Source organism: Phalangium opilio, unplaced genomic scaffold (assembly GCF_054372755.1).
Source record: "Phalangium opilio isolate 3A_F unplaced genomic scaffold, DU_Popi_V2 ptg000046l_1, whole genome shotgun sequence".
NCBI classification, from domain to species: domain Eukaryota; kingdom Metazoa; phylum Arthropoda; class Arachnida; order Opiliones; family Phalangiidae; genus Phalangium; species Phalangium opilio.
The window spans coordinates 3423964-3496052 of NW_028324169.1; the positions used below are offsets into that span (position 1 = coordinate 3423964).

The 72089-nt window shown below is 37.5% G+C and overlaps 4 protein-coding genes across 4 annotated transcripts in view; 1 reads left to right on the top strand and 3 right to left on the bottom strand.

Moving 5' to 3' along the window:
• Window positions 1-21920: 21920 nt before the first annotated feature.
• LOC149676365 (uncharacterized) lies at window positions 21921-29877 on the bottom strand. Its single transcript, XM_089838684.1, has 8 exons — window positions 29815-29877; window positions 29585-29709; window positions 28616-29476; window positions 28470-28539; window positions 27999-28173; window positions 27825-27918; window positions 26148-26383; window positions 21921-22095 (listed from the first exon to the last, which is right to left on the bottom strand). The coding sequence occupies exons 1-8, from the start codon at window positions 29825-29827 to the stop codon at window positions 21921-21923; spliced, it is 1749 nt and encodes a 582-aa protein (XP_089694810.1). The 5' UTR covers window positions 29828-29877.
• An 864-nt stretch (window positions 29878-30741) lies between these two features.
• LOC149676366 (uncharacterized) lies at window positions 30742-35488 on the bottom strand. The gene is made up of 5 exons (XM_089838685.1): window positions 35369-35488; window positions 35248-35292; window positions 31241-33043; window positions 30807-31159; window positions 30742-30765 (listed from the first exon to the last, which is right to left on the bottom strand). The coding sequence occupies exons 3-5, from the start codon at window positions 33039-33041 to the stop codon at window positions 30742-30744; spliced, it is 2178 nt and encodes a 725-aa protein (XP_089694811.1). The 5' UTR covers window positions 33042-33043; window positions 35248-35292; window positions 35369-35488.
• Window positions 35489-60693: 25205 nt separating this feature from the next.
• On the bottom strand, window positions 60694-61996 carry LOC149676367 (uncharacterized). The gene is made up of 4 exons (XM_089838663.1): window positions 61649-61996; window positions 61364-61538; window positions 61136-61288; window positions 60694-61062 (listed from the first exon to the last, which is right to left on the bottom strand). Exons 1-4 carry the CDS (start codon window positions 61815-61817, stop codon window positions 60732-60734), a joined length of 828 nt encoding a protein of 275 aa, XP_089694789.1. The 5' UTR covers window positions 61818-61996; the 3' UTR covers window positions 60694-60731.
• A 9757-nt stretch (window positions 61997-71753) lies between these two features.
• LOC149676368 (uncharacterized) overlaps window positions 71754-72089 on the top strand; it is a 3864-nt gene continuing 3528 nt past the window's right edge. Inside the window, exon 1 of the mRNA XM_089838702.1 lies at window positions 71754-72089. This exon is cut by the window's right edge and continues 3528 nt beyond it. Within this exon, the coding sequence (XP_089694828.1) occupies window positions 71754-72089 (336 nt within the window).

The following is a 72089-nucleotide window of genomic DNA, read 5'->3' on the forward strand; positions in this document are numbered from 1 at the left end:
TCCAGGTCTTGGTTTGTCTGTCAATCGCCCATTTTCACCATAAGCGGCTAGCCATGACCTCATGGTTGGCTTTGAACAGCCCAGTTGCTGTGCAATAAAAACAACACCCCTACCAGCCTCATGTAACGCAACGAGCCTATTGCGTTCTTCCTGTGATAATCTTGGCATACTGACTGGTGAATGAGTGAGACAAACTGATAGTCTTTGTATAACAATTAAGGTAAAAAATATAATCTAACACATATTTGTTCTAGTTTATTCAGGCAACATATTTTTTAAAAATCCCACGAAAAAACCCAATTTGGATTAAAAACTTCGTGCAGCTCAGCAGATTCCATTGATTGTCAAAAAGAACATAATTTGCCATCGGATACACTGCTAAGACTAGTGGAACTTTAGTATAATACCAATTTCGCGTTGTAAATAAAGTGTTTCTTGAGAAAGGTTCTTCATCTTGATTATGGCGAATCCCAATTAGTTGAAGACACTGAACACAACCACTTTCTCAAATGTAGGCAAAACTTTGTGACCCATGCTATACTTTGAATGTGGGTATTCTCCTTTTCAGTGAACCTTTATTTCCTCCACTAATCGGTTTTCAATTGGTGACATATTGAGGGAATTGGTTGGCCATTGAATTTCTAGATGGTTCTCTCCGAAATGCGCCGTTTTCAACCAAACGTTCGTGCAGACTTATGTTGAATCTGACATCAAGAATCGCCCATTAATCTAGATAGAAATCTTTCTCCACCCCTGGCATTTGCGAACCATAGTGGAACAGAATGTCGGACCCGTGGCCATATCTTCAACGGAGGAAGATTTGAAGTTTCATTCCACAATTGTTGATTATATCTTTGTGCAACATTAAAGGGTATCTTTATCCATAAGAATATGGCTCAAGGCATTGATTCCGTGGGGGACGTGTATTCAGAAAATTGCAATTAACATCACTCTCCCTTTACTGGAATGTCATTCGGTAATTCGGACGAGCTTTGCTCAACTGTTCACCTTCTCTTTAAAATCATCCCAATCATTCAAAACCCCCTATTTAGCAGTTGGAAATGGAAAGCGGAGAGTGTAAAAAAAAACGCTTAGTAAAAAATTTATTGAAACAACAATATAAGATACGTTTTTTTATACCCATTGTATCAGATCAATAATTTGCGGCTTATGATTGAAACAAGACGTCGCAAGAGAGAAAGTTTTTAATTGCGGCGACTGTACCAACGTGTAACGGTGAGCATGTCCAAGGGAGGTTAAATCTTGAAAAACCTAAAACATTGACACAATCTATCACAGCTAAATCTCAAAATTTGATTATCGAAGGTGCCAACAAACGAGCCAATTCAAAAAAGACTCCTGTTTTTAATTTTCCTAATGGTCCTTGGACTAAACAATTAAATGATCTCCCAAAAGAATACAGCATCAACCTTGTAACCCTAAAATTGAAATGTAGGAAAGGGGGCCAAATTTCACGGCTCACAAAGAAATTAAATTAAAACTAGAAAATTAAGAAGTTCCCAGGTTACCGGTTTAAAGGACTTATTGTCCATGACTAACTATATTTACCAAATGATCCATTGTTGCAAATAAAACGCAGTGGTAGAATAATAACAATACTTGGAATTTATTGAAACAAAAAACACGTCCCGAACTGGAGCGCGTTACATTAACTGACTGCCTGCCACACTGACAATTGTTGGCGAGGGTTTTTATTCCCGCGACAAAATGTGTTTTTAATAGTTTGAACTGCAGTGGCGCTTAAGGCGCCACTCCGGGACTATTTAACGTTATACAAAAAAATAGTATAAAAAATAGAACACGAGGAAAGCAGACGACGCGGGTTTTTTTCCTGGGAGGAGAAGCTTGGAGTGGACGGTTACATCCTTCCCCCCCAAAGAAAAGTCGTCTGCTGCAAGGCGAGTTGGACCCGTGTGTGTCAGGCGGCGCAGTTTCGGTGCCATCTTTCTTTGGCATGTCTCTTCGGCGGGCCTTCAACGCCTCACAGTGTACCCTTCATCAGTAGTCATGTGCGGTGGAGTAGTCTTGGGCTTCACCGAGGGTTCCACGGGAAATGGCGTTACCAATGCTGAATCTCCTTCCATAGATGCTTGTCAATGAGCGTCCCATGGTGCTCGCGAGATTTCTTGACGCGAATAGTTAAAATCACGCGAAGTCACATCGGTGATTCCATGCACGCGCAAATATGTGGCAACGTCCGGGCGAGACCGAAGAGTCTTATGCGGATATGTTGCAAGAGGGTGATAATAAATGTCCATTTCCGGATCTCCAGGCTTAGGATTCTTCCTCAGTACTATCTCACGCTTCCATCCTTTACGGAAAAGATTTACAAATCTCATGGGATTGATGGGAACTGGGTTGGACAATTCCATTTCGTCTTCCTTAGATTCAGAGGAAGAATTGGAATCGTCAGGGTGAGATAGAGGAGAGCTCCTATCAGGAAAGGAAGGAGGAGAGGTTGGAGGGAGAGACTTCTCCCTGGAGCTCCTATCAGGAGAGGAAGGTGGAGAAAGGTCTGGCGGCATCCAATTCACTCGGAAGACCGCTGGAGGATTTGAGAATAAGGCGAATGCGTCTGGCTCAGATTCCTCAGATTCCTCAGATTCCTCAGGTAGATCAGAGACTTCTGGGAAGGACTCTGGAACTTCTTCCGACGGGGAATAAGAGGATCCATTAGTGGATGAAGATGAGGTTTGATTGCTCCTCGTTTCTTCTCCAGACGACTCGGTTTGCGCTTCTTGGTCTTTCAACAGTCGTTGTCATCGTTCTCGTCGAGTCTCACGACGTTCGTCACCAGTACTGACTCCAGCGTCCTGAAGTATAGGTACGGACTGTGACGAGGTAGAACTTGACGTTGAGGATGACTGGCTTCCGTCCGGTTGGCAGACATCTTTGTTTGACCAATAAAGCTTTAAATGAGCGATATTCTCGATTCCTTTCTTTTCTCCAGTCTCTGGGTCTTTTAATTGATATCGCAAGCGGTCTATCTTCTTTGCGATTTGGTAGGGACCATCCCATTTGGGACATAACTTAGCGGCGACATTACCTGCCGCTTGAGACAAGGGATGCGTCTCCTTCCAGACAAGCGCACCAACGGTAAATTCAACTCCTTCCCGCCTTTGGTCGTAGTAGCGCTTCTGGTGTGCTTGCGCTTTCTTGGCGAGTTCTTTGGACAAAGCAAGTTGCTTCGCTAAAGCTGAGAGCGATGCGGACCTTTCAACAAAGTCCGCTACTGGCATCCCCACGTCCATGTCCCAGGGAAATCTCGGTTCCCTACCCATGTTCAGGTAGAAAGGAGTTCTTCCTGTTGTGGTATGTGTAGTCGAGTTGATGGCGAACTGGATGAACGGCAAGTTCTCGTCCCATCTTCGGTGATCTCGACCAACGAACATCGAAATAATTTCGCCCAGAACTCTGTTTGTGCGCTCCACGATGTTACTTTCTGGATGATACGGAGTGATGTATCGTGGTTTAACTTTGAACATCTTGAGAATGTCCATCCACAATTTCGAAACGAATTGAGTCCCGTTGTCGCTTACGATGGCTTTCGGACAACCGTATATCGAACTATCATGGAGACTAGTTTCTTCGCACACGTTCTGGCGGTGATGTTCTTCATCGGGTACAGTTCGACAAATTTAGTGGCATAGTCCGTGAAAACCAGGAGGTATTTGTGATGGTGACGGCTTCTTGGTAGAGGTCCCATTATGTCCACTCCCAGCAAATCAAATGGCTCAGTAATGGCCGTAGGCTGCATGAGACCTGGACGTTTTCTATTGCGGGCCTTGTGCATCTGACACAAAGGACATCCGCGGACGTACTGGGTAACGTCCTGCCGGAACGATGGCCACCAGTATCTGGCCCGAACCTTATCGAAGGTACGATCTCGACCTCGATGTTCAGATAGAGGGTGGTCGTGAAATAAGCGGATGGCGTCCCGCCGGAACCGCTGTGGCAAATAGATTTTCGCTGGTTGTCTACCATAGGCCTTTCGATACAAGACATCGTTCTTTAGTTCGTAGTACCGAAGTCGTTGAGGATTATCTCCTGACAACTGGACTATGATGTCATTGGTGACATGTTCATCTTGTTGGGCCGTTCGTACTTCTTCTAGTGTGAAAGAGTGGTACAATGCGTGATTAGCGGGAGGAGCTAATCCGCTACTGGTTGAGGACGAAGTCGACGTCATTGAAGAGGAATCTTCTGACGACGACGGTGAAGTCATGTCTTCCAAAGACATGGCTAATAGAGACAGGCGCTCTTGATAATGCGTCCGCAACCTTGTTCTCAACTCCCTTCTTGTGTATGATCTTGAAGTCATACGTCTGCAAGTACATTTCCCAACGAACAAGTCGAGAATTTGGTTCTTTTAAAGTGAATAACCACTGAAGTGCTTTGTGATCAGTGATCACAGTGAATGGAATATTTTCCAAGTATGGCCGGAACTTTCCAACTCCCCAATAGATGGCAAGACATTCCTTTTCCGTAGTGCTATATCTTCTCTGGACGTCGGTCAGCTGCTTACTGGCATAGGCAATCGGTACCTCGACGTCATCCTGAATTTGCGACAGGAAAGCTCCAAGTCCGGCATCGCTGGCATCCGTTGTCAGGATATACGGCAACTTAGGGTTGTAAGCCGCTAAAGGAGGCGCCATACAGATCGCATCCTTGATGGACTGGAACGCTTCCAGCTGTTCTTTCTTCCACTGGAACGGAACGTCCTTCTTTTTGAGATGATTTAACGGGGCAACGATCTTGGAATACTGCGGGATGAATCGTGAGTGCCATCCCGCCATGCCCTGAAATCTTTGGATTTCTTTCACGTTCTTTGGGACTGGAAAGTCTACTATAGCCCTAGTCTTGGAAGTATCAATATGAATCCCTCATTCATTAACTATATGCCCTAACACGGTCGCTTGGCTTTGCGCAAAGCGACATTTATTGGTCTGAAGCGTAAGTCCTGCTTCAGACAGTCGGTGAAAGACATATTCCAAGGCTTGCAAATGGTCTGTCCAAGTACTGGATGGAATGACGATGTCATCCAGATGGACACATATGGAAAAGTGATGTCCATCCCTGAAGACTTCGTCGATGAGTCGTTGAAACGACGACGGCGCATTGCATAGACCGAACTGAAGTACTTCAAACTCGTACTTTCCCGCATGCGTGATAAAAGCAGTCTTTGCTTTTGCCTGCGGATGGAGATCTATCTGCCAATAGCCGCTCTTTAAGTCCAGTGCTGTGATGAACTTTGGGGCACCCATTTTTCTAATAGTTCTTCTATTCGCGGAAGCGGATACGGATCTTTCACGGTCACTTTATTTAAAGCGCGATAGTCGACGCAGAAACGTATCTTTCCGCATTTCTGGTGGACAAGTACCACAGGCGACGCGTAAGGACAAACGGAGGGTTTCACGATTCCGTCGCGGATCATTTCGTGAAGATGATCTTCAATTATCCGTTTTTCTCGTCGCTAACACGATACGCGCGTTGACTAACGGGAACATCGGTGGTAGTATGTATCTCGTGATAGACTAAGTTCGTACGTCCCGTTTTTTCCGAAAATAGTTTTGGAAATCGTAATAATAAAGTTTTTAAGTCTTCCTTCTGTTTAGGACTCAGTGTAGGCGACGCGACAGCTTGTTCAATATCCTCGATAATCTGAGGTGTTGGAGTCTTCAACCCAGGGAGATTTAACACAAAAGGAAACGTTGTTCCGTCAATCTGACACGTTTTTGTACCAAAATCCAAAATGGCACGATGTTTATACAGGAAATTTTTCTCCAGAATAAAATCGTTCGGTAGTGAGGGAACCACGTGATTCCTGCGTTAGATTTAACTGTCCTAAGCGGAAGTCTATTCGCGTGCGTCCCTTCGGGAAGGTATAACGTCCATCGCCTAACACTATGCATTGAGTTTCTTCTTCTTTCAGTTTCAAATATTCTTGCGACACTGTGGGCAAAACAAATATTAAATAATGAAAATATCGACGCAGGTGTACAGACTGGTGTCCATGTGGAATGGACAAAGAATACAAGATGGTGGTGTTTAGAAGCCAGTAAGTACAGACTGGTGTCCATATGTGGTGGACAAATGAGCAGAGTTGTTAGACAGGCAATGGAGTAATAGCCTGTAAGTGAAATACAATTTCCGGGAACTGCAAATGCGGTCCGGAAATTGAAAATACGTTTGCTCCGATTTGCAAACTGCGAACGCGGTCTCGTGGGTGTAACAACAGACAGATACACAGACACGTCGAAATTAGAACCTCTCGGTGACATACGTCACTCGGAGAGGTAAAAACATTGAAACGTTGACGAAGGTCTATGATGGGAGGTTAAGTAATTTTCGGGAAAAGTTTTCGTAATGTAAAGCTCTAAGCTTATCCGTGTTAAATAACTTTGAACTTAAATGCACTACTATGAAGTAAAGGCTCATCGAAATCTCATTATTTCTATTAGGATAGGGATATATTTACGAGTAGTCGATATTTTCCATGATGTTTCGAGGAATATTTCGGTTGAAAAACATGTGGCCAAATGCAGGCTCATAGGTTTTCTTTCCCACATAAATCCGTCTTTGTTGATCATCCAGTTGTTTTTTTAGTTGAGTCAAGTGTCCAGCTGCTGAGTCCCAAAATATCTGTGTTTGTTCACTAATAACACCTTTGCCATACGCCAATCGTTTTATAACATTGGGATCATTAAAGAATTGAAATGTTTCCACTCCTTTTTTCGACAAAGCTGAATACGCAGAATAATTTTTCTAAAATTTAAAATGCAGACCCTTAATAACTTCGGCAGAGATAAAGATATTCGTAAACCATTTCATGCAATCGATTCCTTCGTGGGATTCTGGTTTCTTTAGAACCTCGTTACCCATCGCTTCACAAATTTTCAGTTGAACTATTTTGAACTGCTCCGCCTTGCATCAAGTATAGATTTCATTATCTGTTGCTTTAGAAAAATCCTCACATGAGCGGTTCCCCTATGAGCGGATTTCATAATAGCGGTCCTCATAACAGCAGTTCCCTAAATAGCGGTTTCCCGAAATGGCAGTTTACCCAGTACAGCAATTACCGATACAGCGGTTCTCGTAAACGCGGCGTACCGTTACACCAGTTCTCTAAGTAGCAGAAAAACCGATATGCGAAAAACGATAGTTGTTTATTATGGTGTAAGCTGAGTTATATGAACTGAAATAGAACTAGGTCAGATATGGATAATTTGGTTAGGTTAAAGTTGATTAGCTCAACTAAATAGTATTAGGTCAGGTAAGGTTAGATTAGGTTGGGTTGGGGTTTTTAGGTTTTGTTTCGTTTTGTTAGACTTAGATTTGTAATATTTTGGAAATAGTGTAACAATGTTACACCATTTACAAATTATTGTTGTTTATTTTCATTGACTTCCCAAATAATAATATGCCTTTTCCAAAAATTACTGTTTACAATTATCTACTTCCGAAATAAAATAAGCTTTCTCGAATTATTTTTCTATTCTGGTTTGAGAATTGTAAACTATTACAGCCCGAAGAATAGTACAATATTTTAGTGCACTTTAAAAAAAATTCAAAAACACGATCCGTTACTTTATTAAATGATCACGGAAAAAGGTAGTTTTTGAAACCCACGAATATAACTGTATTGTTAAGAAATTCTCTAAACTCAACAAAAACATTGCTATTTCCCAAAATAGCAGCCGCTATTTCTAAAAAAAAGTAGTTTTGAATCACGGTTGTTATTTCGAGAACTGCTCTATTGGAAACTGCTCATACGAGGTACACCCCTCTAATCGTTTCTTTTTAAAGTGTTTGATTGAGAATTTTAGATCAGACTATTTTTGTAACTTTTAAATGCTTTTGAAATTTATTTTATTTAATCTCTGATGTGAAATACAGATAAGGAGTCGATAAAAATTATCAGCTTCATCCCTGGGTATTGTAATTGTTTTATGAAAGAAAGCCACTCAAATATTAGACTTAACTTACGCTCATTAACGGGACAATTTTAGATCGTGAAAAAAAATCGAAGCGAAAACGTTAGAACTTGAAATCAAATCTTCAATGGTATCAATTTTTGAGGAATGACCAGTCAAAAGTGTTCCAGTCAGATTGCCCGACCACGCCCAGGTCAGTACCAACGTCCCAAAAATCCAAACTGAAGGCAGAAATCTTTTCACTCCACGTTTTCCCAAAGGTGTTACCGCTAAATTTTATTGAATATATATCAAGGGTGGATTTCCGATAAAGGAATAAATTTATATCTCAAACAAAATGTCTTTGCCAAATATATCGAAAGAAAGTGCGATCTCTATGATAACTGGCACCAGCTCTAGCATTGGTCATAGATCCTGGCACTAGTGAACAAATTTGAGGATTTTATGCCGCTTCCATCGCGCCTACACTAGAGAGAAAGAAATTGGTCGAGTTCCAAGAAATTTCCTACCCTCTTCCCCTCATCCGAAAGCCGCGGAAAACGGACGCGGGTGCTTGAATCTAGTTCGGCCGTCTACCACCAAGAGCGTCTCACGTTTTGGAGGGAAAACTCAGAAACCACTACCAGGGAGCCAACCGTTGGTGTGTTATAAAGAATATTCACTTTCGCCAAGTGAAGAATTTGGTTACCTCAATACTTCTAGTACCTTATCTATAATTCTGCTGGCACTTGTATAATCATTTGGTCATATTTCTTTCATTCTGTGCATTTTTGCATCAATAAACTGATATCGGGAGATTTGGCTCACTATTTTCATATCAAAGGACTATCTTGTCTCAGCACAAGGTGGATTTTCTCTGAGGGAGTTCTTAAGCTAATTATACATATCCATGGTGGCGTATTTTTCCCTCAAATTATGATGGCTAGCCAAACTGTTCGCTAAGGGGATTGTCCGATAGTAAGGTCAGAAATACAAATAGGCAATTTAAGCAAGTTTGCATCTTTGAATGTGAATTTCATTATTTCATTTTATAAGAAAAAAACCTCTAATATTCGTGATTTAACAAAAATAAATCGAAACATATATTGAAATTAAAGTTACTTTGATTTAACTTTCCTTGCTCGTAGAAAACGTCGCCTCGATTAGTCAATACACTGTTGAAAAAAAAGGTGTTTCGTGGGTGTTTCGAAATACCTTAGGGTGTTAATTAGGGTACAGCCGATATATCGGCCGATATTGTCGGCCCATAAAAAATAATATTTCTCCATGTATATCGTTTCCAAGAGTAAAATCAACATTATTTAGCACCATTTACGTTTTTACTTTATTTTATTAGAGATATGTGTCAAATCTCTTTCGTTTAATGTGGTACCGCTACATATTTTAGCCTTAACCCCCTTCCTTAAAAATGGTGTGCTCTAAGTTAAATCGTTGCTTGGTCTTTAGTAAAAATGCAGCTCCTTTCTTTGTTCAAAATGAAGTAGCGTTATAAACAAGCTTATGAACCACAAGTGAAAAGTTCAAAGTGTACATTATTGACACCAAACACATTAGAGAGCGTCAGTGTCGACCTCGATTGTTTGCGGGAGGTATGGGAAACTAGGGAAATTACTTTCTCATAGTCGTGAACAACGGCATAAAACTGAGATTATGGAAAACCTTGCATTTTTAAGGGGAATGTTAAATTATGGCATTAAATTTGTGTGATGTGTTTCAATTAGTATTCATTGAGTACCTTAAAAGTTTTTCCCGAAAATATCGGTTTTCATGAAGCCGATATTGGCCGATACCGATATCAAAAAGATAGGCCGTAATATCGGTGCATCCCTGGTGCTAATATACTCATTTTAGAGTGTGTTTTTTAAAATGAGATGGTGTTTTCTCCGTAAAAAGGCGTTTAATAAATAGAAACACCTCTCGCTGTTAGTTGATTTTTATAGGTATTTTTAAAGGAAATGGTGTTCCGCTGGTACGTAGAAGCACATTGGGGTGGCGTAGCGGTTAGCGCTTTCGCCTCGCAGCAAGAGGATCCCGGGTTCGATCTCGGACTGTGGCACCGGGTGAAAATCTGGGAACAAATCCTTCTGCGTAGAGTTTGCAAGTTCTCTCCCCACTTGTTAAAAGGAGTTTTCTTCCGCGGTCTAACCCGGTTTCTCCTTTCCATCAAAACTTGCAGAGGTTAACGGTAATAGTTAGTATAGGGCGCTGTAGGTTAGCTGTGGCAGAGGGGCTAGCCACCACCCTCTTATACATTGTAAAGAGACCCACCTGTAAATAAGCCACAGGCTTAGTGTGGACATCCCTTCATAGACAAGGCTTAGATAAAAAAAGCACCTTTAGATTTTCATTGACCTATGTTTAAGAATTATAATTTTGAAAGACAGATCTATAGTAACTCATGTTTTATGAAAAAATTAATTTCAAAAAACACCTTTTACACTTAGTCAATAAACACAGTTCTGGTATAATTATACACCTCTATAAAGGATCATGTTTAACACCTAACAGGAATTAAAAAGCACCAACGTATATGGAATTTAAAAACACCAAATTATTCTCAAAAAACACCTTTTTTTTAAAGTATTAATAATACCTCTATTCAAAGTGATTTTTAACACCTAAAAGAATTGAAACAGCACATCCTCTGGAAGGGTGCTTTTCAACACCAATAGGGGTGCTAGTGGGGATGCATTAGGAAACACTAAAGGTGTCAAATAGTTCCATTATTTTTAACAGTGTACATTTAGTAGGTTTTTTATTTAGTGTACTCAGGAGCAGATGACAAAGGAGTCTCGGACGCTAGCTTCCACAATATAGAGGGCAATGGGACCCGCGTACGTCACAGCTGTAGCGGTATCGTTTGCCATAGAGGCACTATCAGACATTATAGTAGACGATGCTTTTGGTGGATTATATCTGGCACCAAAGTCTGCTGGGAATTTTTTTTGTAAGAACGGACTAACGGTGGCTACTGAGGTTCGTCTTATCGGATCGCGACATAAATATACACAATATAATTACTTTATTCAAACAGCTGTAACCGTTGGTATTAAAATAAAAGATAAGACTACATTTTGTGACTTTAAACCTACTAAATAGTCAAATTAAGTCCAAACTAGCAGAGAAACCTAGGTAAGCCAAGGCTTAATTAACAATTTGTGCCCACCGGAATGATTGGGCTCCGGTTTTCAAAAGATAAAAGCAAGGTTTTTAAAGATGCCGAAACACAATGTTATGTTTTAGGGCCAAAATACTCCGTATTTCTTTTGAATTAATTGGCTGCTACAAGAGGTTGGAAACGAAATCACTGTCTCTCACTTTTTACCTCTCCGAGTGACGTATGTCACGGAGAGGTTCTAATTTCGACGTGTCTGTCTGTGTGTGTGCGTCTGTCTGTCTGTGTGTCAGTCTGTTGTTATACCCACGTGACCGCGTTCGCAGTTTGCAAATCGGAGCAAACGTGTTCTCAATTTCCGGACCGCATTTCCCGGAAATTGTATTCCACTCCATTGCCTGTCTAACTCCACCAGCCTCTGTTCTTTGTCCATCCCACCTGGACACCAGTCTGTACACACTGGCTTCTAATCACCACCATCTTCTGATCATTGCCCATCCCACATGGACACTAGTCTGTACACCTGGCTTCTAACACCACCATCTTCTGATCATTGGCCATCCCACATGGACACCAGTCTGTACACCTGGCCTCTAACACCACCATCTTCTGGTCTTTGTTTTTGTCCATCCCACATGGACACCAGTCTGTACACCTGGCTTCTAACACTACCATCTTCTGGTCTTTGTTTTTGTCCATCCCACATGGACACCAGTTTCTACACCTGGCTTCTACTCCATCATCATCCTTAAGGTTAAGACATACGCGGCGATCGGCCAGGGTTACGAGAAACGTCTGGCCTCCCAATGGCGGGGCTTCCACCAAAGGTTCACGCAATTGCGCTGTTCTTATCCATACCTGCGATTCGAAACCTTTATATACTACCTATTTGAGTAAGGCGAAACAACAGCCGTATCCTTCAATTCAAACGTTAATATTAGTCAAGTCTCTCAAGAATGTTTAATTATTCTTTCTAAAAAGGATGTAACGCTGAATAAGGTGAATAACGAACGAAGAAAATTTATTATAATAATTGTATTTATTTTAGTATTTAAGATAATCATGTCTCTCAACACAAAATTAATACGGAAAGGGTAAAACAGCATTCTATGTGTTTGTCTGTGTTTGTCCGTCCGTTGTTACACTAGTGCGCTGCGTTAGAAGTTCGTTTTGTTTTGATGTGTAAAGAAATCCTACAGAAATTTAATATTCCCTTTTTCCATAATATAAAATGAATATGTGGAAATATTTTTCGTAATTATGATGCATTTAGTACTTTTGTAGCTATAAAGCTCCGTTTAATTTTGATATTCCAAAGATTTTTTTTAATATAGTTATTTGAAATGGATGTTTATATATTACCTTAGCTATACTACATATGTATATAGAATAATCCTTGGTATAGTGATTTCATAAAGAAAGCTAAGACCTAGACTCCGGCGGGTATAATAAGTATTATCCGCAATAGGCTTAGTGAAACAAAGTAAATAATTGAGGCCTGAGGTGAAGTAAACTTTGGGTTTTGATTTTCGTGTCTGAAATGAAGAGACATCAACGGTTCAGAGTGAGCCGAAAGTTAAATACACTCTTAAATAGTCAGGTTAAGATTTTATAATAGAAGAAAAGATCATGGTGGCAATTAGAATAGTAAAAGGGCTAGTGGAAAACGGGTAGTAGCTACAGAGTTTTTATTCTCTGTATGGTGCGCATTGACTATCAGTGCGTCTAGCTACAATTGAGATTTAGTGTTATTTAACGTTAACACTCATGTTGTCAAACTAAGAATATTGTTGGTGAGACGAGACGATAGTGTTTACACTTAAAACCAGTTGTGAATGTAGCTATCAGAATATAGGGTAAAGAGCTGAAGCGTAGACTTCTATTCCTGTTCTTTTCCCCATCGACTGATTTCCATGTGTCCAAGATTTATCCTTATTGGATGTAAAATGTCGTCTGCTTTACTATATATTCGCTATGCTTGGAATACTGCTTCAATATTTCGTAAATGTTTACTTCAAAAAAGAGAAATAATTCCATATCTAGGTAAATAAGTTTGTTGTAGTAGACCTCTTGACTCGGAGAGGTAATATTTTGGTTTTCCCAACTTGTTAGGTTATAAAAGATCGTGAGTGATTTCTTTTCCAACCTCTTGTAGCTATCATTTAATTCAAAACGAAATTTAGAAAAAAATTGGTACTGAAGCACATATTAGTTTTTTAATAGTGTACATACGTTACTCGCTGGGCTTATCATTATCAATTTTAGTTTAAAAAAAGGTTAAATAGCGGTTGAAATCAATTTTTAAACTCTAATACTCGTTAAGCCTAGGCTAATTATAGGCAGACGATACGTATTTTTAAAGAGAGGCTCCAGACGCGATTTCCCAGATCTCCTTTCGAGACTTTGCAGCCACGCTATTGGTTGGAAAATAAAGCTCAAATTTCCTACGAGAGGTGGCACTGGCGCAATGATTTTGGTTAATAACCGTGACGTTCGCAGATCCCATTGCCCTCTACATTATGGAAGCTAGCGTCCGAGACACCTTTGTCATCTGCTCCTGGTGTACTTTTACGATAAGGAAGTTTGTATTTGCCTCTTCCCACTTCATTTAAAAGTATATTTGAAGTGACAAGTCTAAAAGATTACCAATTAAGACCACGTTCTCGTTGAAACACCGAAAGGATTTCTTTATCAAACGTTTTACTTCCCTTTATTCTTGGTCTCGTGCTTTAATTAAATCGGTGTTTGATACGTACGATTCCGCAGAAAATCCGAAATGTAAATCCAGATGAATTTCGTAAAGATTCCCGAATTGGACTTCCTGAATCTCATTCTTTTTCTGGCCGCCACAAGAGATGCAAGCGAAACTACTATCAGTGACAAAAGATTGAAGATCCATACTGTGTTCTCCAGTCCCTTGATGGAGAGAATTTTTTGTGAACAACCGTTTCTAATGGGCTCGCTCGAAAATATTGAGTTGGAATCGAAGTAACTAATTGGAGCTACATGAAGTAACAACGGATCTCTCTCCAATGGGCAAAATTGGATGACAGCGGTGTCTAGAATCTTAAGGAAAATTTAATTGATAGGATTCAAAACATAGGCGACCATTTGTTTTTTAAAGCGGCTATTACACACAAGAAGTGAATTATACATGCAATACGAATGTCTTATACCAGGTACAGTCGCCGCAATTAAAAACTTTCTCTCTTGCGATGTCTTGTTTCAATCATAAGCCGCAAATTATTGATCTGATACAATGGGTATAGAAAAACGTATCTTATATTGTTGTTTCAATAAATTTTTTACTAAGCGTTTTTTTTTACACTCTCCGCTTTCCATTTCCAACTGCTAAATAGGGGGTTTTGAATGATTGGGATGATTTTAAAGAGAAGGTGAACAGTTGAGCAAAGCTCGTCCGAATTACCGAATGACATTCCAGTAAAGGGAGAGTGATGTTAATTGCAATTTTCTGAATACACGTCCCTCACGGAATCAATGCCTTGAGCCATATTCTTATGGATAGAGATACCCTTTAATGTTGCACAAAGATATAATCAACAATTGTGGAATGAAACTTCAAATCTTCCTCCGTTGAAGATATGGCCACGGGCCCGACATTCTGTTCCACTATGGTTCGCAAATGCCAGGGGGTGGAGAAAGATTTCTATCTAGATTAATGGGCGATTCTTGATGTCAGATTCAACATAAGTCTGCACGAACGTTTGGTTGAAAACGGCGCATTTCGGAGAGAACCATCTAGAAATTCAATGGCCAACCAATTCCCTCAATATGTCACCAATTGAAAACCGATTGGTGGAGGAAATAAAGGTTCACTGAAAAGGAGAATACCCACATTCAAAGTATAGCATGGGTCACAAAGTTTTGCCTACATCTGAGAAAGTGGTTGTGTTCATTGTCTTCAACTAATTGGGATTCGCCATAATCAAGATGACGAACTTTTCTCAAGAAACACTTTATTTACAACGCGAAATTAGTATTATACTAAAGTTCCACTATAGTCTTAGCAGTGTATCCGATGGCAAATTATGGTCTTTTTGACAATCAATGGAATCTGCTGAGCTGAACGAAGTATTAAATCCTTGAAGGTTAAGTAAGGACGCAATTAATGCAGGGTGTGCATATATTTTATTGAGAACAACCCAACCAACATAACAAGTTAAATTACTATCCAACATTTATTCTTAATTATGAACATGGTTCGGATAAATACATTTATACGTTTTCATTTTTAATTTCATTATGCGATTAATATTTGATCATTTTACCGTTGGCGTTTACAACCTGTTGCATTCTCTACCACATTGATAAAAACAGATTGCTTATATAATCGGGCCGCTCACCAACCTCTTCCCATGCGGCCTGGATGATGGTGAATAATTCGTCCTTATCATTGGGAATTATATTGTTCTGGGATACAATCCTTTTCATAATCGCCCAGACGTTTTCGATTGGAGATAAGTCGGGTGAATTTCTTGGCCAGTTCATTAGATTTATTTCCGGATGATTCTCATTCAAATACGCCATGGTTGCACGTGACTTGTGTATACTCGAATTATCTTGTTGAAATATAAATTTACCGTCCGGAAAATGATTGTCTACGACATGAGGGAAAAACGTATCTTCCAATACATCAATATATTTATCGGAATTAAGGTGCCCTTCTATTCGCGCTAAGGTGCCAATTCCATGTTTTGAAATATAACCCCACCCTGGCACAGAAAACCGTCCGCTCTTCTCGATTGAATGAATGTTAGCCGCATCATATCGGGTCCCTTTCTCTCTCCACACTCTTACGTGATGGTCCGTAGATGAACAAAATGTTGATTCGTCGCTGATGACAACTTCATTCCATTCGTTTCTCCAGTGAAGGTGAGCGCGCGCAAATGCTAGGCGTTCTTGTTCGTGCTCTGGTTTGAGATATGGCTTCTCCACGGCGATACGACTGTGTAGCCCAACGTCACGTAATCGGTTTCTAATCGTTGTTTCCGACGCTTCCAATTCCATGATGGATTTTACAGATCGAACAGTGGTGGTAGGATTATTCACAACAAGAGCAGCAATAACGTCGTCTTCTTCTGCAGTGGTAACGCGTGGAGTTCCAGGTCTTGGTTTGTCTGTCAATCGCCCATTTTCACCATAAGCGGCTAGCCATGACCTCATGGTTGGCTTTGAACAGCCCAGTTGCTGTGCAATAAAAACAACACCCCTACCAGCCTCATGTAACGCAACGAGCCTATTGCGTTCTTCCTGTGATAATCTTGGCATACTGACTGGTGAATGAGTGAGACAAACTGATAGTCTTTGTATAACAATTAAGGTAAAAAATATAATCTAACACATATTTGTTCTAGTTTATTCAGGCAACATATTTTTTAAAAATCCCACGAAAAAACCCAATTTGGATTAAAAACTTCGTGCAGCTCAGCAGATTCCATTGATTGTCAAAAAGAACATAATTTGCCATCGGATACACTGCTAAGACTAGTGGAACTTTAGTATAATACCAATTTCGCGTTGTAAATAAAGTGTTTCTTGAGAAAGGTTCTTCATCTTGATTATGGCGAATCCCAATTAGTTGAAGACACTGAACACAACCACTTTCTCAAATGTAGGCAAAACTTTGTGACCCATGCTATACTTTGAATGTGGGTATTCTCCTTTTCAGTGAACCTTTATTTCCTCCACTAATCGGTTTTCAATTGGTGACATATTGAGGGAATTGGTTGGCCATTGAATTTCTAGATGGTTCTCTCCGAAATGCGCCGTTTTCAACCAAACGTTCGTGCAGACTTATGTTGAATCTGACATCAAGAATCGCCCATTAATCTAGATAGAAATCTTTCTCCACCCCTGGCATTTGCGAACCATAGTGGAACAGAATGTCGGACCCGTGGCCATATCTTCAACGGAGGAAGATTTGAAGTTTCATTCCACAATTGTTGATTATATCTTTGTGCAACATTAAAGGGTATCTTTATCCATAAGAATATGGCTCAAGGCATTGATTCCGTGGGGGACGTGTATTCAGAAAATTGCAATTAACATCACTCTCCCTTTACTGGAATGTCATTCGGTAATTCGGACGAGCTTTGCTCAACTGTTCACCTTCTCTTTAAAATCATCCCAATCATTCAAAACCCCCTATTTAGCAGTTGGAAATGGAAAGCGGAGAGTGTAAAAAAAAAACGCTTAGTAAAAAATTTATTGAAACAACAATATAAGATACGTTTTTTTATACCCATTGTATCAGATCAATAATTTGCGGCTTATGATTGAAACAAGACGTCGCAAGAGAGAAAGTTTTTAATTGCGGCGACTGTACTACTTCTCTCATGTTCGTGAATGCATATTTTTAAAAATATTTCAAAAAATTTGTAGGACTATATTAACATTAACCTTGTAGTAAGACGCTTTTTCTGTTAAAACACGAGAATATTTGTTCTTGTACTTACACCATTTTCAATGGCAACTTGATATCAAATTAGTAACATTGATCTCCCTCAAACGTCCTTCGACCCATTTACTACTCACAAATGTAAGCCTGAAATATTATTTCCAAATTTTGTCATATGATGTTTTTTGTTTAGCTAAAATATTTTAAGTGCAGGCATACTTCACATTTTTGAGGCTCAAAAGCACGTAACGACCAAATGCATATGCCATAAAGTAGTACGGAAAATAAGGCGCCGTCAAGAAGTGCTTCTCCCAATTATCCAGCCACTATTTAAATATTTATTCACTTCAAATTCTGTCCAAATAAGTTTTTCAATGACCCAAAAAATAGTTTAGTGCAGCGTCATATTTTTTACTGCGTCAGCATTCACGCGTGAAGATTTTGTCATTGCTGTAAATATATCTTTGCGCGTACTTTGGTTTAAAAAGAACTTTTTCAAAACACTATTATCTATGGCTATTGTACTTATAAACTAATAGTTTTGAAGTTTTCCTGACACGAAGCTTTTATAAAAAAATTAACGATATTTAAAACTTTCTTCTTCTTTTTTCTCCCTTTAATAAGTCTAGTCAGAATGATTTTTTTAATTTAAGTAACATACTCGAAGCAGTCAAATTATAAAGGGGATTTAGTTTACTGTTTTCAAACAAGTGTCCTTCGACATGAAAGGGTTGATGAATATCCTTTTTACAGTGAGTCCTGATTCTTTAAACTGAATCACGGAGTGAATTTCATTTCAAAGGACGTGGTAGACTACTGCGACGAATAAAAGTTTAATCTTGGTTACTTCATTATAAGAAATAGTGAGATGAAATAAATTTGTAATCAAAGTTAGAAAACAAAAATCTCGAAAATATTGGTGAAAATATTCTAGGTAATTTAAACGTAATAAAAAATATAAAACTGTTATTTCGTAATAATTGCTACGCCTAATTTTCAGGTGAAGCGCTTAATTTTTACCTCTTTCGAAAATGCGAAAGTCAAATTGTAGCGATTGGTTGAGTTAAATATTTCTTCCATTCGGTTTTTTAGCGAAAAATCAATTTTTTCCTTTAGAAGTTTTTCCTGAAGGGACCCAAAAGCAACGAAATTCGGAAAATTTTAAATCTCTCGTTCCCACTCTATGGTATAAACTCAAGTCGGTTTCTAAGAACTTCGCAGCTTTAGAACTAAAATCGACTGGTAGCTTCTAATCAAGCTATTCTTTGCAACTATTACTACAAGGCGTAACATTTCAATTTTAAATGTGGAAAGTCATTTCATGGTTTATACTCTATTTCATTGAAACGAGAAACAAAAGAAGATGATATATTAAACTTCTCTTCTTTGTCAAAAGTAGTCAATTTAACAAGAGGCGGCTGATTGGAGTCCTCGGGATCCCGGCCAATCTCCAACACACACATTTGACCCTGCCAACAAGAGGAACCAATTAAATTGTCCGAGGAGGGTGAAGCTCAAACGGATGTCTTGCAGAGATAAGCGGAAGAAAAGCAATCATCAAGGAACGTCACTTTAAATATTGTTATCTGTCCTTTCGTGACCATTATGATAGAAAGAAAGGGGGTCGTAATCTATCTGTTGGGTGCATTCAAGGCAGGTTGACATGGTATGCATGTCGCAAGATGCAAATAACCGCATACTGGAAGTAAGCAGAATTCACAAACGTTATCTTCGGTAAAGACATAAACTAATTTAACAATTTTCTTTTAGTTGTTAATGCTAGAAATAAATAATTGGGCCACGAGAACGTTTGTCGTTAATTTCTTCTGAATTATCAAATTGAAAAAACTCAAAATTATTTTTCTTAACTGGAGCGATAGGTTCAGGTTATCAAATTAAAAATCTCTTTATAATTACTTTTCTTAACTGGAGTGAGATGGATTATATCCATGTTAAGGTGAACATGGGTATCAGAGTCAATGTTTAACCATTCATGCGTGTAGATACCACTTTATCCAATCCTAAAATATATTTCGAAACAATATAGCTCAACTTAGCAGAAGGAAATTTAAAAAAAATAATGGACTTTTGAAACTATTACCACTTTTCATTTCTTGGTTTCTTTTGTTTTGATATCCCACTCGTATTTTCGTATTTTAAATGTGTTTCAATTTTTATTCCTATCATTATTAGAAACAATTTCAAGTGGTACAAGCTTTATTAATATTTCAGAAACTTTTGAACACTTTTAACCATAAGTTTACTAATACAGTATTGTATAAGTGAGACACAGACAATAGAAACAGTTCTGAGCCACATCGTATCATGCAATTGCTACGATGATGCTATTTGTCTTTAACTGACCTTCGTCATAGTAGTAGTGTCACAGTACAGAATTTCATAAGAAAACAAGTTACAAAACAAAACCATAAATGTCTTCTATAAATATTTAACACGAGGGGTCGGTCATTCGCGAAATATAATTTAAGAAAAACGAAATTAATAACAAAATCAGAATTCGGGAAAGAAATCAAACGTATTTTCGCTGATTTCTTAATCCCATAAAAATCCAAAATCAGTAACAAATCACAAAATCAGCAATGAAATGACAAAACTAGTAAAGTACTCACAAAATCAATAGAGAAATCACAAAATCAATAAGGAAATCACAAAATCAGACGAGAATGCCAATTATATGCAGCAGACTACGTCTGGTTAAAATCCAGGCTGTCAAATATACTTCAGTGCTTCCAAAAATTTACTTGCCAATCTTGTAGCATTTGAAATTGTTAATCGGTACAGATATGTATTTTGCCTTGCGACGAACTTGTTGTCCGATTATTTTTATTAAATTTTATTAAAATTGTGTACTATTTTTGTGGGTTTAGGTTAGGTTGATTTACGTTTGGTTAAATTAGGTTAGGTTAGGTTAGGTTAAGAGCTTAGGTTTAATTTTTGAAAAACGAGTAATATTCGTTTGAACGAGTACTCGATTCGGATTTTGAATAGGAGATTTTCTATTCGATTCGGTTTGAAACACCACTATTCGCACAGCCCTAGTATTTACTTTGGCATTTGTTTCACATTACGATTTCTAGGGTGGTTGTGGATCTTGCCTTAAACGGTTTTGATCAATGCTTTTTTTTTCGTGTCGCCGGGCTACAAACACACACAGACAGACAAGACGCCATCGCAATGCTGGGTGTGATTACAGCAGATCGACGTGGCCGTTGGGGCTTTTTCGAGCGGCCGTTTTAAAATTCGTCTCCGAGCTGGTATCCGTTTCAGGGCATGGTCACGTACTCCAAGAAGCGTCTCGTACAGTACACACCAAATCATAGATAATAATGAAAAGGTAGACCTGTTGTGCATCGCTTTTTGCAGCGCGCTTGTGCGGGGGGTCCGCAGTCCACGCGCCAAGCTTCTGGAGTTGACTTCCGCCTTTGCGCGGGACGAAGTAGGCAGGTTTCCGGAAGTAGAACCTACCCAGTTTGTACCAAAGCGCGGCCAGCTCTCCCCCGACCACCAGGGGTCGAGTTGTCCATCATGTATCTTGCTCTAACAAGTGTAGGGTAGAGCCCATGGAAAGTTTCTGATATTGGGGTAAAACCCTTGGAAAATTTTAAGGATGTTGAACCCCTGACACTTCAACGACGCCTTCTTTAAAAGTTAGAACACGTGTTCTCTAAGAGAAACATCGTCGAGAGATTGTTTACATAGGTTCTTAATTCGCGAAAATGATGCGCGGAACACTAGTACCCTAATGTCTAGGCTCGAGAGGCCTAGTCTCTACTCCTTCAGTCCTTCAATCCGTGTACTTATTAACAGGTGGTAACACTTGATCCATAACCAGGGAGCGTACTCCTTTATTTAAAATTGTTTTTACATAATGGCAAAGAATATGAGTACATCTAGAAACATCATAGGGTAATTGAAGCTCTTTAAATAACCACCCATATTTGTCAAGTTGAATTACGGCAGTTTATCAACATCATTATAATATGTTATTTAAGATCAAAGGAGCCAAGAAAAACACTACTTAAAAAGGGAATGAAATTTAAAGAAAACCATGCCGTATTGATTTATAACATCAAAGTCATCAAAACTGATCATAAAGCTTACTACAGTGATTTTTAAATTATGATTAACTTTCTAAAGTTTAGATGTTAAGCCTAACGCTCCTAATAAGTTCTCTATGGAGTATTTTTAAATAAAAAAATCCTGTCGATTAAAGCTTACCGCACCAACTTTAAAATAAGCATTTATTGTTAATGATTGTTTAGTTTATTCTATCCATTGTTAAAACTTTGATGAAAATCTATTGAAGCTAAAATGGCTAACTATTTCATTTAACACCTTTCAATAAATGTGCTATTTTATAGGATAGTACTTCAATGCCCAGAACATGAAAAGCGCTGGTCAGTCCCCATATTCACCAGGTGAAACAGCGACCAACACTTGACAGTGGCAAACCCTCCAATTCGGCCGAATTAAAATCGTCCATGACTGTAACGGAGTAAAAATGGGGACCAAGACATGTGTTCAAAATGAACCAACGTTTTTTCTCTATGTACTGACGCAATCCCGTTTCCGAGTACGTTAACACTCTGAAATTAGAAGACAGCAAGACAAAGTACAATTAGCTAGCAGAACACCTGACAAGTAAATGCAGATGGCGCGAAGAACTAGTTGGATCAAGAAGGAATTTATCATAAGAAGGCCTAAAAACTCGTGATAGTCGACAATCACGTTAAAATAATCAGGTTTAGATTTTAATTTTATAATTGAAGAAAAGATCATGGTGGCATTTAGATCAGGGGCTAATGGTAAACGGGTTGTAGCTACGCAGTTTTCATTCTTTTTATGGTGTGCATTGACTTTCAGTGCGTCTAGCCACCAATCAGCTTTGGTGTTATTTAACGTTAAAGGGATAGAATCAACGTTTTCCGACTAGTACAAGATGAGGGCAGTTTTAGGTAAAAAAAATGTGCCTAAAATTATGTGTGCTAAAAAAATCGAATTAAAACGTTTAAAATTAAGAAAAGTACGTTAGATATTTTGAAATTCAAACTAGCCGCGAAATATCGCCCAACTTGTTTTTCACACAGTGACGTTGCTAATGTCTCTTGATTCATTGGTTGTTTGGAAATAGGAGAATGTACGGAGCTCTAGACCACTATATAGTAGCTTTTCACCTTCACTGTGGAAGCGGCGCATTATTGAGAAGACTCTTGTAAACATAATTGTGATTTTTCATGTTTATTATCCTTTGTTCTCTTAACTCTCGGTTACGTTGTAGAGTAAGGATGATAGAGATTTATCAAATTTGTTACAGGTAATGTCCCAAACACCACATTTTTGCGCTATTTTGGCAAAGGCTTAGCTTCCATGTATAATAATGGTATGACTTTATTTTAGCCTAATGGCCCTAATCTAGGCTTTAATATATTTTTAATTGTAATTAAACATAGTAAAACTATTACTTTGAACACCAAAATTACAGTGAAACTATTTAGGCCTACCTTCCTTTATAACTTTCAAAGCATCCATATCGAAATAAGGTATATTAATTTGGCGAAAATGCAGAATAGTATGAAAACTACTTTTAGGAGTAAATCCACCATATTTCCGTGTGAGAGGAGGGTCGCGGGAGTAATTTAGTTTTTTCGCTCGTGTTTTTGCAAACGACTATAGAGGGGGCAGTGATCGGAGCAGCGCCGAAAACTAATACTTTTGAAAATTAATTAAAAATAGTTAAGTTGTTAAAACTACCAATATCTTTATATTTTTGAAAACGTAATTTTTGGTTCTATCTGATTTAAAAAAATGAAATCTTTTCATTAGTAGTCAAAAGATTGATTCTATCCCTTTAACACTCATGTTGGCAAGCTAAGAATATTGTTTAGGTGAAACGAGACGATAGTGTTTACACTGCAAACCAGTTTTGAATGTAGCTATGAGAATATAGGGTAAACAGCTGAAGCGTAGACAATTGGGCCTTTACAAACATATAAAGGTTATATCTCTCCAAAATTTATACACTTCATTCCCTGTTCTTTTCCCCATTGACTGATTTCCAATGTGTCCAAGATTTATCCTTATAGTAAAATGTCGTCTGCTTTGCGTATATTCGCTATGCTTTGAATACTGCTTTAATAATTCGTAAATTTTTACTTCAAAATAAAAGAGAAATAATTCCATATCTAGGCAAGAAGAGATTTATATAAATTCCTTATAAATAAATAAATTCCTAGGTAAATAGGTTTGTAGTAGTAGTCCTCCTCTTGACTCGGAGAGGTAATATTTTGGTTTTTCCAACTTGTTTTTATTTTATTTAGTTAATATGAAACGAGTAATGAAGACGTTGAATTTTCCATAATCAATTCTACACAAGTCAGGAAACAATGCCCACAACAATTTTCTGTCTATAATAATAATAATCTAAGCTTTGTCTACGAAGGGATTTCCACACTAAGCCTGTGGCTTATTTACAGGTGGGTCCCTTTACAATGTATAGAGGGGTGGTGGCTAGCCCCTATGCCACAGCTAACTGACAGCGCCCTATTCTAACTATTACCGTTAACCTCTGCAAGTTTTGATGGAAAGGAAAAACCGGGTTAGACCGCGGAGGAAAACTCCTTTTAACAAGCGGGGAGAGAACTCTACGCAGAAGGATTTGTTACCAGATTTTCACCCAGTGCCACAGTCCGGGATCGAACCCGGGATCCTCTTGCTGCGAGGCGAAAGCGCTAACCGCTACGCCACCCCACTATATATTTATATAGTTTTGATCACAATTAAATGAAAATATGTTTCGGCAGTTCGAGGCTGCTAGTATTTTTATATCTATTAAGCAATATGCCGAGACCGTCTCTAGTTGATAAGTACATTTTTAATTTGCGTTGAATACTGAATTTGTCTATAACAAAACCATTATAATTCTGATATTGTAAAATGCAAACCTCTTTATTGCTTCGCTGGACCGGCATTGAGAATAACCCTAATATCTAAGGGTTTAAAACAGTATGTTGTCTCTAAATACAGACTAACGGTTAGGACTGAGTCGAGAGTTAAAGGCAAAAAAACTAGGGCTGTGCGAATAGTGGTTTTTCAAACCGAATCGAATAGTAAATCTCCTATTCGAAATCCGAATCGAGTACTCGTTTAAACGAATATTATTCGTTTTTAACGAAATGTAGTTCGAGCACAAGGAAGTGTGTTGTAGAACGAGTAGAGACTCGTAGCTTCCCTTCTACTAAAAAGCTAAACCTTATTTGTTTATAAAAAGGGGTATGCATTTTGATCCTCCCTCCGTAACTAGACGAGCACTTGTAAACATGAAAGATGACCGCGAGCCACTGACGTTGAAACCGGTTTTCGGTTAACCGATTAATTTAAATGGCCGTTTTAACCGCTCCAAAAAAACTGGTTTGTCAGAAAACCGGTTTTTATCCGGCCGTTTATGATAGATGTTGAAAAATGCTATATTCCAACATAGACCCGAAGACCGAATATTAGTATGAGTAGGTAGTACTAATAGGCGATAACTAGTGCCGTTTTCCATTGGCATTCTAGAATATACCAATGGAAAATTACTCAAAGATTTTTCTTGGAGTGAGAACGAAAGTTCCTTTAAAATTGATATGTGTCCATGGTGGTAGATTGCTAGATGTAAACAGAAGGTAAGTAACAAGTGTCGAAAAACTAAAACTTTTAATTTTGTGAATTGAAAAAACACTGATTCAGTTTTCGGTTTTTATTTAAAAAAACCGATTAAAACCTAAGAATTAAAAAACGGTGCTCCGAAGAGTAAAAAAAAACAGTTTTCGATTAAGCCGGGCGGTATTTGACATCCCTAGTGGATCGAGTCGGAGTGCCGGGAATTTCTCAAGCGTTTGCAAATCCAAATCTTATTCAAAATGCCTTTACTATTTTTTCTATTTATATAAACTATAATATGGAAAATATTCAAATAGTTAAGCCGGGAAAAAAGAAAACTACGCCTACTTTAAAACGCGTGTTCTCTAAGAGAATGGAGAAATGACGTCAGAGATTGTAGGCTCGGTATGCGCAAAAATTATGCGAGGAACACTAAATGACTAGTACACTTAAGTCTAGGCCCTAGAGGCCCAGTCTCTACTCCCTCTACAACACACCTCCGTGCTAAGACTGAGTATTTCGTGAGGGAAAAACAAAACACCAGGAACTGTGCGTTGAAATTCAAAAAGAAAAAAAAAGAAACCGCTTTATATATGTTATTGGACCATTCTAGTCCTTAACATTTTCAGTCGAATACTCGTTTACTATTGGAATTTAGCACCTAGGAAACGATTACTCGGTTTATGGAACTATATTCGTTTTTAAAACGGTTATTCGAATTTCTTTTCGAATAACCGTTTTGTGAATCGAATACTCGTTAAGAAATTCGAATAACCGTTTTGTGAATCGAATACTCGTTTTTGTCAAAATGGCAAATTCGATTCGTCGAATCGAATACTCGATTCGAATTAAACGAATAGTATTCGAAAATTCGAGTATTCGCACAGCCCTAAAAAAAACTAGCGAGTGGTTGCAGTAGACCTTGCTGAGATTAATGTGTTCCATTTACTCTTTGGGCAATCCGGGTCGTGTTGAAAAGCAAATAGATTGTGGGAAATACTTCGTTCTTCCAACGTGGAATTTAAAGCCATGCTCTGCGGCACTCAGTATTTCGTTATCCTTGACGCAAATTTTGTTCAGAGTTCGAAGTATACTATTTACGTGCGTCAAATCCACCACTTCGAAATCCACCAATCTCATTTTCAAGGCTGCAAGATTGGCGCTTTCCTCTAGATTCAGCGTATTGTGTATGGAACTAATCATTCGCTTTAGAGGAACAGTATTTTTAAGTCGTTTCTACAAATGAAAAATCAACAAACAGATATACGTGTTGTCGATGAACACAAGACCAAATGTTAATAGTCCTAGAAAATACTCATAACCTCGCTGCGTCAAGGTCTTGAATGCTAGGAGGGAGAAACTATGATAGGACAATATGCTGAGTCCCTAGCATATTGTGAAGGGGAGTGGAAACCACAGTATTGCATAGTGGCGTCCGTTGACGCATACGTAGCAACGCCCCAATTTTCTCAAGATTCCCTTCCTTTCTTCGACTTCAGTTACCTTCTCACAGGCTTCCCTCTTGTGATTTCTTTGACAAAAGAGACACGCGGACTTGTAGTTAAGCTACACTGAGAGAAAAATTTACTGCTGAAATAACTGGAATATCCTGGCAGTAGTGAAGCCAGGACTTCCCAGTGAATTTTAAAGAAGTTCCAGTAAACCGAAATTACAGGATAATTCAGTTTTTTTACACCAAAATTATTTGTAATTTTTACAGGATGATATTTCTTAGTCAAACTGTATATTCTACAGGAAATCGTAGCTATTACAGTAGACAGCTCTGCCAAAATTACAGTAACTTAATTTGTAGTTTCTATGAATAGAAAGAGTGTTTTTAATGGTTCATATAGTAAAAATTACAGGAAATGAACTAGTAATATTTGCTGGTAAAAAGGGTAACATTATCAGAGTAACATGTGGAAATAACAAGAAATGAACAAGTAGTTTTTACTAGTACAAACATTGTTTTTAGTTGGATGACTTATAGAAACTACAGAAAATTATTCTGCAGTTTCTATTGGTAAAAAGAGCATTTTTAGCAGGATAACTTTTAAATACGACAAGAGCAGAACAAGTAATTTTTACTGGAAGAAAGTGGAATTTTAACAGTGTATCTTGTGAAAACGACAAGAGATGAGCCAGTTGTTTTTATAGTACATGCCTATTTTTAGTTGGATAGCTTGTAAAAACTACAGAACTGATTTTGTGATTATTATTGGTAAAAAGAGTAGGTTTAGCAGTAGATCTCGGAAAATTTATCAAAAGTAAGCTAGTACTGTTTACTGGTAGTAAGGGTACATTTTGTTGGAAGTGTCTTTAAAATTATAGGAAGAGAGCCAGCTGTTTTGGTTGGTAAAAAGGTAGTTTTTCATTAGGAATAGTTATTTATATGTTAAAAATTGAATGAAGTTTCACTGTATCAATTGGAGTTTTCAACTTCAGTTTGTGTATTCACTTATAGCCTTCCAACCATAAAGCGATGCATATGAACCTAATTGGTTATCCCTGGTATAATGTATAACTAAGCATGCCTCTAAGGTCGTTGGTTATTTATATCTTGTACCAAAAATGAATAGTTTAATTCCGGTAAATAATGAAGGCCATTTAAAATTCATACTTTTATTAATTAAAATATGAAAGGAAATGCTTATTTGCCAGGTTTTTTTCAGCCTGCTTTATATTGGGTCCACATGAGTGGAGATAGTTTATTGAAAAGTCCAAGCGCTTTTGTGTTGACTGCATCCTTTGGGTTCAAATCCGCGATAAATCTGCAAGATTAATAATTCTATGAGACAGTATAAAAATATTTTAAACCATTGTCCCTATCTGGTCTAACTAAATATCACACCTTTGAAAAAACTCCAAAGTTGCAGAGCATTTCTTGGGATATTCGGTATTTGTTAAATAAAATACTCCAAAAAACATCGCAAGCGCTGTAGAAATATTTTCCCCAGGAATGTGGTCATTAAGAATGGTTCCTTCTGCTACAAGGACAAAACGTGATGCCTTGAGCAAACTTTCTCCTAAAAGAAAAGATAATTTGTGAAATAAAAATTCATTGTTTTTAGAAGGGCGTCAAATTGGAATCCGCGTCTCATACTTGGCAATAGACCAAATAGGGAAATTAAAGGAAATTGATTACATATTTTCAAATAACACATTTCAACTTGCGTTTATAATTGACTCGTTAATAAAGATATTGATTAAAGCTTACTTACAATATTCAAACTATTATTTATACTTATAAAATGTTCAGTTTTTTAGTGTTATTCCAGGTTTGATTTTTTTTCTGTTTTATTCGAATAGAAAATATAAATACCTATAACTATTAAAGTGGAAGAAGGTTCTTCCAGCTTTTTCAGAATATCCATTGAAATTTCAGTTCCTGGCTACAATTATTTAAAGAGTTCCATTAATAACCGTTTAGAAATAAAATCCAAAACACCCTAAATTTAGATAGCCTACTTCAATTATCGGGAAGATGCAGTTTGAATCCTCCTTAAAGTGATTCATGATCATTAGGATAATGGATCCTACCACTTCGACTTCTGTCCTCTTTTCTGTATCTTTTAAGGCTTCTATGGTTTTGACCATGAAGGCTTTCTTACTTCTCGAAAAAAATTGCAGAAATATGGAGCGTTTTTCCTTGAAAAAATCCTCAAATATTTGAAATATGTCTTTTCCAAGAAAAAGGTCCAAGTGAGCCTTCATTCCACTTATTTCAAATAGAAATGGCCAACGTGCTATTAGTTCTTTCAGTTCGGCACCTCCAATGATCTCTTTCCTTTGTAGTGGAAATGAAAGTCTCATTTTTGAATCTATTATGTCATTATCCGGATTTAATTCAAAACGCAATTGTTGCAGTTCTTTACGAATTCTTTCATTCATAGCCAAATCTTCTTTGCTTGTTTCAGGATTGTAATTAAATGACTCTATGCTAGTTAAATCCAAGCGCGGTTTCTTAAACTTTTTTACTTCCTTAACGCGAGGCATAACACCATATTCCTGTCTCGAAAGATAGTCCAAGCGATTGTAAAGTTGCTTCACGAATAATGTGTCTCCAAGCCCAATTACTTTATCACCAACTTTGTCAATCAAGGCATTTGGGAACCGTTTGGCAAATAAACTGGAAATTTTCCGCATACTATTGTATGAAGGTCTTACGGATTTCTTTATCGTGTCATCCACAAGTGTTCTCACTACAATGCCCCGGGCTTTTAAGCTGAGGGCCTTATTACTCATAAGCTCTCTTTGGACTGGCTTTGTGAAAATTTCTAGCCTAATTTTGTACGAAGCAATCCAGGATTCATTACCATATTCAACAGCCTAAAATATAATTACATTACTACACATTGAAAATAATTGTACGTTTTGAAACAATAGGCTATTACACTCTTAGAATGGGCTGAAAAGTTAAGTCTACGTAATATTTACCTGGCCAGTGGGTTCCTGGTTAAACGACAGTCCACTTGGTCCAGCCTCATTACTTAATACCAGCTCACTGTCATTATTAGAACTACTTCCTGATGAAGCTTCTTGACCCACCACAACACTTGTGTCTGAAATAAGAATTAAATATGAATGTTTACGAAAATGACTTCTCACATACGCGTCGGTGGTAACGTGGCCCATGGAAATGCCTCACCTAAATAATAAGAACTTACCATTTACATGCATGGTTTTATTGAGCTTCGCTTGCACATAACGTTTTAGTTTGCGCACTTGGATTGGTTTTAAAATTGAGTTTTTAAATCATCTTCCGTCACATCTTGTATATCTTCTTCGCTTTCAACGCCGGTAGCAATTAAAACATTTGCCACTAGCTCTGCATCAGCTAATGACAGTGAAGGTATAGCTTTAACTATGAGACTTTTTAAACCCTCTTTAAGAGGGTTTTCCACGAAATGTTCCACGTTGTGAACGACTGCAGGAATTTGATTGAAGGGGCCTTCATCCATCTGAAATAAATTTTAAGATTTAAATATTTGTTTTTGTCGTCGGGCCCAAAATATAAATGGAAAATGGCGGGTATTGCGATACATGCAAAAATGCAAAGGATCATAATTTTCGCAATTTACAGTCATTCCTATAACAAAGGGACGTTTTAAAATAGTGGCGATTGGAGTAGTTTCTGTTAAAAAGACTAGTGAGCTGGAAGGGTTTTCGATTGCAAGCCATCGATAAGGTTATATCATACCTCAAGCATTTGTCAGCATGTCCGCTAGGAATGGTGAACACTGTGCTTGAGTGTAATTATTTTTTTTCCAAATATATCATAGCATGGCAATGGATAATAATCCGCCAGATCATTCAAATTGATAATCAAAGCACGATTTTTCTCGGTGACTTCAAAGACGTGTAGTTTTACACATCGCTTTGATTGAAACAAATGTACAAAGCATGAAACTTGATCAATTCCCGATTTGTATATGATCATTGTGTCTATGCGCCCAAATAGTAAATGATCATCTGAAGCTTCCACAATTACAAACAGTCCTTTTTCATAAAGTGTCCCTTTATAAAGTAGTTTTTTCAGAAACGTTGTGTTTTCTCTTTTTAAATTACAAATATCTATTTCTCGGTTCATATCATTAATTAAATTCGAACTCGAGTAGCTAATTGAAGATGGAAATGGACTGCCAGCCAAAAAATATGCCTGTTGCATCTGGTGCTTTTGCGATAGAGTTTTCGTTATGTTCAGAAAGTTCTTGTTATTCTGGGCAAACTTCTTATAGACGTGGTGCTTGCTCTCAAATCGAAGCGTCCAAAGACGTATAAGCGGTCCATAATGAAGAATAAGTTCTGGGTAGTGTTCAAAAACGTAGTGGTGTTTGGCTTTTAAATTATGATTGGGAAAACATTTCAAAAGGCCTTGCTTATACTCTCGTAATAATATAACAAGAAACGCAATTTCCAGTTTTGAAATTTTAGGAGCCATGACAATCTCCACTATTTTTTTAAATTGAAGATACAGGTCCCAAACAGGATCCGAAAATTCCCTAATCTTGTCTTTAAAAATTATAGAAAATAACCTTAAAATACACCAAATCTGAGACGCATCCCCTGTTAATTTTTTTCCACCAGGTCTACCAGAACAGGGCTTATTGTTAACGTCTTTTCCTTTAAATTCGAATTGAGATATTTGCCAGTTATAATAGTTCCAAGAAAACCATTTTTTAACATTAATATAATATTTTAAAAACTGGTACAAATCGTAAGCAACAATCCCCTCAAATAGGTCATGGGCTACACATGGCGCTAATCCTGGGTTGCATACATGAAAATATTTAAGCTCATTTAAAATAGATTTCTTAACTATTCCATTATTTGATGTCATGTTTGGTTCAGAAGCTAGCTTTACAATACTATCATCGTAGTTCTTCGGGGATCTTTTTGTAAATGGGCCATCGGCATGAATTTCTTGAGCCGTAGCTAAGCAGTAACGGCATATGTGGCCGTGTGCAAAATTTTTTTGGAATCCTCCTATTTCGTGATTGCCCAGATTGTCTCCTACGAAACTACATACAAACACTTTATACCGTTTACCTCCAATAACTATCCCTTCAGTTTCTAAATCTTTCAAGTCGCTGACTAACTTCTTGAGACAGCTATTGGTGTCTTTGAAGTAGGAGTCCCTGCATAATAAAATTAGCTGAACGTGGTCAGTAGTAGATCGGAGCTCGGGTGGAATATTAATTAAAGTGTAATATATTCCTACAATCTTGTGGATGCACCTCGCAGATCCCAAAGGGTTTACAGTTTCAAACGCGTCTTGGAAGATTATTAGGTGTATGCAACTTCTGTAGTCTTCCATGTGCATATACTCTCCACTAAAAACTTCTCCGTCGCATACATCTTCTAGTATTTGATTCTGCCCATTGATAAACGTAGGTTTCGGAAAAAATAGTATTTTCGCTACTTCCACGTTAGATATTAATTTTGATAGTGAATCCTTCACTGGAACGTAATGGTAAAATTTTTTTTTCTTCCCGTTATCGTAGCCCAGGAAAACTGGAACTGGTGCAACATATTGCAATGAGTTTTTAACGTGCTTTTCCCGTTGATATATTGATTTAAATTTTTCATGAGTAGTTTCCAGTATATTAAAATTTGAAAATATATCAAGAACACGTGTTATGACATCATCGGCTATCCCCTGGTCGGCAAGATCCGAAAACAACTTGTTCTTGATGATGGATTTCTCCACATATTTCAAATTTGAAATTTCTTCTGCAATATACTGCACCGTGCTACAGGGCAAATATTTTACAGCTTGAAGTTTTAAGTAAAACATTCCCAAATTGTCTTCTAATCCTTTTTGCTCTAAGATTTCTTCTGACAAATCATCTTCATAATCTGCACATTCAAACCTCATTTCTTCTTCAGAATCAACAGCTTGGTTAGTTTGTGGTTGTAAATCCGTTTGGGTTATGCTAGGTTCGCTACGATCGAATCGTAATTCGTTCCTTTTTCTGTGTTTGCGACTAAAATGGCTTGACAATGATGATTTTGTTCTAAATTGAGTTGCTTTACATTGTGTCATCGGGCATGATACAGTGATCCCATTAATAATGTGCTCCTTAAGATGATCGCAGAAAGTTTTTAAAGAGATCGTAGCGCATTCAAAATTACAGTTTAAAATTTTGCATTTTAAAATTTCACTAGGAAACTGAGAAACCATGTCAGCATCGTTATTTAAGCTAATTTTCATTTCAGATTTGTGAGTTCGATGCGCGTGGCTTTTAAACGATCCAAAATTTGTGAATAACCTTCCACAACAATTAAAATATACTCGGTGCAAGTTTTTATGAGAAAAGCAGTGGTGAAAATATTTCTTATAAATGTTTGTGCTAAATTCACAACGTTCTAGACCACACTTGAAATCCATCATATCTGAAAATGTAAGTGGTATGGCTACATTACATCTCTTGATTTGGCCTTTTAGCAAATTTCTTTAAAGGTGCAAATTGATGAAAAATGTAGAGTTTCTACCCCCTTAAAGAGCGAGTGAAATGGCCAAACAACTATATTTTAATGGATTTAGACCAATAAAAGAATATCAAACCATTTAGATATAGGTTCAGATTTCACGGATAATTTAAAGCCCCTGACACGCAACAAATTCCACAACAACAACCTTGGCTAAACTGGCTATTTAAGAACGCCAAGAGTGGCCCCAAGGTAGTATTCTATGATGGGACCGTGTAGTTTTGGACATAAGAAACATTCAATAAACATGCAAGAATTAATTTAAAAATAAAAATTCGTCTTAGTTTCAATAAAATAACTAGTTTACAATTTGAAATAAGTTTAACGAAACTTTACGGTATAGACTAGGACCTGAGTCTTTACCTTTAATAAAATTTTAAATCGGTTATTAAATTTACTGTACCGACAGAAAAAGAGAAAGTTAAGAAGTTTAGGGCTAAATTCTTATCTAAAAAACTTCCAAAGGTTTAATTCATGCTTAATGAAATTGCTGTGCAATGCAAGTTCCTTTTTTTTAATATTTCCATTATAAATAGACGTAATTATTGTACGTGAGTTTAAAGAGTCAAAAGCACTATTGGCGAGATTAAGAATTGTTCCTATTTAAAAAAAAGGTTCGCTTTGACCCATTTCTATTCAAATATATTTGGAGTTGAATTTCAATATAACAAGGCGACCCAAGGGCTCGTAATAGTAGCCACATCGTACGAGTGAATAGCCCCTCTATACCTACCCTAATGAGTGGATAACCCCTCTATACCTTACCCTAATGAGTGAATAACGCTATCTTTGACAATGCTTAAATGATTTACCGTGCATAAAATCAGAGTGAATAGCCCCTCGATGCCCTACCCTAAACAGTGATAAAACTTCTGCCCGGTCGGTAAGAATTTAAAATGCTTTTGCCTCTCCAACCGTGAAGTTATATCTCCTGGCCTCGGTTAAGATCATGACTCCTAGTTGGAGAGAGAGAGAGAGAGGGAGAGAGAGAGTTTTTTTGTTTTTCAAACTGAAAGAGAGAGAGGTATCACAGTGAATAGCACCTCGATGCCCTAAGAAAAATTATAACCCTCTAATCCTTACTTCAATAAATTTACTTACGTTATAATTGTAATATCTGGTGCCCCAAGCTAGTACCTTCTTTTAAAACTCTTCTCGATTTATGGAGAAATAGACGTAACTTCTAGTAATAAACACCACCTTTCCAAATATAACATCGGTATATAGTTCCTTTTGCTTTTTAAAAATCCCCCTCGATTTCTTTGAATTTTGAAATCGGGGGGGGGGGTGAGATGAAAAGCGTGAAACCCTTATTGTTGACGGGTGACAGGAATTTTAAAGGGAGTATTAAACCTTCCATTTAAATTAAGCCAATACTAAATTCCTCTCTCTCTCTCTCTCTCTCTAGCTTTAAATATATGGAGCAAACGTAAACCACATTTCACAAAGCTTAACCTTACCTGTACAATTAAATGTATGCTTGCACTTACTATTATAATCCCCATCCTTTTAAAATACACGAACGAAAAATATCACCTCACCACAATTCTCTCACATTCACTCTCCCTTCAATGTCGAACGAAACGTTTTATACTGCCAAAGCAATAAAATAACCATTTCTTCGGTTAGCTCTGATTAACTATTTCTTTGGGTAACTCTGACCACATTCCAAATCGCGAAAAACTACTACCACGACCACGACCACAGGCTCGCGGGACAAACTAATAGCCTCATCGTATATATACGATGTGGCTAAAAATAAATTATAGGACTCATATTTATCACTTTATAGAGGGGCTCACTTAATATTTTTTTTTTAAATTTCAACCTTTATGATCGGCCCCCGAAATTCATAGTCCAAAAAATGCTACAAAAAACAAACGACCTTCCGAAGAACTACAACTTGGCAAGGAGTATATATCTCTCCAAGCACGGGCTTTGACCACGGAGGTGTATTGTAGAAGGCGATAGTTTATAATCAATTAGTGTCTATTCCGTGAACACTAAATTAGAGCCATTTACTTAATGTATAATATCATGTCTTATTCCTTTAAGAGGTCTCTTGCCCGCAAAATTAATATTAAGTAATAATTAAAAAAAACTCTTACCTTGTGATTTTGACGAGGAAATTTCCGTGAAAGTTATTTGAAAGCCTACACGAAAACAAATCATTATAACATTACCTCGATCAAGGTGATAACTGCGATATAATTAAATCCATTTTCTTACCTTATAGCAGTGTTAAGAATTTTTAAATAAATCTTTGGAATATTGGTCTTTGTCAAACTTGTAGAAGAAGTCATATGAAAGAGTAGAGGGACGCGCATTCGCGTAGTGTTTGAGTTCGCTGTCCGCTGAAACAAATGACCAAGGGGGGTGTTTTTTTGTGGAAAAGTACCCACTACTTTAAGAAATTTTGAAGCATCCCCCCTCCCCCAACCTTTCCTTTCATAAGCCTTTACACGGTTTAAAATAGGGAGTGTCACAAAAAAAGAGTTTATTGAGAAAAATCGATAAAGGTTATCTACCTTAAGTTTCCGGCTATCCGCGCTTCGAAATACCTTTTTTTTTTAAAAAAAAATATATCGTTTTGGCCCACAATATTTTTAAACGTAATACATTTGAATAAATTAACATTACTATTTTTTTAAACCATTAAAATCCATAAATCAAGAGGAAAAAAATTTCAGTTTAATTTAATAAGAGATAAGATAAACATTTTTAATATACTCTTTAAAATACCACACCCACACAAAATTCATATAATGTTTCCAATTTTCAGTAATTGATTTTAATTTTTAAGTAATTTAATAAACACGGAAAGCAGCACAGTGCAGCCTTAATATCCCGTAGGAAAGAATGTAGTTTCCGCTTTTGCTATTATATTGCGAATAGAATATTGATAGAAATTAAGTGCATTTTCAGGTGGAGTTTACCAAGTTTAATTTGTTGAAATTCGTAAATTTCAGCAAAAATCTAGTACCTAATTGTTTATTTCAAAATAGGAAACCCATATATGCCATCCTGTTCTCGGCAAAATCTCCTATTTTAATGTATTAACCAACGTTACTAAATTTGACATTCAACATTATTTTACTTAGCCGGTAGCCAACGTTGACATTAGTTTTGTTTTATTAATGGTTAGATTACTTTTAGCTAATTTCTGTTATAATCAAAGCGTAAGACATTTAAAGACGATGAAAAGCAAACGCGAGAGCTAGCATTGAAGGTAAATAGCACGAATTAAATCATCCCTGGGCTCAAGCAAAAAAAAAAAAAAATTGTACACGCTGGAACATAGATTATAGTACTTATAAAGCCAATAAACGTTATTGATGTACGTTTAAAAATGCTTGGACAGAGAGTTTTTTGAATTTATATGAACTTTAACACGCAGACGCCATCCAACATTATAAAATATTTAAACAAAAAACAATTCCCAAATGGCCTATACAATCTATAAATCAACTAATTCCAACAGTATGCAGAAACGCGTGAACATACTCAAATATAAAATATGTCTTTGTCCCTTTTAAAACTGAAGTCTAGATTTGGTATGAACTACAATATTAGAGCCTCCACTTGATTTCCTACAGGAGCTACCGACGTCATTACTAAAAATGAGAATGTATCTTTGACCCTGTTAGAACTATAATATAATATAAGTAAAATCTACAGGTTTAAAATACATAAATATTTTTTACTGAATTTAATTGTGTTTTCTACGTAGGTATGCAGTGTTTTGAAAATACAGGAAAAACTATATTTTGAACCAGTGAAAAAAGCAGTTAAGACGCATGGATTAACTACATGTGAATACCTGTGAAACAAATTTATAAGATAGAACTTGAATATATTACAGAAACGAGCAACGTTTTAAAATTACAGGAAAACTTGCTTTTGGTCCCTGTAAAAACTTCAGGAAAATCATAGATTTCTCAGAACTTTCCCGTAAATCCAAATTACCCTGCTTTACTGTAAAATTTTCCTGTAGAAACCGCGGTTATTTCTCTCAGTGTAGCGGCTAAGAACCGGTTTGGTTGTTTATTTCCATACTCGGTTCGTGTTGGCTCCGAACGTTTCCAATTTGAATTTCCCGCGCTGCTAAATTTTTGCCTTTGTGGCTGCGGGTCACCTTTCTTGATTCCTCCTTCATTAGCTTTAGCTAAGGTGTCCGGGCTTTTAAACGATCGCGCTCGTTCCCTACTCTGTAACTCTTTCCTTAAGAATTCCAGTAAACATAGCAAATCTAGGCTACTGTCGTTGTCGTATCTTCGTGTGTACTCTAAACTAATGTCCTCCGGTAATTTATCCAAAAGCATTGGACATAAAATAGTTCCGTAATTCTTCGAGGCGGCTACTCCTAACGATTGCAAGCTTTTCACCTCCACTTCACACTTATCAAAAAATCTTCTCAGCCCCGTCTCATCTCTCGGATTTTCAATCGACTCGAAATGCCTTAAATTATTGATATGAGTTCTCACTCTTGATTCCTTGCTTCCGAAACGGCCCTTTAATAAGTCAATAGCGTGGTAGTAATTTTCTTCACCTAAATCTAGGCCTCTAATGACGTTTGCCGCGATTCCCTCCAGATACGATCTGAGGTAGCAAAACTTGTTAACTGGATGCAGTCCTTCATCGTTATGAATTGCTACCTCATATAAGAACCAAAAATTTGTCCATTTATCTTCGTCACCATCAAATTTAGGTATTTCGAGTTTCGGAAGGTTTGTGACTTGGTTCAAATTTACTAGGCTATTTGTGACGTGACGGCTCTCCTCTTGTGGGGGTATTGGTTGATTTTGATTTGATACGAAAGGTGGTGTATTTACCGTTAATGGGAGAGAAGTTTGGATGGGATTTGATATCACGTTGCTTTGTCCTGTTTGGATGATTGTTGAATCTGACTGAGCAGCTGATAAAGAGTCTTGGGTCGGTTTAACGAATTCTTCTATCTTGTATGTAGCAATTAAAATTGCTTCTTGAACTTCTTCGGATTTATAGATGTCTTCTTCCATGTCTTCAACATCTATCGAGTTTTGGATATATTCGTCCATTTCTACAAGGGCTTTTCCTTTCTCCTTCATTTGTTGAAGCCATGCTCGTAATTTTTCCTTGTCCGGCCCGTTTGGTTGATCCCTTTCGTCCTTGAATTTATTTAAAATTCTTGTAACTTGCCCCCTGGCCGCGGCTCTCTTCTTTGCTAATCGTTTGAGTCCTTCATCATCATAAAATTGTTCTTCGTTGTTCTGTTTATCCGCCATAGTACCTTCTTGTGTTTATTCTCGTTCAAAAGGTATCCTAATTAAGTCGCGCCTTCGTTTTAAATATATTTAATTACGCAATTAAATTCCGCCTAATCTAAAGGATATCCCCGAGTTTTCGGCACCATAAAGTTTTCAGAGATAAATAATACTAGGTTTAATAATAAACAGTTTTAATTCAGAAAAACGAAAAGATAATTTCAACGCGGTTACAAAGAAAGGGTAGCATCCTTCTTCTACTAAATTTCTCCTTCGACTAAAAAAAAGTCCCCGTTCCCGCGTTTTCCGTATTCAATACAACAAGGGCCAAAAAAGAGAGGACCCTCTGTAGAGGTTAGGTTACCATGGAAAAAACCGAACTGCCTTATTATAGAAAAGGAGTTCGAAACTTTCAAAAAAACAAGCTGGGTTTTTCTGCAAGCAGTAACTCCTCTTCATGCTCGTATCCTGGAAGTGTTTCTAATGAACAAGCTGAATCGGGCGATGAAAATCTATTTAGTCTGGAAGAATGTTTGAAACAATGGACGTTGGATAATTCTGTGAGCCATACTACGTTTAATCAACTTCTTACGATAATTCATCCGTACCATCCAAATCTGCCCCTTGACTGTTGTGCGAATTATAAATATAATCTATGAAAAGCCGTTACTGTTGATAATGTGGATAATGGAATTTATTACCACGTTGGAATTTCGGAGGGCATTACCAATAAATTGAAGTCAGGTTTGAAGTGGAGTGGAGCTGAAGATATGGAACTCAAACTCTCGTTCAATATAGATGGAGTTCAAATGCCCAATTTTGGCCAAAATTATGCAAGTGTAATCAACTAAAAGACTCTGAGCCTTTTCCTGTTGCAATATTTAGTGGAACCGGAAAGCCTAAACCGATTGAGAAGTATCTTGAAAAATTCATAACCGAGGCAAATCACCTCTTGGAAACTGGAATTACGTACGAAAACACAACTATTAGTGTTTCACTTGGACCATTGTGACGCTCCTGCAAAAGCATACTTGAAGTGTATTATAAATCATAAAGGCTATCATGGCTGTGATTATTGCATTCATAAAGGAAATTTACGTGTATAACATGCACAATTTGGTTCACCTGGCTGGGCATACAAGGGTGTATGGTGCTTTGGATGAATTCTCACCCTTTCCGTTTGAGTCGAATCTTGGCAAACTAAAGAAATTAATAAGAAGCCCAAACAAGCCCTTGCAACAAACCGTGAAAAGGCTTGCGGAATTAAAGTCGAACAAAAATGTTTTGTCGGACAACGATATACAGGGTGTATCTGAAATGGACGTAGGAGCGAAAGTATTTTGGTTCCTGGGGCAATATAAGGCGAAACTGTGGTATGACATTTTGTCGTACGCCAACCCATTTGGAAGTTACTTGAACCTAACACTTGTTAATTTGCATAAATCACAGCATGTTGACTTCGTCTAAAACAGTAGGAATTAGGTTCAAGATAGGATGATTATTGCAAATTAGTGGTTGCCAGCTAAAAAAAAGCCTCATAGCCATAGAGTCAATTTTTAAGGAGTAGAAAGTTGTACAGTTGGTGACTCATAACGAACATCATTATAAAACAACATGTTACGATTAGTTTGTTGAAACAACTGACCGATACTAACGGGAAACTGACTGCGATAAGTAGCGGAAACTAATAAGGAACACCGACATTTTGCTTCATTCTAAAAACAATCGAAAGGTTGCAAAAGCGTTTATTTAGGTTTGTGTACAAGACTACATATCCGGCAACGTCTTGTTTCCATTAAATTAGCAAATTATTTTTTACATGCTTTAAAACATTTGTACCTTTAAAAGAAGAACCTTTTTTACCGCTTTTATTGGCAATTTTCATAGAATAATTCTAAGGAATAAGAGTATACATTTCCTTATGGGTACATTACATTGCATCTCGCATTGCATGTAGGTTTCCTGTCGTTCTCAACGTTGGCAGATCGGAACAGGAAAATTTGGTCTCGCCGAATTGGTCTCGCCATTTTGGTCTCGCCGATTTGGTCTCGGGACTATTTGGTATCGTGATTATTTGGTCTCGGGACTATTTGGTATCGTGATTATTTGGTCTCGGGACTATTTGGTATCGTGATTATTTGGTATCGTGATTATTTGGTCTCGGGACTATTTGGTATCGTGATTATTTGGTTACCTAAATAGTTACCTCCTTTTCCAAAGCAATGGTACCAATAATTCGTTACCACCTTTTCCAAAACATTCTCCTACTAATTAGCTGCCACCTTTTCCAAAATATTCTCCTATTAATTAGCTGCCACCTTTTCCAAAATATTCTCCTATTAATTAGCTGCCACCTTTTCCAAAATATTCTCCAATCAATTAGATGCCACCTTTTCCAAAATATTCTATTAATTATCTGACACCTCTTCCAAAACATTCTCCTACTAATTAGCTGCCACCTTTTCCAAAATATTCTAATAATAGTTAGCTGCCACCTTTTCCAAAATATTCTCCTAATAGTTAGCTGCCACCTTTTCCAAAATATTCTCCTAATAGTTAGCTGCCACCTTTTCCAAAATATTCTCCTAATAGTTAGCTGCCACCTTTTCCAAAATATTCTCCTAATAGTTAGCTGCCACCTTTTCCAAAATATTCTTCTAATAGTTAGCTGCCACCTTTTCCAAAATATTCTCTAATTAGCTGCCACCTTTTCCAAAATATTCTCTAATTAGCTGCCACCTTTTCCAAAATATTCTCCTATTAAATATCTGACACCTTTTCCAAAACATTCTCCTACTAATTAGCTTCCACCTTTTCCAAAATATTCTCCTTATAGTTAGCTGCCACCTTTTCCAAAATATTCTCCTACTAATTAGCTGGCACCTTTTCCAAAATATTCTCCTAATAGTTAGCTGCCACCTTTTCCAAAATATTCTCCAATTAATTAGTTGCCACCTTTTCCAAAATATTCTCCTATTAATTATCTGACACCTTTTCCAAAATGTTCTCCTAATAGTTAGCTGCCACCTTTTCCAAAATGTTCTCCTATTAATTATTGACACCTTTTCCAAAATATTCTCCTATTAATTATCTGACACCTTTTCCAAAATATTTCTATTATTGCTAATAAATTGTTCGTGGTAAGAGGCGGGCTTTTAATACTCATAAATAATCTTCTTACCTCAAAACAAGGTTGGGTTGGGTTAGGTCCCGAGACCCATTTGTCCCGAGACCCAATTGTCCCGAGACATATTTGTCCCGAGACCCAATTGTCCCGAGACCCAATTGTACCGAGACACATTTGTACCGAGACCCAATTGTCCCGAGACCCAATTGTACCGAGACCCATTTGTCCCGAGATCCAATTGTCCCGAGACCAAAACGGCGAGACCAAATCGGCAAGACCAAATTGTCGCGTACCGTGGCAGATTGCTACCATTTAGTAAACGTCATTAGTCTAAAGTTTTAGGGTGGTCTGCAAATCACTATAAAACGTTCGCATGCTACGATACTTCAATCATTTCTCTCACAGTTTCTTGTTCAACCATCCGTATTTAATTTGTTACGGGTGAAGTTTCGGGTGAGGCCCCAAGAAAACCGCCACACTCCCTCACTGTAATTTTTTAGAGAAAGGAATGTTCCCTTTTTTTGGTCACTTTGAACCGTAACAAATTTTTTTTCATTTTCATCATTTAGGTTTCTTCATTATTTGTTGATTTTTATAAGGATAAAATTTTACAAATTATGCATTTCACTGCTCAGTTTTAACAGGCGTTGCCCAACATCCATCCCAAACATTCGCCCACTAACATTCATTCACGAATACCGATTTCGATAAGCTGCAACATTAACCTAATCTTTAAACTAAATGCAACCTTTCGATTGTTTGAAGAAGAAGCAAAATGTCGGTGTTCCTTTTTAGTTACTTATCGCTGTCAGTTTACCGTTAGTATCGGTCAGTTGTTTCAACACACTAAATCGTAACATATTGTTTTACATTTATGTTCTTTATGAGTCACCAACTGAACAACTTTCTACTCCTTAAAAATTGAATATTAACTCTATGGCTATGAGTTTTTTTTGTTTTAGATGGCAACCAATAATTTTCAATAATCATCCTTATCATGAACTTAATTCCTACTGTTTTAGACGAAGTCAACATGCTGTGATTTATGCAAACTAGCAAGTGTTAGGTTCAAGTAACTTCCAAATGGGTTGGCGTGCGACAAAATGTCATACCACAGTTTCGCCTTATATTGGCCCCAGGAACCCAAATACTTTCGCTCCTACGACCATTTCAGATACACCCTGTAGAAGAAGCTGCACTTAAAATGGAGCATTCTGAAGGGCCAGTGATGAACTATTTGGATGGTAGACAGTTTACAAAGCTTGAATACAGAGGTTTTTCTTTTACCAGAGAAGTTCCGGACAATTGTTGCAGATTGATAACGAAGGAAGTTGTCCTTATTGAAAATTTAAAACCGTCAAATGATTAAATTATTTTCATACTCGGTCGATATTTCGAAGAATCTAGTGATGCCTATACGTATCTATGCTTGTCCTCTAATCTCTGAATGGAAAAGATTTCCAACATTTCAAGACTTAAAGCATGGCGTGTGACAAACATAAGCCAGAAATGCCATTTTATTCGCACATCTCAATCACAAGGAATATCAGTTCCACTTCTTCATAACAGTAAAAATGTCAGTAAAGAAATGTTTGAAAATAAAGACTTCTAGAAACCATAACTTTTGATTATATCCTAAATTTGCTTCCACGCACAACTCAGAAGCATTGTTATCTTGCATGAAATCTGTAAGGGAATTAGCTTAGTTTTGATATTAGAGAGATCAAGAAAGCGATCGAAATAAACGTTCGTGTACGTGTAGTATCTTCTACAGTGCATTTGTCGAATAAACTGTAGCATCAGGCTCACCTAAGAAAAGTAACACTGCCTAAACCGTAAAGCGTATACGTGAACGGGGGGCCGTGGACTTTGTAATTCCAAATAAGACCAACAAAGTGAACTTAGTGAAATACATTTAACTTTTATGTACCCCCCGCGTGCCTGTCTTCTATTGGGATTTATAAAATCCATGGTACGGCATTTAAGACGTTTCCGCGTTAGAGTCAAAGAGACGCTAGAGTCTAATTACGACTTCCCTCTCGTTAGTGCCGACAGTTCAAAAAATCCGCTCAACAGGCTGGAAATACTTCTGTAGTATTTATGAAAAAAGTGTTTAGTTCTATGGAAAGGGGAGTGAAACAAAGTTATAGTAGAAACAATACTGTTGTTGAACAAAATGTAACCAAAAGTGAAACTTTTAAGAAAAGAAAACTAGATGAGCATTATCATCCCTACCGAACGCGGTAAGTACTAACTTTATTTGCACCCTTGTAAGTTAAGTAGTTGAACAGTGTTATGACAGTTACCTGAAAGGGTTAGACGACGGTAACCTGACCATATAGACCATTTCGGAAATTACATACGAAGTAACCAACACACAGGGAAAAGTGCGAGGCCCCAAAGAAGCAACGCCAGACGGAGCCAGAGTTCGACACTACACCAGGGAGGTTAGCCATCTCGCACTGCATCTAGCGGTGCTTCTTGACGAGGCGGAGAATATCCAAATGGCAGACTCGTGCCCTTGTGTGTTGTATTCTCTGTATGTAATTTCCGAAATTGTCTATTGGGCCTAATATTACCTCTCTTAAGTCTAACACTAATACTATGCGGGTCAAGTTACCTTTTATCTTGACCCTGGTGAGGTTTGTTATGTACGTGGTAGTTTTATCCGAAGTCGTCTGGTTGAAGACGTCGAGGATAAAGGTGGGAAAATAGTTTTTTTCGGGAACACCAAGGCGATCCAGTAGTAGAAAGTATAAGTCTGAACCGAAAAATTACGATCCAGTAGAAGCTTCGATAAGTTTGAACCGAAAGTACGATCCAGTATTAGCTTGGATAAGTCTGAACCGAAAGTACGATCGAGTAGAAGCTTGGATAAGACTGAACCGAAAGTACGATCGAGTAGAAGCTTGGATAAGTCTGGACCGAAAGTTCGATCCAGTAGAAGCGTCTATAAGTTTGAACCGAAAGTACGATCCAGTAAAAGCTTGGATAAGTCTATGATTCAGTAGAAGCTAGGATAAGTCTGAACTGAAAATACGATCCAGTAGAAGCTTGGGTAAGACTAAACCGAAAGTACGATCCAGAAGCTTGGATAAGTCTGAACCGAGAGTACCATCCAGTACAAACTTGGATAAGTCTGAACCGAAAGTACTATTCAGTAGTAGCTTGGATACGTCTGAACCGAAAGTACGATTCAGTAGAAGCATGGATAAGTCTGAACCGAAAGTACGATCCAGTATTAGCGAGGATAAGTCCGAACCGAAAGTACGATTCAGTAGAAACTTGGATAAGACTGAACCGAAAGTACGATCGAGTAGAAGCTTGGATAAGTCTGGACCGAAAGTACGATCCAGTAGAAGCGTCTATAAGTTTGAACCGAAAGTACGATCCAGTAAAAGCTTGGATAAGTCTACGATTCAGTAGAAGCTAGGATAAGTCTGAACTGAAAGTACGATCCAGTAGAAGCTTGGATAAGACTAAACCGAAAGTACGATCCAGTAGAAGCTTGGATAAGACTAAACCGAAAGTACGATCCAGAAGCTTGGATAAGTCTGAACCGAGAGTACCATCCAGTACAAACTTGGATAAGTCTGAACCGAAAGTACTATTCAGTAGTAGCTTGAATACGTCTGAACCGAAAGTACGATTCAGTAGAAGCTTGGATAAGTCTGAACCGAAAATACGATCCAGTATTTGCGAGGATAAGTCCGAACCGAAAGTACGATTCAGTAGAAACTTGGATAAGACTGAACCGAAAGTACGATCGAGTAGAAGCTTGGATAAGTCTGAACCGAAAGTATGATTCAATAGAAGCTTGGATAAGTTCGAACCGAAAGTACGATCCAGTATTTGCGAGGATAAGTCCGAACCGAAAGTATGATTCAGTAGAAACTTGGATAAGTCTGAACCGAAAGTACTATTCAGTAGTAGCTTGGATACGTCTGAACCGAAAGTACGATCCAGTAGTAGCTTGAATAAGTCTGAACCGAAAGTACGATCAAGTAGTAGCTTGAATAAGTCTGAACCGAAAGTACGATCCAGTAGTAGCTTGAATAAGTCTGAACCGAAAGTACGATCCAGTAGTAGCTTGAATAAGTCTGAACCAAAAGTACGATCCAGTAGTGTAGAAATTTGATTACGCGATTGTAAATAATGTGGTTTTTTTTTTATTTAATTTTGTAATTATTTAAATTTTTACGTTAACTATTCCAATATTCATGTTCTATCCAATTCAATTCCTTTAAATATTCCTTTGTAAAACTCTAAATTCATGCTCTATTCAAACATTTAAAACCGAAAATATTTTCAAAAAGAACCAAAGAGTTAAAAACCCCAGTAAAGTCCCTCCGTAAGCTGATGGAATAGAGTCCTTTCACCAGCTCGAGGAGCGAGCTATTAGAAAGAGAAAACAACCCCAAAAAAAGAAAAATCAGAACACGCATTACCAGTGACCAGAAAGGTCTCACCAATTAGACCTCTCTCTGCCGTAGCAGAATTTTTACCAAGTCCAACGAACCCTCTAGAAAACTAGGATATTTTGTATTGTCTGTTTCTAGTTAAACAGTTATGTGTTACATTTTAAATCCATCCGCAATTCCTTACAACTGTTGCAGTCCGGTTATTTTAACTTCACCAGCTCTCCTCTAAAAAGAACTAAAAGAAAGGTTTTCGGTACCCTACCGGTGCGGAAATTCTACAAGTAAAAACTTGGATATTTTTGAACCGAAAATACGATTCAGTAGAAGCTTGGATAAGTCTGAACCGAAAGTACGTTTCAGTAGAAGCTTGGATAAGTCTGAACCGAAAGTACTATTCAGTAGTAGCTTGGATACGTCTGAACCGAAAGTACGATCCAGTAGTAGCTTGAATAAGTCTGAACCGAAAGTACGATCCAGTAGTAGCTTGAATAAGTCTGAACCGAAAGTACGATCCAGTAGTAGCTTGAATAAGTCCGAACCGAAAGTACGATTCAGTAGAAACTTGGATAAGACTGAACCGAAAGTACGATCGAGTAGAAGCTTGGATAAGTCTGGACCGAAAGTACGATCCAGTAGAAGCGTCTATAAGTTTGAACCGAAAGTACGATCCAGTAAAAGCTTGGATAAGTCTACGATTCAGTAGAAGCTAGGATAAGTCTGAACTGAAAGTACGATCCAGTAGAATCTTGGATAAGACTGAACTGAAAGTACGATCCAGTAGAATCTTGGATAAGACTAAACCGAAAGTACGATCCAGTAGAAGCTTGGATAAGTCTGAACCGAGAGTACCATCAAGTACACACTTGGATAAGTCTGAAGCGAAAGTACTATTCAGTAGTAGCTTGGATAAGTCTGAAGCGAAAGTACTATTCAGTAGTAGCTTGGATAAGTCCGAACCGAAAGTACGATTCAGTAGAAACTTGGATAAGACTGAACCGAAAGTACGATCGAGTAGAAGCTTGGATAAGTCTGAACCGAAAGTATGATTCAATAGAAGCTTGGATAAGTTCGAACCGAAAGTACGATCCAGTATTTGCGAGGATAAGTCCGAACCGAAAGTATGATTCAGTAGAAACTTGGATAAGTCTGAACCGAAAGTACTATTCAGTAGTAGCTTGGATACGTCTGAACCGAAAGTACGATCCAGTAGTAGCTTGAATAAGTCTGAACCGAAAGTACGATCAAGTAGTAGCTTGAATAAGTCTGAACCGAAAGTACGATCCAGTAGTAGCTTGAATAAGTCTGAACCGAAAGTACGATCCAGTAGTAGCTTGAATAAGTCTGAACCAAAAGTACGATCCAGTAGTGTAGAAATTTGATTACGCGATTGTAAATAATGTGGTTTTTTTTTTATTTAATTTTGTAATTATTTAAATTTTTACGTTAACTATTCCAATATTCATGTTCTATCCAATTCAATTCCTTTAAATATTCCTTTGTAAAACTCTAAATTCATGCTCTATTCAAACATTTAAAACCGAAAATATTTTCAAAAAGAACCAAAGAGTTAAAAACCCCAGTAAAGTCCCTCCGTAAGCTGATGGAATAGAGTCCTTTCACCAGCTCGAGGAGCGAGCTATTAGAAAGAGAAAACAACCCCAAAAAAAGAAAAATCAGAACACGCATTACCAGTGACCAGAAAGGTCTCACCAATTAGACCTCTCTCTGCCGTAGCAGAATTTTTACCAAGTCCAACGAACCCTCTAGAAAACTAGGATATTTTGTATTGTCTGTTTCTAGTTAAACAGTTATGTGTTACATTTTAAATCCATCCGCAATTCCTTACAACTGTTGCAGTCCGGTTATTTTAACTTCACCAGCTCTCCTCTAAAAAGAACTAAAAGAAAGGTTTTCGGTACCCTACCGGTGCGGAAATTCTACAAGTAAAAACTTGGATATTTTTGAACCGAAAATACGATTCAGTAGAAGCTTGGATAAGTCTGAACCGAAAGTACGTTTCAGTAGAAGCTTGGATAAGTCTGAACCGAAAGTACTATTCAGTAGTAGCTTGGATACGTCTGAACCGAAAGTACGATCCAGTAGTAGCTTGAATAAGTCTGAACCGAAAGTACGATCCAGTAGTAGCTTGAATAAGTCTGAACCGAAAGTACGATCCAGTAGTAGCTTGAATAAGTCCGAACCGAAAGTACGATTCAGTAGAAACTTGGATAAGACTGAACCGAAAGTACGATCGAGTAGAAGCTTGGATAAGTCTGGACCGAAAGTACGATCCAGTAGAAGCGTCTATAAGTTTGAACCGAAAGTACGATCCAGTAAAAGCTTGGATAAGTCTACGATTCAGTAGAAGCTAGGATAAGTCTGAACTGAAAGTACGATCCAGTAGAATCTTGGATAAGACTGAACTGAAAGTACGATCCAGTAGAATCTTGGATAAGACTAAACCGAAAGTACGATCCAGTAGAAGCTTGGATAAGTCTGAACCGAGAGTACCATCAAGTACAAACTTGGATAAGTCTGAAGCGAAAGTACTATTCAGTAGTAGCTTGGATAAGTCTGAAGCGAAAGTACTATTCAGTAGTAGCTTGGATACGTCTGAACCGAAAGTACGATTCAGTAGAAGCTTGGATAAGTCTGAACCGAAAATACGATCCAGTATTTGCGAGGATAAGTCCGAACCGAAAGTACGATTCAGTAGAAACTTGGATAAGACTGAACCGAAAGTACGATCGAGTAGAAGCTTGGATAAGTCTGAACCGAAAGTATGATTCAATAGAAGCTTGGATAAGTTCGAACCGAAAGTACGATCCAGTATTTGCGAGGATAAGTCTGAACCGAAAGTACTATTCAGCAGTAGCTTGGATACGTCTGAACCGAAAGTACGATCCAGTAGTAGCTTGAATAAGTCTGAACCGAAAGTACGATCCAGTAGTAGCTTGAATAAGTCTGAACCGAAAGTACGATCCAGTAGTAGCTTGAATAAGTCTGAACCGAAAGTATGATTCAATAGAAGCTTGGATAAGTTCGAACCGAAAGTACGATCCAGTATTTGCGAGGATAAGTCCGAACCGAAAGTACGATTCAGTAGAAACTTGGATAAGTCTACGATTCAGTAGAAGCTAGGATAAGTCTGAACTGAAAGTACGATCCAGTAGAATCTTGGATAAGACTGAACTGAAAGTACGATCCAGTAGAATCTTGGATAAGACTAAACCGAAAGTACGATCCAGTAGAAGCTTGGATAAGTCTGAACCGAGAGTACCATCAAGTACAAACTTGGATAAGTCTGAAGCGAAAGTACTATTCAGTAGTAGCTTGGATAAGTCTGAAGCGAAAGTACTATTCAGTAGTAGCTTGGATACGTCTGAACCGAAAGTACGATTCAGTAGAAGCTTGGATAAGTCTGAACCGAAAATACGATCCAGTATTTGCGAGGATAAGTCCGAACCGAAAGTACGATTCAGTAGAAACTTGGATAAGACTGAACCGAAAGTACGATCGAGTAGAAGCTTGGATAAGTCTGAACCGAAAGTATGATTCAATAGAAGCTTGGATAAGTTCGAACCGAAAGTACGATCCAGTATTTGCGAGGATAAGTCTGAACCGAAAGTACTATTCAGCAGTAGCTTGGATACGTCTGAACCGAAAGTACGATCCAGTAGTAGCTTGAATAAGTCTGAACCGAAAGTACGATCCAGTAGTAGCTTGAATAAGTCTGAACCGAAAGTACGATCCAGTAGTAGCTTGAATAAGTCTGAACCGAAAGTATGATTCAATAGAAGCTTGGATAAGTTCGAACCGAAAGTACGATCCAGTATTTGCGAGGATAAGTCCGAACCGAAAGTACGATTCAGTAGAAACTTGGATAAGTCTGAACCGAAAGTACTATTCAGTAGTAGCTTGGATACGTCTGAACCGAAAGTACGATCCAGTAGTAGCTTGAATAAGTCTGAACCGAAAGTACGATCCAGTAGTAGCTTGAATAAGTCTGAACCGAAAGTACGATCCAGTAGTAGCTTGAATAAGTCTGAACCGAAAGTACGATCCAGTAGTAGCTTGAATAAGTCTGAACCAAAAGTACGATCCAGTAGTGTAGAAATTTGATTACGCGATTGTAAATAATCTTGTTTTTTGTTTATTTAATTTTGTAATTATTTAAATTTTTACGTTAACTATTCAAATATTCATGTTCTATCCAATTCAATTCCTTTAAATATTCCTTTGTAAAACTCTAAATTCATGCTCTATTCAAACATTTAAAACCGAAAATATTTTCAAAAAGAACCAAAGAGTTAAAAACCCCAGTAAAGTCCCTCCGTAAGCTGATGGAATAGAGTCCTTTCACCAGCTCGAGGAGCGAGCTATTAGAAAGAGAAAACAACCCCAAAAAAAGAAAAATCAGAACACGCATTACCAGTGACCAGAAAGGTCTCACCAATTAGACCTCTCTCTGCCGTAGCAGAATTTTTACCAAGTCCAACGAACCCTCTAGAAAACTAGGATATTTTGTATTGTCTGTTTCTAGTTAAACAGTTATGTGTTACATTTTAATTCCATCCGCAATTCCTTACAACTGTTGCAGTCCGGTTATTTTAACTTCACCAGCTCTCCTCTAAAAAGAACTAAAAGAAAGGTTTTCGGTACCCTACCGGTGCGGAAATTCTACAAGTAAAAACTTGGATATTTTTGAACCGAAAATACGATTCAGTAGAAGCTTGGATAAGTCTGAACCGAAAGTACGATTCAGTAGAAGCTTGGATAAGTCTGAACCGAAAGTACTATTCAGTAGTAGCTTGGATACGTCTGAACCGAAAGTACGATCCAGTAGTAGCTTGAATAAGTCTGAACCGAAAGTACGATCCAGTAGTAGCTTGAATAAGTCTGAACCGAATGTACGATCCAGTAGTAGCTTGAATAAGTCCGAACCGAAAGTACGATTCAGTAGAAACTTGGATAAGACTGAACCGAAAGTACGATCGAGTAGAAGCTTGGATAAGTCTGGACCGAAAGTACGATCCAGTAGAAGCGTCTATAAGTTTGAACCGAAAGTACGATCCAGTAAAAGCTTGGATAAGTCTACGATTCAGTAGAAGCTAGGATAAGTCTGAACTGAAAGTACGATCCAGTAGAAGCTTGGATAAGACTAAACCGAAAGTACGATCCAGTAGAAGCTTGGATAAGACTAAACCGAAAGTACGATCCAGAAGCTTGGATAAGTCTGAACCGAAAGTACTATTCAGTAGTAGCTTGGATACGTCTGAACCGAAAGTACGATTCAGTAGAAGCTTGGATAAGTCTGAACCGAAAATACGATCCAGTATTTGCGAGGATAAGTTCGAACCGAAAGTACGATTCAGTAGAAACTTGGATAAGACTGAACCGAAAGTACGATCGAGTAGAAGCTTGGATAAGTCTGAACCGAAAGTATGATTCAATAGAAGCTTGGATAAGTTCGAACCGAAAGTACGATCCAGTATTTGCGAGGATAAGTCCGAACCGAAAGTACGATTCAGTAGAAACTTGGATAAGTCTGAACCGAAAGTACTATTCAGTAGTAGCTTGGATACGTCTGAACCGAAAGTACGATCCAGTATTAGCTTGAATAAGTCTGAACCGAAAGTACGATCCAGTAGTAGCTTGAATAAGTCTGAACCGAAAGTACGATCCAGTAGTAGCTTGAATAAGTCTGAACCGAAAGTATGATTCAATAGAAGCTTGGATAAGTTCGAACCGAAAGTACGATCCAGTATTTGCGAGGATAAGTCCGAACCGAAAGTACGATTCAGTAGAAACTTGGATAAGTCTGAACCGAAAGTACTATTCAGTAGTAGCTTGGATACGTCTGAACCGAAAGTACGATCCAGTAGTAGCTTGAATAAGTCTGAACCGAAAGTACGATCCAGTAGTAGCTTGAATAAGTCTGAACCGAAAGTACGATCCAGTAGTAGCTTGAATAAGTCTGAACCGAAAGTACGATCCAGTAGTAGCTTGAATAAGTCTGAACCAAAAGTACGATCCAGTAGTGTAGAAATTTGATTACGCGATTGTAAATAATCTTGTTTTTGTTTATTTAATTTTGTAATTATTTAAATTTTTACGTTAACTATTCAAATATTCATGTTCTATCCAATTCAATTCCTTTAAATATTCCTTTGTAAAACTCTAAATTCATGCTCTATTCAAACATTTAAAACCGAAAATATTTTCAAAAAGAACCAAAGAGTTAAAAACCCCAGTAAAGTCCCTCCGTAAGCTGATGGAATAGAGTCCTTTCACCAGCTCGAGGAGCGAGCTATTAGAAAGAGAAAACAACCCCAAAAAAAGAAAAATCAGAACACGCATTACCAGTGACCAGAAAGGTCTCACCAATTAGACCTCTCTCTGCCGTAGCAGAATTTTTACCAAGTCCAACGAACCCTCTAGAAAACTAGGATATTTTGTATTGTCTGTTTCTAGTTAAACAGTTATGTGTTACATTTTAAATCCATCCGCAATTCCTTACAACTGTTGCAGTCCGGTTATTTTAACTTCACCAGCTCTCCTCTAAAAAGAACTAAAAGAAAGGTTTTCGGTACCCTACCGGTGCGGAAATTCTACAAGTAAAAACTTGGATATTTTTGAACCGAAAATACGATTCAGTAGAAGCTTGGATAAGTCTGAACCGAAAGTACGATTCTGTAGAAGCTTGGATAAGTCTGAACCGAAAGTACTATTCAGTAGTAGCTTGGATACGTCTGAACCGAAAGTACGATCCAGTAGTAGCTTGAATAAGTCTGAACCGAAAGTACGATCCAGTAGTAGCTTGAATAAGTCTGAACCGAATGTACGATCCAGTAGAAGCGTCTATAAGTTTGAACCGAAAGTACGATCCAGTAAAAGCTTGGATAAGTCTACGATTCAGTAGAAGCTAGGATAAGTCTGAACTGAAAGTACGATCCAGTAGAAGCTTGGATAAGACTAAACCGAAAGTACGATCCAGTAGAAGCTTGGATAAGACTAAACCGAAAGTACGATCCAGAAGCTTGGATAAGTCTGAACCGAGAGTACCATCCAGTACAAACTTGGATAAGTCTGAACCGAAAGTACGATTCAGTAGAAGCTTGGATAAGTCTGAACCGAAAATACGATCCAGTATTTGCGAGGATAAGTCCGAACCGAAAGTACGATTCAGTAGAAACTTGGATAAGACTGAACCGAAAGTACGATCGAGTAGAAGCTTGGATAAGTCTGAACCGAAAGTATGATTCAATAGAAGCTTGGATAAGTTCGAACCGAAAGTACGATCCAGTATTTGCGAGGATAAGTCCGAACCGAAAGTACGATTCAGTAGAAACTTGGATAAGTCTGAACCGAAAGTACTATTCAGTAGTAGCTTGGATACGTCTGAACCGAAAGTACGATCCAGTAGTAGCTTGAATAAGTCTGAACCGAAAGTACGATCCAGTAGTAGCTTGAATAAGTCTGAACCGAAAGTACGATCCAGTAGTAGCTTGAATAAGTCTGAACCGTAAGTACGATCCAGTAGTAGCTTGAATAAGTCTGAACCGAAAGTACGATCCAGTAGTAGCTTGAATAAGTCTGAACCGAAAGTATGATTCAATAGAAGCTTGGATAAGTTCGAACCGAAAGTACGATCCAGTATTTGCGAGGATAAGTCCGAACCGAAAGTACGATTCAGTAGAAACTTGGATAAGTCTGAACCGAAAGTACTATTCAGTAGTAGCTTGCATACGTCTGAACCGAAAGTACGATCCAGTAGTAGCTTGAATAAGTCTGAACCGAAAGTACGATCCAGTAGTAGCTTGAATAAGTCTGAACCGAAAGTACGATCCAGTAGTAGCTTGAATAAGTCTGAACCGAAAGTACGATCCAGTAGTAGCTTGAATAAGTCTGAACCGAAAGTACGATCCAGTAGTAGCTTGAATAAGTCTGAACCAAAAGTACGATCCAGTAGTGTAGAAATTTGATTACGCGATTGTAAATAATCTTGTTTTTTGTTTATTTAATTTTGTAATTATTTAAATTTTTACGTTAACTATTCAAATATTCATGTTCTATCCAATTCAATTCCTTTAAATATTCCTTTGTAAAACTCTAAATTCATGCTCTATTCAAACATTTAAAACCGAAAATATTTTCAAAAAGAACCAAAGAGTTAAAAACCCCAGTAAAGTCCCTCCGTAAGCTGATGGAATAGAGTCCTTTCACCAGCTCGAGGAGCGAGCTATTAGAAAGAGAAAACAACCCCAAAAAAAGAAAAATCAGAACACGTATTACCAGTGACCAGAAAGGTCTCACCAATTAGACCTCTCTCTGCCGTAGCAGAATTTTTACCAAGTCCAACGAACCCTCTAGAAAACTAGGATATTTTGTATTGTCTGTTTCTAGTTAAACAGTTATGTGTTACATTTTAAATCCATCCGCAATTCCTTACAACTGTTGCAGTCCGGTTATTTTAACTTCACCAGCTCTCCTCTAAAAAGAACCAAAAGAAAGTTTTTCGGTACCCTACCGGTGCGGAAATTCTACAAGTAAAAACTTGGATATTTTTGAACCGAAAATACGATTCAGTAGAAGCTTGGATAAGTCTGAACCGAAAGTACGATTCAGTAGAAGCTTGGATAAGTCTGAACCGAAAGTACTATTCAGTAGTAGCTTGGATACGTCTGAACCGAAAGTACGATCCAGTAGTAGCTTGAATAAGTCTGAACCGAAAGTACGATCCAGTAGTAGCTTGAATAAGTCTGAACCGAATGTACGATCCAGTAGTAGCTTGAATAAGTCCGAACCGAAAGTACGATTCAGTAGAAACTTGGATAAGACTGAACCGAAAGTACGATCGAGTAGAAGCTTGGATAAGTCTGGACCGAAAGTACGATCCAGTAGAAGCGTCTATAAGTTTGAACCGAAAGTACGATCCAGTAAAAGCTTGGATAAGTCTACGATTCAGTAGAAGCTAGGATAAGTCTGAACTGAAAGTACGATCCAGTAGAAGCTTGGATAAGACTAAACCGAAAGTACGATCCAGTAGAAGCTTGGATAAGACTAAACCGAAAGTACGATCCAGAAGCTTGGATAAGTCTGAACCGAGAGTACCATCCAGTACAAACTTGGATAAGTCTGAACCGAAAGTACTATTCAGTAGTAGCTTGGATACGTCTGAACCGAAAGTACGATCCAGTAGTAGCTTGAATAAGTCTGAACCGAAAGTACGATCCAGTAGTAGCTTGAATAAGTCTGAACCGAAAGTACGATCCAGTAGTAGCTTGAATAAGTCTGAACCGAAAGTACGATCCAGTAGTAGCTTGAATAAGTCTGAACCAAAAGTACGATCCAGTAGTGTAGAAATTTGATTACGCGATTGTAAATAATCTTGTTTTTTGTTTATTTAATTTTGTAATTATTTAAATTTTTACGTTAACTATTCAAATATTCATGTTCTATCCAATTCAATTCCTTTAAATATTCCTTTGTAAAACTCTAAATTCATGCTCTATTCAAACATTTAAAACCGAAAATATTTTCAAAAAGAACCAAAGAGTTAAAAACCCCAGTAAAGTCCCTCCGTAAGCTGATGGAATAGAGTCCTTTCACCAGCTCGAGGAGCGAGCTATTAGAAAGAGAAAACAACCCCAAAAAAAGAAAAATCAGAACACGCATTACCAGTGACCAGAAAGGTCTCACCAATTAGACCTCTCTCTGCCGTAGCAGAATTTTTACCAAGTCCAACGAACCCTCTAGAAAACTAGGATATTTTGTATTGTCTGTTTCTAGTTAAACAGTTATGTGTTACATTTTAAATCCATCCGCAATTCCTTACAACTGTTGCAGTCCGGTTATTTTAACTTCACCAGCTCTCCTCTAAAAAGAACTAAAAGAAAGGTTTTCGGTACCCTACCGGTGCGGAAATTCTACAAGTAAAAACTTGGATATTTTTGAACCGAAAATACGATTCAGTAGAAGCTTGGATAAGTCTGAACCGAAAGTACGATTCAGTAGAAGCTTGGATAAGTCTGAACCGAAAGTACTATTCAGTAGTAGCTTGGATACGTCTGAACCGAAAGTACGATCCAGTAGTAGCTTGAATAAGTCTGAACCAAAAGTACGATCCAGTAGTGTAGAAATTTGATAACGCGATTGTAAATAATCTTGTTTTTTGTTTATTTAATTTTGTAATTATTTAAATTTTTACGTTAACTATTCAAATATTCATGTTCTATCCAATTCAATTCCTTTAAATATTCCTTTGTAAAACTCTAAATTCATGCTCTATTCAAACATTTAAAACCGAAAATATTTTCAAAAAGAACCAAAGAGTTAAAAACCCCAGTAAAGTCCCTCCGTAAGCTGATGGAATAGAGTCCTTTCACCAGCTCGAGGAGCGAGCTATTAGAAAGAGAAAACAACCCCAAAAAAAGAAAAATCAGAACACGCATTACCAGTGACCAGAAAGGTCTCACCAATTAGACCTCTCTCTGCCGTAGCAGAATTTTTACCAAGTCCAACGAACCCTCTAGAAAACCAGGATATTTTGTATTGTCTGTTTCTACTTAAACAGTTATGTGTTACATTTTAAATCCATCCGCAATTCCTTACAACTGTTGCAGTCCGGTTATTTTAACTTCACCAGCTCTCCTCTAAAAAGAACTAAAAGAAAGGTTTTCGGTACCCTACCGGTGCGGAAATTCTACAAGTAAAAACTTGGATATTTTTGAACCGAAAATACGATTCAGTACAAGCTTGGATAAGTCTGAACCGAAAGTACGATTCAGTAGAAGCTTGGATAAGTCTGATCCGAAAGTACGATTCAGTAGAAGCTTGCATAAGTCTGAACCGAAAGTACGATCCAGTAGGAGCTTGAATAAGTCTGAACCAAAAGTATGATTCAATAGAAGCTTGGATAATTTCGAACCGAAAGTACGATCCAGTATTAGCGAGGATAAGTCCGAACCGAAAGTACGATTCAGTAGAAGCTTGGATAAGTCCGAACCGAAAGTACGATTCAGTAGAAGCTTGGATAAGTCTGAACCGAATGTACGATCCAGTATTAGCGAGGATAAGTCTAAACCGAAAGTACGATCCAGAAGAAGCTTGAATAAGTCTGAACCGAAAGTATGATTCAATAGAAGCTTGTATAAGTTCGAACCGAAAGTACGATCCAGTATTAGCGACGATAAGTCCGAACCGAAAGTACGATCCAGTAGAAGATTGGATAAGTTTGAACCGAAAGTACGATGCTTTTGTTTCATCCCAACAACATCCCGCTAGCTGCTGCCTCCGCCAACTCTCAACCTATCCTGCTGCAACTTTATTCTACCCAAAAAAACTAAATTCTACACCGCATCCCCCCTCATCTCTCGTAATAATCATATCTAATGCCCAAAACCTCTATGGCAAACGTATGGACTTTATTACACTCTCTTCTACCTGGAACGCCGACATTATCTGCATAACGGAAACCTGGGCCACCCCCCTTTTAAATGATGCGGTTCTTAATCTCCCTGGTTATTCGTCCTGGTCGCCCGGGAGGCAGTGTCCTCATATATATCCTTCATAACATTCTTTACCATGACCTGCCCCTTCCCACTCAATATTCTGAAGCGATATTGGTCGAACTTTAATCCCCTACCCCTTGCTCATGGTTGACACTAGGTTGCGTTTACTGCCCACCGAATACTACGCAAACCGACTCCATAACACTCTTTCAGGATGTCAAATTCATCTCCGACCGTCGCAGTGAACGTATCGTCACTGGGGACTTCAATCTCCCAGGAATCTGTTGGACTACTGTCACTCCCACGTTAGGATCCTCCCCCCACTCTGAATTCATCGATCTTCTCCACTCTGCAGCTCTACATCAACACGTAACTTTCCTCACTCGTTTTGGCCAATGCAATTCGTTGTCCCACAATATACTTGACTTATTCTTAACCAAGCCCAATGTGTGCCCGATCCTTACGTCACTACCCCCTGTTTGGGCAGTGACCACGTAACAATCTGTGCGGAGTACCCCTTAGCTAACGTTTCTCCTCCAGCCATAAAATTTAAACACGACTTTGACTTCAGTCTTGGTGACTACAAACAGATCAACCTAATCCTCGCTACCAAAGACTGGTCCCCTCTTGCTGCTCTCCCTATTGAAGACGCATGGACCTTCTTCAAAGACTACCTCTTCGCCTGTGTCTCTAAGACAGTACCTCTGTAAAACCACTCGGCCCGCCGTCCCCCAGGGCCTTGGCTCTCGCGTTCAGCTAAGAGTGCCGTTCGGAAACAAGCTTCCCCAGCAGAAAGGACACTCGTGCGGGATATGTAAGATAATTAAAAAGTGAAAAAATAGGGGCTAAAAAAGCGAGAATGAGGTGAAAATTTCTTTACTGGACTCCATACCTTCAGTTCTGAGCGAAATAAATATTATCTTAACTGTAGAACTCGCAGCAGACAGCGTAAGCCTTTAGAGAAAAGTTTTTCTTATCCTCTAACACCATGCCAAAAAAACCACGCGCGCTTTGGGGGAGCCGAAGTCTTTATCCTCTTGCACCATGCCTTAAACACCGCACCATCGCGGGCTTCAAAGGAAGCGGAGTCTATTTATCCTTTTTTGTGGCTTCAACTAGAGTTCGTTCTGGTGGAGTCATCAAATAAGTGTTTACTTAAAAACTCGAAATCGGAATGATAGGGATGAAAAGCCCCAAACACACGGTATTCTTGTCGCCATGCATTGCCAAAGCTATTGCTAGAGAGACCTTGAAAACCGGGACCAATACTCGTGCGAGGGGGGATTCTTCCCTGCACGAGAAAAAAGAACGGTTATGGAAAAAACTTCGCCATGCTATCTGTACTGGTAACCATGCCGCCCATGACCGATTACAGCCCATCTACAAACTTCAAGTCCGCCAGGTTAAATCTCTTTTACGGAGAGCTAGTGCTGACTTTCAAACGTGAAAACTTTCTGTAGATAAAACTAGCCCTCGCGGTTTTTACCGCTTCATAAATCGCCAGATTCGCACACTGCCGACGCGCCTCAACATTCGTTTCCCTAAGGCGAGGGTCTCACATGCGTAAAAGTTCGACAGAAACGCGGTACAGAAACTGAAACGTATTTTACTTTTCTACTCCGTTTTCGTTTACGTTTCTGGGTTTGGCGCACACTAGGAAGCGTAAAAATTCTTTGTCGGATTCGACATTTCGAATACAGTGCCATCTATTTGAGTCTGTTTCGGTAAATAACGAACAAACATGAAAAATGGCGCTTAACAAAGGTTTAGCGGCTTTGTATTATTCCTATTCGGCCCAGCTTTTGGTATTAATCGCGACATACAAAAAATTAAAAGAAAGGAAAAAGAAAAAGATATGGATCAGAAAGATATTTCAATTTAGACACCAATATGGATTCGGTAATACTTTGATTCCACAGCTTCGGAATCATGATCAGGAATACTACTTCCAGTAAGAATAGCCACAGATTTATTTATTTATACATTTCTTGCTAATTATTGGAATATTATATATAGATTTATGAGAATGACCCCTGTAACATTTGAAAATATCCTGCAAAGAGTTGGAAGATTAATTGAAAAGAAAACTACTCGTTGGCGAGAGCCAATTTCTCCCAGAGATAGATTGGCGATTACTTTAAGGTAATGACTTGTTTGTATAGAATCAATTAATTTAATTTGTAATAAATTTGCAGATTTTTAGCAAGCGGAGAAACGTATCGGAGCTTAAGCTACGCATTCAGAGTTGGGCGTTCTACAATTTCTCATATTGTAAAATCAACATGTCAGGTACACAATATGATTTCTGCATATGTTATACTGAATAGTTTTTCAACTTCAATTGTCGTAGGTTATTTGGGAAAACCTTAAAGATGAGTACATGGTAATGCCCAAAACTCCCGAGGAGTGGCAGATAATAGCCGATGCGTTTGAAAAGCGATGGCAACTTCCTCATTGTGTAGGTAGTATCGATGGAAAGCATGTATATATGGAGTGCCCCAAAAATACAGGAACTTTAAACTACAATTATAAAGGCACATTCAGTAAAGTACTTCTTGCCGTTTCGGACTCAGCATACAAATTCCTATTTGTTGATTTTGGCCATTATGGTTCAGAGAGCGATGGCGGTATTTTTAGAAAGTGTATATTTGGGAAACGTTTGCTAACAAATGCAATTAATCTTCCACCACCTGCACTTTTACCAAAATCAAATATCATATACCCATATTTTTTCATTGGAGACGAAGCTTTCCCATTGAAGACTAATTTAATGCGGCCCTACCCACGAAAATCGAATTTTAATCATAATGAACGTATTTACAACTACCGATTAAGTAGAGCCCGCAGGGTGGTGGAAAATGCGTTTGGCATTCTTTCTGCACGATTTAGAATATTCAAACGGCCCCTAAACTATGGTGAATCTGCAGTACCTTCCATAGTATCAGCAGCTTTAGTTCTTCATAACTATTTACTAACCGAGGTACCCAACACATATTGTCCAGTTGGTTATGCAGATAGGGAGGATGCAAACCACAACCTTGTTCCGGGTCAGTGGCGCGACGAAACAAATATCCCGAATCTGAATGATCGATTAGGTTCAAACATGTATAGCCAGGATGCCAAAGTATTAAGGGACAAGCTAGCTAAATACTTAAATGAAGAAGGGGAGGTTCCATGGCAGAATGATATGGTTTACCGTGGTTTACCGCCATAGTATGCTATGAATAAGTAAATAACATACACATAAAAGTCTTGTATGAACATTAAATTTCTTTATTTTGGTTTGATTTATGAAAAATATTTTTCTTCTTTTTCTAACATTAACAACTCGATTTGTTTCATTACTGCGAATTGGTCTTTACCACTAAAATTCCTCAGCCTGTTTTGCAATAAATCACAAAACAGTTTGATTTTATCTGCTGGCTCGGATTCATTATTTGTAACAATAGCACTGGCAATAGTGCTTGATGTGTCTGAAAATGTTTTCAGAGCATCACTGAATGCAACATCGATATCCATGGTTTTAGCTTTTTTCTTTGGTGGCAGCTGACTTTGGGTGTTGCTACGTTTATTTGAGTCAATACTCGACCTACTGCAACTTGTACCTGGCCTGCTTTGTCTAAAATAAGATATTTTCAGTGAGCCATGTGGCATTTCATTGAATATGGACAATATTATAACTATTTATTTACTCCTGACAAGAGCTTCGGCTATCGTCTTCCTGGTTTTCATTTATTGGTGTAGCAGGCCGGGGGATGTGAAGGACATCGTCTATATCATCTTGATTAAGTTGAGTGTCATCAACAGTGTCACAAAGATTTATACTGGTGTCATTTGTTATTGTACTTCATTATAAATAATTCAATAATTGCATTACAAATTTCACACCCTTCATAATATATGATTTAAAGTTTAAATACCTCTCTGCTTGAACATCAATACCACTCAGAATATTGTCCATGATATCAAAAAGCTCCCAGTTCGATTTCAGAACCTCCTTACTACCACTACCACTAACCGACGTTTCCTTAATTCGCCTCTTATCTCTTCGATACCGATCGCGTTGTGTTTTCCACCATTTTTCTGCATCCTTTGCTTTAAAACAAACAGGGGTTTTATATGTGGTTACCCGTTGGATCGTGGATATAGTTCCATAGTGCCCATATCATTAAACCGAGGCTTAAAAGTTAAAACATATTACGAACCTGATAAACCATGTGCTGCCCCAATGGCTTGCCATATCGTTTGTTTGAACACGGTATCTTTATAGTTTTTTTCTTTCTTATCATACAGACATGGATAAGTTCTTACTCTTTCAACAAATTGTTCCAATTCAGCACGCTTATCCGCTCTACTCTTTTTACTCTCCGCCATTTTTTTTTATTGTGAGTGACATCACCGATCGCATATCTGATTGGCTGGAGCTTAGCGTAAAATGTTTTACGACGGAAAAAGTTGAGACAATTTCAACTCTCTTTTCTAGTACGTTTACGTCGAAGTTTTTTGTACGTTTACGTTTCAGTTTACGTTTCTGTCGAACTTTTACGCATGTGAGACCCTCGCTTAAGGGTGAACCCACTGACTCCAATGTGGCAATGGCGAACAGTTTGAATATCACACTATCCAAAAACTTTAACTCGAAACCCCCTGATCTAACGGACGTACCCGATAATGCCACAACTCAGATGCCAGACTTCCCCCCAATTTAATTGACGTGAAGCTTATCCTATATCAACTTGGCATTAAGAGTGCCTCAGGCCCTGATGTTATACCCATCCGCCTCCTCAAAAATTGCGCTGCTTCTCTTGCCGCACCCCTTCTCACAATATTCACCGGTGGGTCCAATCCTACCTCCTTCAACGAACTCAAGCGGAACGCGTTGGTGAATCCTTAAGTGCCCTTCTACCTGTGAGTAGTTAAACCCTGTACTTTAAGAGAAAAGTAAACAACCACGCCCCCAAAATAAACAAGTGTCGTGTTAGCGAGCCCACCTCCCCGGGGTAGATATTTTTCCTGACTATAAATGACGGATTTTGGTGAAAAGCCTCATTTCATCGATAAAACAGGACAAGATGAAAGGTTCACCAGATGCTCCAATTTATTTTTGTTTTGAGCTTGTATTAATATCCGTGGGTATTATAGTAATTATGCTTTTAAACACACCGTTAAAGTATCCTATCGCTGTGTTTTTGGTATTGTTAATGCCGATTACTATCCCTATATCATTCGTAATAGCCTTGCTAACAAATGATATATATTTTCTACTCGTATTTTTTTCGCCATTATTATTTATTTGTCGCATCATCTACGAGATATTAAAGAAAGTAATTTTGTTACCGTATTGGTTAGCCGAATCGTTATTTTGTTTAAGTCACGAGTATTATAAATATGTCACCCGTATGAATTTTTACTCTGTACCGAAATCAAATAAGTAATTTTGTAAAAATAAAACATTTTTTATTGATAATTATACATGGTTTCAAGAATTTTCTTTTAAACCGAAATATCCTCCCACGCGCTCTCTCGGAGAGAAAGTGAAAGTCATCCAAACCAGTTTAGCCGCCGCGGAGGTGTAGGGCGGGCGCGCTGTATAAGAGTGAGAGAGGGAAAAAAAGGTGTTCAACTAGAATATAATATAATTCTAAATAACATTACTTGCTATAACGCGCTGGAGAATAGAAGTCGAAAACCACGGTGCGTGTTTTTTCTGTAAGCCAAACTTATTAATTAATTTAACGTTCGTCTAAGCGTTTTTTCGGAACACAATAGATTAGATTAATACAATTAAGAAGTTTGGTTTACCGTATATGTAGAGTTTCAATGTCTCCAAACAGGAATTTCAACGCGCCACGGAACTTTTATAGCGAAAGCTCTGTAAAAGAGACGAGATTTAAGTTCAAGTAGTCTATAATGTAATTCTCTATAGCATTACTTGCTATAACGCGCTGGAGAATAGAATTCGAAAGCCACGGTGAGTGTTGTTTCTGTAAACCAAACTTCTTAATTAATTTAACGTTCGTCTAAGCGTTTTTCGGAACACAATAGATTAGATTAATACAATTAAGAAGTTTGGTTTACCGTATATGTAGAGTTTCAGTGTCTTCAAACAGGAATTTCAACGTGGATTATTCCTAAAATGACTGAAGAAATCTCGAAAATAATGAACAACAGTAGCGTTTCTTCTCGATGATTGAATAGATATCTGTAAACCCACAGTCCTGGATATTTATTTTTCTCCGAACATTTTACTCAAATGAACTGATTTAAAATAATGCATTCAAGACTGTGGGCTTACCGATCCGAGGTACCAAGAAGTTAGGCTACTCTTCTCCTAACTTTGGTATGAATGTGGATTAGCTGTAAACCCATATTAATTATTCTCCGAACATTTTACTCAAATGTAGTTATTAAAATATTATATAGTGAGACTTACCAAGATAACAGCACCAAGAAAGACTGCCAAAACGATTTTACTGGCGCTTATTATGATCTCAATGAGGTGAAAAATCATTTCGTCGATCTCAGGTAAACTCTCAGCGAGGAATGAGTGATTTAACTATGATTTTTGGAGTATTTATACTAAATCTCTCCAACGTAAAATATACTGTTAATATTTACCTTTTTAATTCGATTCTGGAGATATGCGAGGTTAAAGTTTAGCATTTGCCCTGTTGTTCTTATGTTAACTAATTTTTTTTTGGAACAGGGTGTTAATTTAAATAACGCCTAACCAGATAAATTACAGTTTTTTTTTAAAAAAAAATGGGACATGTTTCGTAAAATTATTTTTTTGCTATTATGAAGATATTTCTACCATTGTCTTTACTTTGAGAAAAACCGAAATGGACGAACTTGTTTTGCGGTAGTATAGGAAATACAGGCTTTCCATCTGGAAGCTGTATTTCCTGAGAAAAACAGAGCTCATAATTGCATCTCATGTATTCAACATGAGTGCTGATTTGTCTCAAATATAAATCAAGGTCAAAATGATTTGGCATTGCATGTTTGTTGTAAATTTTGTATAAAGTTTTTAAGATAAAATATTTTATAGCTCCCTGAGCCATCTCTTGATCATGTACTAATATATTTTCGTATATTAGCACATGTCGTCCGCAACAAATCTGGTTTTTATGATGCGCGCGAGAGTAACACTTTGATGTTAAAACATGTCTTCCATAATCGCGCAAATCAATTTTTAACACCGATTGCCGCCCAAAAAAAATATATTCGATATTGATGAATATTTTGTCGAATATTTCATCAATATATTGTGATATCCTATAGATATGATATTTAAAGCGTCTTCTTGCGCATAACCGTAATGTGTGATTTTATTTGATTCGATATAGTCCATGGCTAAAGGTGGGTTTCCATACGCGCTTGAAAGTCAAAAAGATTGAGCTTGAGCGTTTCAAAATCCGCGCGTCTCAAGCGCTCCAATAACTAGTGCCATCTTGCGCCGTAGCATAAGTATGAGCACAAGCGTTACCTGTTTCCAACGAATATAAAAATAGCTGCTTAGCTCGCGTTGCAGTTCAAAAAATTCTGAAATCAAAATGGTGATTATCAATCAGCGGAAACGACGTTTGCTTATTAAACGGAATTTGTTGCTAATTCAGTTGTATTATCAATTAATTTCAAAGTTCAAGCCAAACAAAAATAAACACATAGATTTACACGTGTCCTCAAACTTTCAAAGGCTATTTGAATAGCAAAATACCTAGATAAAACCTATATTGAACCTACTTGATAATTTCATTTCAGTTGCAATAAATTCTTCGTATATCCCAAATTGCTGCTTATTTATAACAAGATAAATAAATATTTCTTTCACCACCACCGTTTCTTTATTTCCCTGCTTGCTTTTTGATTAATTCTTTCAATTCGCGTTGTGTAGGCATCTTCATTTCTCAATCCGAGTCCGAACTTATAAAAACTTGGGCCTTGGCCATATGGAATTTGATTCTCATTGGCCGAAACGTCTATGACGTCAAGCTTGAACTGCCTAAGCTCAAGCAAATATCTACTCACGACAGATACAAGCTTGACGCGATTTTCAAGCGCAAGCGGGCTACTTTTCAATCGCAAGCTACTTAAAAAGCGAGTATGGAAACGGTCCCGACCTGGAGCTTAAGCGTAAACTTGAGATTTTCAAGCTTGAGCTCAATCTTTTTGACTTTCAAGCGCGTATGGAAACCCACCTTAAAGCTGCCAATGTTAGCGGTTGGTTTAGAATTGAATCCATTTTTTCGTATAAATCTGTAATCAAAAGATATTATTAAAACACTTCGCTAAACCTGTGTTAAACTAAATATATTTTTAGTTTAATTGGAATATAAAATATGATAAAAACTTTATAATAACTGTAACAATGTAATTACTTTTATAAAATATTTATCTTTGTCAGCTTTCAAACTCAATTCTTTAATTTATTATTCCCATAAAATCAACCGCCTTTTCTTATGTCAAGGGTCAAATAATTTTTTTTTACCTTCTCAGCTTTCAAAATAAATTCTTTAATTTGGTATTCTACATAAAATCAACCGCCTTTTTTGTGTCAAGGGGCGGATTCGTTTTTACTATAGTAAAATTTAACTACACTTTCGCAATAACTGAAATAACTCCAGTTAATTTAAGTTAGAACTAGTATTTTATTATACCTCGGGGTTTTTTCAAAAGGTATATAAGCTAAAGAAAATCAGTATATTTCATCATAAATTCTTTCTCTACTACATCCGAAATAAATAAAAAAATGTCTACTGCTCAATCAAATGAATGGTAAGTTTAAAATATTTCTAACAATTATTTACTAAATCTTCTAAGGAGGTAGCTTATGTACTGAAGGTGTAGGGTTTATTATCTATGACTATTTATTTTAAGAAATATCCCTATATTTAATTATTATTTATTTATTTCACTGTTAGCTCTTCCACCCAATCCAATTCTGCGTGAGTAAATAAATTTTAGTTTTAAAATAGTACAGCTATAAGATGATAAACACTGTTTTTGTTTCTACATTAGACGGAGAACGCAGATTGTACACCCTATTCGGCGAGACGAAGAACTTCTTCGAGAGTTTGTGGAGAATTTATCTCCGCCGTCCCCACTATTGTATATTGTTTGCTTTATCTCTACAATTAAATCTATAACTGATTGCGATACTAATGATAATTTAGCGAGGACGGATTCGAAGAGTTCAATGGGCCGGAAGAGATAAGAGGCTTTTTGAGATCTGAGAGAACTAATGCAGGAGCGCTTACACTTATAAGACCTGAGTACAGTCTATTTTTAACTTTCCGAACACTTTAATTTAAACTCTCGTGTTAGTTCAGTGGTTTAGCTTACGATATATTTCTAGTCCAAGTTAAAGCAATTAGAAAATTTCATTGGATTCAAAAATTGATTAGTTTTTACCTCTCCGAGTGACGTATGTCACGGAGAGGTATTACACCGGCCGTGTCTGTCTGTCTGTCTGTGTGTCTGTGTGTCTGTGTGTCTGTCTGTCAGACCCCACGTGACCGCGTTCGCAGTTTACAAATCGGAGCAAACAAATACCCGATTTCCGGAACGCGTTCGCGGTTCACGGAAATTTGGTCATTCATCTACCAACACCAGTCTTTACTAACTGGCTTCTAAGGACCACAATCTGCTAGTCTTTGTCCATCCCACATGGACACTAGTCTGTACGTGCTTGCTTCCAAGCACCACCAACTTCTGTTCTTCGTCAATTTCACTTTGACTCCAGCTTCTATGCACCACCATCTTCTGTTCTTCGTCAATTCCACATTGACACCAGCTTCTATACACTACCATCTTCTGTTCTTCGTCAATTCCACATTGACACCAGCTTCTATGCACCACCATCTTCTGTTCTTCGTCAATTCCACATTGACACCAGCTTCTATGCACCACCATCTTCAGGTCTTTTGTCCATTCCACATGGACGCCGGTCAGTACATTCTGGCTTCTTTTCCACCGTCATCGTTTGGTTTCAAGATATACGCGGCGAGCGGCTAGGGTTACGAGAAACGTCTATCCTCCCAATGGCAGGGCTTCCACCATCGGTTCACGCGAATGCGTTTTTATCTATTATTTGGTTTTAAGATATACGCGGCGATCAGCTAGGGTTACGAGAAACGTCTAGCCTCCCAATGGCAGGGCTTCCACCAAAGGTTCACGCGAATGCGTTTTTATCTATTATTATAATGGAATCGAAACGTATATATACCCCAAAATTTGAAGAAAGCGGGCAAGAAGGGTACCCTTCACTTTAAACGTCAATATTAGCAAAGATTCGAAAGATATTATGAACAACTTTATTTTAAACGATTTAACTATTTTTAAAGTTATTTACTGGCGATTAAAATAATTAAAAATAATTATATTTATTTATATATTAAAGATAAACCCAAGTACCGAAGTCGTTAAATCATTGCCTCCTATATCTATCAAGGCCCGTGCATTGCGTTATGTTTCCTACATTGCCTCCTCTATCTATCAAGGCCCGTGCATTGTGATATATTTCCTTCATTGCCTCCAATATCTATCGAGGCCCGTGCATTGCGATATATTTTTGAGAACAACAACCAAAATGGGAAGCTCCTCTCAGAACCATAATAATTTGTTTTCTCAGTTATATGAAATGAAAATATGGATAATATTTTCGGCAATTCGATTTGAATGGCTCTTTCTGATGTATCATTCTCTCAGCACTGTTCATAATGGACAGGAACGTAGAGATTCGAGACACTAGGAATTACGATAGTGTTTCAAATCCTCTGTATTGAGGGCTTAAAGGCTTGGAGTGAGTCGAAAGATAAATACACATCCTATTTTTTAGTTGTACCATGCGTACCACAATGTTGCCAGGCGTTTATTGAAGGATGCTTGGGTACTTGGTACAGACTGTTACGTCTACCAAGTTTCCTAGCATCCAAGAATAAATAGGATTCATAGAAGCCAGTGTTAAGGGCATGTCATGGGTCAAGTCGTTAAATATATCGACGCAGTTAAATAGCTGATGGCATTATTTTATCCACTTTCCCATTGCCTTCGAGTGGAAGTTCAACTTTGGCACGGACGACAGATGGCGCTCTTAAACTTCTACCCCCAAAAATCGTTGTTGTCTGCTCGTTTTCCCCTTCCGCGTTTTTTCGTTATAAACTTATGATTTAACGAACTGTTAAGATAAAATTTCATATTTCCTAAGACAGATAAGCTTCTACTCCTTTCATATTACTCCCAGTTAGATTTAATGCTTAAAAAATATATTTTCAATAAAAACACCGCTTCCACTAGTGGATTTATACTCCTTGTTAGATTAGTGTAGGTGTAGAGAGTAATCATTACAAACGCTAAAAAATATATTTTCAAAAATGAAGAACATAGAACATTTATTCTATATCAAAAAATATTTTGGTGGTAAGATTGGTTTAGAAAAATCCAAACGGCTAGATATTGGTAAAAAAAGACATGTGTAAGCTATTTGTAGATGAGATAATTGTTTTACATGTTTTAAATGAGACTAAAACTTCCACTATTGTGTCTAAAAAAGTGTTGGCCATGTATATTTTTTAAATATGACGGAATTGCGGTTGATATGATAGCGCCCTATTTGCGAAAAAAACCTTTTTTTAAACAGTTGAATCATTCTTTGATAGAATTTCGAAGGAAGAAGTTAAGTGTTAGATTTGCTCGATTAATTTTGTTCGGCAAATAATATAATTAAGCCTTACGTATTACTGAAGGAGATTGATTTTGCCAACCTTTGTGAGTATTTAACTGTTTAATAATTATTTTGGTTAAGTGGGAGCCTAGCTTATGTGTGATTGGGTTGTGGCTTCCATGATTTGGGCACATTTGCTTTTTGTGTGGCAAGGTATGATTCAGCTTTGATATGGACAAATGTTACAAATCATACTGGTAGACTAAGAATGCGGTTGAGGTATAGCGAGAGAGTAGAGTTTCCACAGCAATTGAGAGATATTGAAAAGGCTTGAACAATTGACTATTTTAAAATTCAATTCCTGCACTTGCAAAGAATTAAAAAAAGCGATAGATGCATATATTTAGGTTGTTTAAGGGGTAGTGATAGTCATCTCCACTCGGAGAGGTAATATTTTGGCTTTCCCAACTTGTTATCTTTTGCAGTGTCTACAACTGGAACCAAGTCGCCCAAATTGGGTATTGCCGAGTGCCAAAAATGGGCGACGTTTTGATGTGTGTTTACTGCAACGATGCAGGCCACATCAGGGTAACAGTATGTAGACGTAAAACGATCGTATTTTGTAAAAACAACCAATGTACAAGATACGGTTGTATTATTTATAAAATCAGGCATGGTGTGTTGTATGTAGTTGAATAGAAAATAAAAAAATTAAAATCGAAATAAAAAATATTTAATATACCGGTATAAAGTTTTCTTATTTTAGATTTAATAATATATTGAACAGTTACATTTTGAATGCAAATACTCAATCTGAGTTAAAATAAAACCTATAACATCTCTAACATCGAAGACGAGATTGAGATGCGACAGAGCGTTAACTAGATTGTCATACTCGCTGATATTGAAAAATATTTCTAAAATTTCTCTCATAGATGGTTTTGCATCGGAGAGGGACTTAATTTCTAAAAAGTTTATGCCATCTTTGAAGTTTGATAATTTCTCATACACTATCTCGTACGCTTGTTTTATTTCATCTCTTTGAGATTCAAGCAGCGCGATGTGATTGTTAATCAATTCTCGAAAACCAAACAAATCTTCCATACATTTTCTCTCAATGAAAAACTCTTTTACGTGGTTCCATAGTCCGCGTTTTTGAGACATAGGAAGGACTTCGTGTCTAAGATGAACTCCATCTTTCTCTATTTTCAATTTAAAATCTACAAGCATTTTTTCAAAGTATTCTGGATGAGTTGGCAAAAAAATAACCGAATATTGTTTATTTTCATCGTAAGGGGTTAAAATGATGTTTTCGTTTCTTAGCAAAATTGTCCATACATCCAATGGAATAACAAAAATAGCGCCAGATTCTTTTATCTCGGCATAAAGAACAATGTCTTCACCTCTCAAACCAACGCTAACTTTAATTAAATTTGATTGAAAATGAGCGAATATACGCTCTTGAAAAGCCATTAAACTGTTTAAAACTAGCTAACTTAGAAATACGCGATATACAAAGCATTAACTTACCAGATCTTTCTTGATCGGGATTCAAAATTTGATGAACTTCTCCATTTTTCCTCCTCCGTTTATATACTCTTCTCAAATGGGTGTAGCGTTGTTCAATATATATTCATCTGTATATTATCTTAAAAAATCTTAGCATTTCTTGCTTAATAATTTTAAAATGATTTTCGCAAGTCGAGTTTAATTTTTCAACATAATTACTCAATTTTAGACACGAAAATGTATCATGGTATAGAATTAATTAATTTTTTCTTGAAATTTTTTTTGTACTTCTTTGGTATTTCATCATGGCATAAATTTATGCAAGAATTTTCTCCTTGACATATATTCCGCAATTTATCTTGACATGGTATTTCAAGTAATTATGTTGGTAATTCCCTCTATTGCCTAATCTCTCTTCTTAAATTTATGGTAACCATTTTATGAAATCAAATTTCACAATACCGAAAATGGGGTATGAAAAAAAATGGTGTATAAAAGCTGGTATGGATAACACCCAAAATCCATTCCAATCTTCACTTCGAGTGGATCAAGTCTTTACCGCGTTTGGATCAAGAAAAGGAAGAAAACCAAATGGATTCTAGCAAGGGAAAACGATCTGGCAAGTCTGAATATTTATCTTTAGATAATGAAAAGTATGAATCTTCCGATGATGACTGTTTTGAAGTTAGTTGCGTGGATGACGAAGGTGGTTTAGAAAGCGTATATACTCGAAGCTCTAACCAATGCGCTTCGATTGTTAAAATACCGCAGAAAAAGGGTGAATATTACCTAGATATTAAAGCTACTAAATATAAAGATTTAAAACGATGTGCCAAGCAGGATGTTTGGACAGCGCCTTCAAAGCGCGTACAGTACATAGGCGATTTGAGCGAAAATGATTTAAAAGGTATTCTAATTTTAATGAAAAAGCTCGGAGAAAAGATAAAAGAAAATCCCCATAAGAAAATCTTAAATATCGTCAAAGCTAAAAAGGCAAAATCGCACGACTAAATACTTTTTTGCTTACCAGATAATTTTTTCGTATTATTAATATTATAGGTAAATGGTGACGGTTTTTAATATATAACCTTACGTTGTTTTCTTTCGAGCGCATTTAATATTTCGCATTACCCAGAATGGTTTCGATAAACGAAGCCATTCGAGACTATAAACATTTTTACAAGATAGAGAAACTTTCAGTTAAAACTTCAAGAAAATACAAGTGTAACCAGGTTAATTTTCGCGTTGATATCGAAAACACGGACGAAATTAGATTAACGCATATGTACGAAGATTTGCAAAACATTCTCGATTGTGTTTTAAAGGAAATCAAAAATGAATACCCAACGTACGATAGAGTTCGCTTATGCATTCAATCCGAGGAGCTCGAATCTCCTATAAATCTAAAATTAATGGCGTTAAATTCACTTACTAGCGAACGCGTTTTGGCTGCAATTGAGCACGTAGCACAA

Bases quoted from the DNA above. Each gene is read 5' to 3' on its own strand.
- LOC149676366 (XM_089838685.1), bottom strand. From the start codon at position 33,041: ATGATGGATTTCAAGTGTGGTCTAGAACGTTGTGAATTTAGCACAAAC. The intron at 31,160-31,240 runs GTAGACCTGGTG...TAATTTTTAAAG, and splicing joins TAACAATAAGCCCTGTTCTG to ACAAGATTAGGGAATTTTCG. The intron at 30,766-30,806 runs GCATATTTTTTG...ATCTTCAATTAG, and splicing joins AAAAGCACCAGATGCAACAG to CTACTCGAGTTCGAATTTAA.
- LOC149676365 (XM_089838684.1), bottom strand. The intron at 28,540-28,615 runs GTAGGCTATCTA...AAATAATTGTAG, and splicing joins GCATCTTCCCGATAATTGAA to CCAGGAACTGAAATTTCAAT. The intron at 22,096-26,147 runs GTATTTCCCACA...TTCTAATTTCAG, and splicing joins TTCCACGTTGGAAGAACGAA to AGTGTTAACGTACTCGGAAA.
- LOC149676367 (XM_089838663.1), bottom strand. From the start codon at position 61,817: ATGGCGGAGAGTAAAAAGAGTAGAGCGGATAAGCGTGCTGAATTGGAA. The intron at 61,539-61,648 runs GTTCGTAATATG...TTTGTTTTAAAG, and splicing joins GGCAGCACATGGTTTATCAG to CAAAGGATGCAGAAAAATGG. The intron at 61,289-61,363 runs GTATTTAAACTT...TTTATAATGAAG, and splicing joins ATTGATGTTCAAGCAGAGAG to TACAATAACAAATGACACCA.